The sequence below is a fragment of the Sorex fumeus genome, unplaced genomic scaffold, assembly GCF_029834395.1.
Source record: "Sorex fumeus unplaced genomic scaffold, SorFum_2.1 ptg000239l, whole genome shotgun sequence".
NCBI classification, from domain to species: domain Eukaryota; kingdom Metazoa; phylum Chordata; class Mammalia; order Eulipotyphla; family Soricidae; genus Sorex; species Sorex fumeus.
In genome coordinates this window covers 1353731-1425819 of record NW_026606296.1, presented here as the reverse complement: position 1 = coordinate 1425819, position 72089 = coordinate 1353731, and the positions used below count along the sequence as shown (strand labels likewise).

At 42.8% G+C, this 72089-nt stretch overlaps 1 pseudogene; it reads left to right on the top strand.

Moving 5' to 3' along the window:
* The first annotated feature begins 20397 nt into the window (after window positions 1–20397).
* Window positions 20398–20638, top strand: LOC130018142 (COX assembly mitochondrial protein 2 homolog; annotated as a pseudogene).
* The last annotated feature ends 51451 nt before the right edge of the window (window positions 20639–72089 follow it).

Here is a 72089-nt window from a genome sequence, read left to right as displayed (position 1 = left end):
GATTGATAGAACAGCAAAAGTATTCTTGCCTTGTAGATAGCTGACCTGGCTTAGATCCCCGATACACAGTATGGCTGCTCTGACCTCCACCAGGAATGATGCCTGATCATATGGATTGCAGTACACCCAGAGCACTTTCAGATGGGAAAAAAAAAAAAACACTGATTTTGTTCTCCAAAGCTCATAATGAATGCTGATAAAATGTAACAAGATTGAAAAGATTTCAAAAATTTATCCTCTGAAAAACCTGGCTTAAAGTAGAAATTAGGAAAAGACAGATGTTGGAAAAGCATCAATATACTTGTAAGTTAAACAGTAAACTTCCAAAGAAGCATAGGCATGTGGAATACAAAATTCAAATCAGCATTTTTAGTTGCATAAACATGTGAAACAAATTAGTGTGATTAATGCAGTCTCTCCAGGAAAAAAAAAACTTATTAATGCACTTCTAGTGAGGTGTAGAGATATACCACAGGGGTTAAGAGACTGGCCTTGCACATGTCCAACCCTAGTTTGACCCCCAGCACCACATATGCCCCCCAGAAATGCCAGCAGCAACACACACAGACTAAGGCAGGAGTAGTCAATAAGTACCACCAGGGACTTGTGGACTCTCTGAGCCCAAAGGGCAAGTCTTCAAATACATCCCCAAAGTTTCTACCCTTAAAAGCTAGAGAAAGGGCTGGGCGTGAGCTACACAAGATGGAAGGCATGACTTGTATGGGCACGGCCTGGGCTTAATCCTTAACAACCACATGGTGCCCAGCACCATCCAGAGGCCCTGAGTACTACAGGAGTGACTCTGGAGAATTTCTGAGGAGAACCCAGCAAAAGTAAGAAAGTAGGCCATGAAGAACTACCATATCAAAAGTAGATGAAGGAAATAAGAAATAAAGACATGATTCAGCTGACACAGAAGGCAGTTCTTTGAAATATTAACACAATTGAGAAATCTCAAGACAAACTCACCGAGAACAACAGAAACTTATCTCCTACCCTGTCAGATGAGAACTAGAAACTCATCTCATACACTGTCAGACTACAGTTACAACTGAAAATCTTACCTAAGGGCTCTGGTTTAACTGTAACTCTCCAATTCCATAACAGTTAAAGAATGTTACAAACCTAAACCCAGTAACAAAATCTCCTTCAGTCCCTACCTACTCTATGTAATAGACATAAAAGCTATACAAGTAAGCATCATATGAATAAATTACTTTCAAAAAATAGCTTCCATATTCAACCTGATTTCAAACTCTTTGTGAAAACAAGAAACAGGCATAAGTTTACAGCATTTCAAGATACAAAAAGTTATTAAAATATGTATGCTTCTATGCATAATACTGCAATTACCTAGCAAGGGTTGTGGTGGCATAGTGAAGGGATGGACTAAAAGTATAACATGGTTCTGGAGGTGGGGACATGGCAATTGTTGGCCAGGGAACTGTTCTAACTGTATGTCAAAACCATAGCTGGTATTAAAACTATTATAAGCATATCACCTAAAATGTCATATTTTTTTTAAATTTCACTAGTGTTCCCCACTTTTAATTTTCTCAAAACTATGCTCCAGCAATAACCAATTTACTTACCTCTTAATAAATACTTAGTTTTCATTTTTACGGAAACAGACACAGGGAAAGTTCATTTGCTATTACAATTACAAAGGAGCAGTTTATCTTAAACCCAATTTTGTAAGTTCAGAGAGATATAACAAGAGTAAAGCTGTGTAGCTGAACACAGTTTGATCTCCAGCTCCATATATGGTCCCCCTGAGCACTGCCTGGAGTGATCCCTGAGCACAGAGCCAGCAATTCGCCCTAAGCACCACCAGGTGTGACCCAACCCCCGCTCCCCACTCCTACCACCAACACCTCATTATGTAAAAAGCCAAATCCATACACATGACTAGTCTCAGTGCTCATAAACAAAGAGAGAGGGGAAAATATTAGTCCCAAGGGCTCCTGGGTGGAGAAGTCAATAAAGCACAAGCAAGTCAAATGGGAACAAAAAGCCTGGAGACAGAGCTGGACCTTGAGAAAGCAGGAAGGACAGCAGCCCGGAGCAGGTGACACAGTAACCCCAGGTCATGGCATGGCCAGAGACTTGCAGACACCTCCCTCCTCTGGGCACATCATTAAGCACTGACCCCTTTAACTCTTCCACAAGAAGAAAACATCCAACCCCATCAAAAATGGGGCGACGAAATGAACAGAAACTTTCTCAAAGAAGAAATTCGAACGGCTAAAAGGCACATGAGAAAATGCTCTACACCATTAATCATCAGGGAGATGCAGAGCAAAATAACAATGAGATATCATTTCACACCAAAGAGACTGGCCCACATCCAAAAGAACAAAAGCAACCGGTGTTGGCGCAGATGTGGAGAGAAAGGGACCCTCCTTCACTTCTGGTGGGAATGCCAATTGGTTCAACTCTTTTCGAAAACAGTACGGACAATTCTCCAAAAATTAGAAATTGAGATCCCATTTGACCAAGCAATACCACTCCTGGGAATATATCCCAGAGAGGCAAAAAAGTATAGTCAAAGTGACATCTGCACTTGTTTGTTCATTGCAGCGCTGATTACAATAGCTAGAACCTGGAAAAAACCTGAGTGCCCGAAAGATGACTGGTTAAATAAACTTTGGTACATCTACACAATGGAGTACTGTGTAGCTATTAGAAAAGATGAAGTCAAGAAATTTACATACAATTGGTACTACATGGAAAGTATCATGTTAAGCGAAATGAGTCAGAAAGAGAGGGACAGACATAGAAAGACTGCATTCATCTGGGGAACATAAAGTAACAAAATAAGAGACTAACACCCAGGAATAGCTGAGATAAGTATCAGGAGGTTTACTCCATGGCTTGGAGGCCAGTCACACGTGTTGGGGGAAAAGGCAGCTCAGATAGAGCAGGGAGCACCAAATCAAGGGTGTTGGGAGGATCCTCCCAGGATGGAAGATGCATGCTGAGAGTAGACTATAGACTGAACATGATTGCCACTCAATGCCTCTTTTGCAAACCACAGCACCCAAAAGGAGAGAGAGAACAAAAGGGAATGCCCTGCCACAGAGACAAGGTGGGATGGAGGGTAAGGGGAGTGGGAGGGATACTGGAATCAGTTGTGGTAGAGAATGGGCACTGGTGGAAGGATGGGTATTCGATCATTGTATAACTGAAACCCAAGCACAAAAATGTGTACGTCTACAACTGTACCTCATGGTGTTTCACTAATAAAAATTAAAAAGACCAAAAAAAACCCTGTGTTTTTCAGGAACTTCTGACACATGGTCAATCCTAAACATATGCTACCAAGTGAATAAACCAGCAAGAAACAGAAATGCTATGTTGATTCAGCCTAGACAGGTACTCTAATGAGTCGGAATCTTGAAAACAGAATGAAGAGTTGCAGGTTCCTGGTGAGAAGAGGGAGGAGCGTGTGCTTATTTACAGAGCAGTCTCCACCTGCAGAGGGAAGGGGAGAGGAAGATGGAAGGCAGAAGGTTGCACAGTATCATCACTGTAGTTAACATCGCTGCACACTAAGAACAAAGATGCCAACTTTCTCTTTCATATATGTCACAATACAAACCTTTTTAAAACTTGGGAAGTAGATCAGTCATCAAGTGGAAAGGAATGAAATTCTGCAGGGATCTCTTCTGGAGACAAAATAAGAGGCAGAGTGGAGGACTAATTGGCTGATTCTGTGTAGGAAAACATGTAAACCAGAGAAGCCAGGAATAAATAAAAATTATTAAAGACAAAATTAAAATGCCTACACACATATTTATGGCACATGTAATAGATACAACGATAACAAGTATCTCCAAATGGTTAGAAGAACAAGAAAGAAATTAGAAAAGACTTGAAAGGTAAGAAGACTTTCCTGATGAAGTCTGTTATTACAAACTACCACCAGGAATGGTCCAGAAACAGCGTAAAAAAAAAAGTATCTGTCTACTCAGAAGTCTGTATTCCAGGGGCTGCTTCTGTACCACTATCCCACCCCCACCCGCTGCATTCAAAAAAAGCCACATTTGACAAAACGGCTGCATTTTCTCAAATGAAAGCTGCTGTTTGTTTGTCTGATGATGGAGTCTGGGTGTGCACATGACCGATTTCGCCAGCAGGGTGAGCTCAGTCCTTGGTGATAAACATTTCTGTCTGATATAAGCTAAAAGTCTTTTCTATATTCACAAACAGACATGGGTGAATATGTTTTTCTAAGTAAACTGTTAAATTGGAGGCTAAACTACATATGAAGCTCTGAATACAAATTTAAATGTAGCAACACTATTAGGATAATTTAAAAAGTAATTTCTATTGTGATTTTTTTGGTCCCATATCTTGTTGAATCCCTTACTTTACTAGATTATTTTGTACATTATTCTAGCTTCTGAGTACAGAATTATTCTTACAGTATAGCATTTTTACGATACTATCTCACTGCTTTTTCATAGTTGCTTTTTATCAGATTAAAGATTATTTCCCCTTAAACTCTTAAATTTGTATACTGAATGAGGATTATTATGTCGAATAATCTTTCTGCATACAATCATGTGAACATAAAACTCTTTTATCATAATGAATTATGTGGACAGAAACTCCACATTGCTAGAAGATTCATTCTGTCTTGATTGATAGAGAGATGGTTTGAAATGTAGATTCAAAGGAACAAGATGTAATTAGTTACATAACTACTTAAGGGAAAATTTTATTAACATTAAAAACATAATCCATGTATTAAGCTCCTACAGTGTTTGTTTTGTAATCTCAATGCTTCCAGAGAAAAAAATATTTGACTGTCATAGTTAGATTTTTTTTAAATTTTATTGAATCATTGTGAGATAGTTACAAGCTTTCATGTTTGGGTTACAATCACACAATGATTAAACACCCATCCCTCCACCAGTGCACATTCCCCACCACCAATATCCTCAGTATACCCCTCCTTTCCTACCCTCCCTCTGCCTCCGTGGCAGACAATATTAACCATACTCTCTCTCTACTTTGAGACACTATGGCTTGCAATGCAGCTGTTAGGAACGATGAAGTCATGAAATTTGTAATAAGTGGATAGACAAGGAGAGTATCATGCTAAGTGAAATGAGTCAGAAAGAGAGGGACAGACATAGAAGAACTGCACTCATTTGTGGAGTATAAAGCCACATAACATGAAGTTGACACCTAAGAATAGTAGATACACGGGACGGGAAGATTGCTCCATAGCTGGAAGCCAGCCTCATGAGCAAAGGGGAGAAGACAGCTGGAATAGAGAAGGGATCACTAAGAAAATGATGGCTTGACTTTTGGAAAACAGTATGGACGATTCTCCAAAAATTAGAAATTGAGCTCCCATTTGACCCAGCAATACCAATCCTGGGAATATATCCCAGAAAGGCAAAAAAGTATCGTCAAAGTGACATCTGCACTTGTTTGCTCATTGCAGCACTCTTTACAATAGCCAGAATCTGGAAAAAACCTGAGTGCCCGAGAACAGATGACTGGTTAAAGAAGCTTTGGTACATCTACACAATGGAGTACTATGTAGCTGTTAGAAAGATGAAGTCATAAAATTTACATACAAGTGGTACTACATGGAAAGTACCATGTTAAGTGAAATGAGTCAGAAAGAGAGGGATAGACATAGAAAGATTGCATTCATCTGGGGAACAGAAAGTAACAAAATAGGAGACTGACACCCAAGAGTGGCCAAGATTAGTACCAGGAGTTTTGCTCCATGGCTTGGAGGCCAGCCACACATGCTAGGGGCAAAGGGAGCTCAGAGAGAGAAAGGATCTGCACCAAATAAAGGGTGTTGGGAGTACCCTCCCAGGATGGGAGAAGCATGCTGAAAGTAGACTGTAGACCAAACATGATTGCCACTCAATGCCTCTTTTCCAAACCACAGCACCGAAAAGGAGAGAGAGAACAAAGGGGAATGCCCTGCCACAGAGGCAGGGTGGGATGGGAGGGATGGGTGGTGGGAGGGATACTGGGATCTGTGGTGGTGGAAAATGGGTACTGGTGGAGGGATGGGTACTTGATCATTGTATAATTGAAACCCAAGCACAAAAATTTGTAAGTCTACAACTGTACCTCATGGTGTTTCACTAATAAAATTTTTAATTAATAAATAAAAGAAAAAAGAAAAAAATGATGGCTTGAGGAACCAGTAGGAATAGGAGATGTGTGCTGAAAGTAGATAATGGACCAAACATGATATTTGGGTATCTTGCACTTCTCTTATTGTTTCCATACTTTTTCAGCTTAATTTTTAATTTCATTATCAATACTTTTTACTTCTCTATATTTTGCAAGTTATTTTTATTCTTCTTTAGAATGATATTTTAGGACCATTGTAAGCATTCTATCACTATCACTATCACCCCATTGTTCATCGATTTGCTCGAGCGGGCACCAGAAACATCTCCATTCATCTCTGTCACATGCTAGTGTAGCCCGATGATATATTGGGGGCTCTTTCAAGGTCAGGGGAATGAGGACCATCATTGTTACTGTTTTTGGCATATCTAGTATGCCACAGGTAGCTTTCCAGGTTCTGCCCTTGGGGCGGGATACTCTCGGTAGCTTGCCAGGCTCTCCAAGAGCGATGGAGGCTTTTAGGGCAGACTCTAACCACCTTTACAGGTGTTCCCAGTCAGGCATACATGCAGGAAAGAGACTCTCAGTAGCCTGTTGGGTTCTCTGAGAGTGAGAACTAGACAATAAGAGGTTGCACAGTTGCAAATGCAGCCGTGCACTTCCGGGAGCTTGGTTTTATAGTCTCTGGATCTTGGCTATTGATGGGTTTGCACGACAGTTGGTGGGTGTAACTGTCTAGCTACTTGAAGATGGGAGATCTGGGTGGAGGAGGCCCAGTCCCAAACCGAGCAGCCTTGCAGATCTCAGCCCCAGGTTCTGCACACCTGGGTTTCTCTGCCGATTCCTTCATGAGTGACACCTGTCCTAGTGTGTGGAGAGTGGTCTCAGCATGGCTGTGGCTGGGTCCCGGAGGACTTCAGCTGCCGGGGCTCGGCTCAGAGCATAGAGGGAAACTCAACCCTCCCCCCTCCAAGGGGCCCCAGTGAGGACAACCAGGCATGGGGGCAGGAGACTCTGCCTTGTAAGCATTAAAGGAATGAAAATTACATCCACTGTAAATATTCTCAGGTCAAAAAAATGGTTGATAATAATAAAACATTCAAAGTCTACAAAAAGTTTAAGTGAACATCATCTTCACCAAATACCATAAGGTAAAAAAAGGTAAAGGCCCTCCCGTTGTTTGTCGATTTGCTCGAGCGGGCCCAGTAACATCTCCATTGGAGACTTTGTTGTTACTGTGTTTGGCATATCGAATACGTCATGGGGAGCTTGCCAGGCTCTGCCGTGCGGGTGAGATACTCTCGGTAGCTTGACGGGCTCTCCGAGAGGGGCAGAGGAATCGAACTCGGGTCGGCCATGTTGGCTGCATGCAAGACAAACGCCCTACCGCTGTGCTATCGCTCCATACCATATTAAAATACAAAAGTATCTCAGAAAATTTATCCAGAATCTGAAGATACAATCAAAAATAAAAATGCTATCAGAAACAAAAGAGAAAATATTTATTGATGAAATTTCAAACATGATGACCTAGTTTTTCAAAAAAGAATATTTAATCGGCAAACTTCAACTTAATCTTAGAAACCAAATACACAATAGTTGTGAATATGAAAGTTTTAGTATTTTCAATATGATAATAAAATAAATAAACCTGCAATTTAACCACAAAGTTTCAAACTCATTACATTTACAATATGCTAAAATTCTTCACAGAAAAGTTAAAAAATTAAATAATAACATATTTTCAAAATCTCTAAGAACTAGAAAGAGTCCAATGTTTTCTGAAAGCTTCAGGAATGCAGGTTTCATGTTGGTCCCTAGCCTCCACCTGGACTGTCCAAATCTACTCCTTTATGTGACATAAATATAAGGTAAAAGTTATCTTAAACCCTTAAAGCAGTCTTGTTGAAAAGAAGTAGCCAGCTATTTTGCTGTACATTTCAATCTAACATTTAATATCGCCATCAAATATTAAATTGCACTGTAGCACTGTCCTCCCATTGTTCATCGATTTGCTCAAGTGGGCACCAATAACTTCTCCATTGTGAGACTTGTTGTTACTGTTTTTGGCATTTCAGATATGCCATGGGGATATTGCCAGGCTCTGCCATGAGGGCAGGATACTCTGAGTAGCTTGCTGGGCTCTCCGAGATGGACAGAGGAATCGAACCCAGGTCAGCCACGTGCAAGGCAAACACCCTATCAACTGTGCTATCACTGTATCACTGTCATCCCATTGATCATCGAATTACTCAAGCGAGTGCCAGTAACATCTCTGTTCCTCCCAGCCCTGAGATTTTAGCAGCCTCTTCTTACTTGTCTTTTCTCAATTATTAGAGGGTCAGGGAAATGAGACCTGTTGTCATTACTGTTTTTGACATATGAAATACGTCATAGGGAGCTTGCAGGGCTCTGCCTCTGTGGGCTGGATACTCTTGGTAGCTTGCCGGGCTCTCTGAGAGGCATATATTTATGTTTTTCTCTATGATTTGTTGCCTACCCATCAGACATGGTGTAGTAATAGTGGAAAATGGGTAGGAAGTGTCTTATAATGTGTCGCACAGCCGCACAGTCCAGTTCCACATTATCTGGGTTTATTAGCTTGAGGAATGCAGAATGGGCCAGAAGTTGCAGTTTGGTACCTCATCAACTCTGCAGTGACTTTGGCTGCTGCAATTAGCCCTGCTGCTACCACATAGAAATGGTGGCCAGTGCCCTTGAAGATTGGAACTGAATAAAAAAGATCTCATTAGTGGCCTCACTTCTTTGGTATGCTAAATTCAATTGGTGATGACTGGATTAGCAGGACACTTATTTCCTTTGCTTGGGTTTTTGATTCAACCTATATTTTTCATTGCTTATTAAGTTTGTTAACCAACTAATTTCATCGGTAACATTGGTGTGTATATGAATTCATTATAATTCTATCATGTTAATGGAAAATGGTAACAATGATTTGATATGCACAAGAAATAAAAGAGGAAATATGGTATGTAAGGATTAAATTGCGGCTTCGCTTTGATCTTCGTGTACTCATTGAATTAAGAAATTCCTTATCTTGATGTATTGTAGTCATAGTGGGAAAGGTAAAAGTCTAGGCAGGGAGCTGGAGGTAGGAACTCAGAGTAACCCATTCTAGAAACTGGACAATGATGTCACAAAGAAGGACCTGATTAGCTAGATAAAGTTGGGAGTGACGCAGAAACAATCTATGACAAAATGAAACATAAAGAGAATGCATCCAACACAAAGATGCCCAGCACTGGGGCTCATTGGTAGCCCTATGTGTGCCCTCCCACCCTGATTTTACAGTAACAATGCAACCAACCAAGAAACTCCATAATTCTGATCCTCTTTGTCCAACAATTGTAATATGGGCCAAGAAAATGCCTACATACGGTTCTCTGTATCCTAATTCTGGGTCACAGCTTCAAGTTAGTTGGCTTAAATGTGGTCCATTTAGATGCTAATAACATCTTGATTTTTTGCCTAACCATGGTTTCAGTGTGATTAACTAAGCAAATTTCATTACAATGTATTCCCATTCCTTGCCTTTGCAGGGAGTTTCTCTGGCCTAACCATTTTGACTTAGGCTTCTCCACACCTGCTCTTAGGGCTGAAACACTTCAGCAATTATACTTTCTTCTTAAGGACAGTGAGATCAGCTTCCAGCAGCCTTTCATCCCTCCCTCACCCAGCCCCCAAGAAGCAGGTGCACCTACCCTTCAGCCTGCATTGGCCTGTGCAGTGTGCCTGCAACTTTTTTCCCCATTCAGCTCCTGTGGGCAGACACTGGGACACTCCCTCTCTGAGCAAGACTGTGAGAGTCTCACTGGAGACAGGTCAGGGTGAGCCTAATGAGTCTGGGAAGAACTGGTACATAAAAAAGGATTGCACTGTTCCTCTGACTGAAGTGTTCACAGATGATTGCCTGTAAAAACACATGGTCCTCAGCAACAGGATAGAGCTAATGAAGGCACTGAGTAATTATACACAAGCATTGAAAATGGATTCATTCAGAAGGTTCAGGTTCTTCTGTATCTTCAGCTGAGTCATTTCCCATGGCATCAGGTATCTCAATAACTGTACTAGGCTCAGTCTGTGGTAGCAATGTGTCTCCAAGGGTTTGGTAACTACCAGTGTGTGATGATGATACAGAAGAAGTGATAGTGTGTCTTGTGAACAAGACAACAGGTTTCTTTTTTCACGACTGTCCTCATGTTTCAGTAAGAGCTTATTTTTGGAGATTCTCTTATAGTATTTCCAATATTGCTGGACTGATTAGAAATGTCTTCTATGCTATCAGAGATGTCACATATTTTTAGTAACAAAAAGCATCATTTCCATCATCCTTGATCTCCCACATAAGATCTGAAGAAGGTGTAGTGGTGAGTTATGGTGGCAATGGACATTTCTATGCAGACAATGAAGTCCTGCAGTCCCATGGCCAATGTCTCTTCCATCTTCCATTCCCAGATGGAGCTCTGGGATATCACACCAAATTTCACCAACAAAGCAATCACCACTGCATGCCAGAACTTAACGACAACCACAAGCTTCACACAAACGAGCTTCCCTGTGGGCTGGGTGGGACTCAGCTCTTCTTCAGTGCTTTGTGAAATAATAGGAGGAAATACATGAAAAAGATCTGGGACACGTTGCTGAAGATAATTAAATCCAAGCTCTGGACAAGATGAAAACTCCTTCACTGTAAACGTGCAATAGCTCACAGATGACTGCCACAGTGATGGTGATCAGAGTGATCATGACATAATGCAGCATGCTCACCTTGCACGAGGACAGCAATGTCTTCCTAGGGTGCAAGGTGGGAAACAGAGGAAGAGAGGTGAAGATCCTGCACTGCTATTTGCCTTTCAGATTGGCCTTGAGGGTGGGAACTAGCTCTTCAGGTAGTTGAGTAGGAAGGTCATGAATTTGTGGAGTATATAAGCTCTAAAGCACTCCAGAAAAGTGTGTGTGTGTGTGTGTGTGTGTGTGTGTGTGTGTGTGGATGGTGATGGTGGATTATTTCAGAGCCATGCAGAAACCTTGAGTCCAATTGGTTCATCAGGAGAGTTGCCATGGTTTCCTCATTTTCTGCTGCAGATTTGTTTTCTCAGGCTTCACATTTCAATGGTACCACTTCACAAACATAGGTTCTGCCTCTCCAGCATGATGCTCTGATCCCCTGAACACACGGCTAGTCACTCCCCAAATACTCAGGTTTTTCTCAGGATGTGCAGAGGAGAGCATTGGGCATGTCTATGCCACCACCACCACTCAAGCATCTGGGGGCATTGAGACGTTCACAAGCACTTCATAAAGGGTGTAGAGACCTGGCCAACCTCTCTGTACCTGATGTGCCAGTATGGGGCCTCCACGGGAGGCTTGGGGAACTGTAAGTACCTTCCCAGAGCATTGAAACAGCTGGGTTAGACCAGACCAGTGACTGACGGCCTGCTGAGCAGATACTCCAACTCTCTCCTGCACACCCATCCATGCTATGGGGTCTCTATCCCCTTCACTGAGTGATGTTGCTGGTCTCTGCTCAGAGCACTCAAGGCCCTGCACGCTAAGTCACTCTTGTCCTTTCCCATTCCCGTCCTTTCTTCAATCAGATTAACCATGGTTTTTCTTCCTCATGACCCCAGAGAATGTAGATGTGGGTTTGGGGCATCATCCAGGCATGAGTAGATTTGCTTCTATGACTATTCCTTCTTTTCTGAGGAAATAACCTTTTGACTTTGTGAGTAAATAATAGAGTCCCTCTCCTCATGTCCACATCTATCATTGGTCCTCCTCACTATACTTTAGAAATTATAACCACAGCATTGGAGCAGCCGGGCTAGACAAAACCAGTGCTTGTCCTCCTAAATACATGCTTGAAAATGCATTTCTCTTTGGCCACCACATTTGGACATGTTTTGCTTACATATCTAGCCTGTAAGAGTCAAGAGAGTTTGGGAGTTTCTTGTTCGCTGCACAGAGGTGGGAGCACAGTGAGAACTTGCAGTCCCAACAAAGTGGGACTTGGTGCAATGCAAGGACTTCAGACACTCACTGGTGATAGATGTGACTAACCTGGGCATCTTCTGTGCACTGGTTTCAGCTAAGGAATTTAAGCTAAGTACAAATACCCCAAAGTGAATGCTGGGTTTGGGGCATAGATACCCACACGCCCCAAAAAAATGGCAATTTCAATACCATACCGTGGCTTACCACTTTGATTTTGCTTCTGTCTATGGAGCCAGTTACTAAGGAGCTGAACCCAATTCAGTAGGATGATACAATGTTGCCTCACAAAGAAAGATGAGGGGAGGAAGAGACTATATGCCATTTGGGCGTAAGGATTATTTAAACTCTAAATTTAAAAAAACAAAAGAAGACTTGGGGTAATCTTTGAATTTAGAGTTCTCAGGGAAATCCTGAATTGTATGTGAAAGAAAATAACATTGCTGATGGGAGAAAATTCTGGAAACTGAGACTTAAACCTTTCATAAGACATGTGCATTGATAAAGGATCATTTGCAACTACCCTATCTCCCTGGATGATGGTAAGTCCCAAGAAACTTGTCACTAGAATGGACACCCAAGTTAGATATGCATAAACAACCTTATTCTGTGTACTATTATTTTCTTGATAGCCTCCTACAAGTGGTATCTCATCTCATCCCTCATTCATACCTTTTTGGTTTGGCTTAAGATGATATATAAGGTGGCTGAGTAGGCCATGCTGTAAATATCTCCCATCTATAGGAGAGACACATGACATGACAGTTATTTATTGCTCCTGTTTATCTCTTTTGTTATGAGGACATCTTAGCCAAGAACCTAAAAGGTCCACGTGAAAATGTTTTTTCTCTTTCTCCTCCTTTTGTTGCTGCTGTGATGTATGGGCATCACATATCACCTCCACCCACACACCCCGCACACACACACACACATGCCAGCAAATGCCGGCAAGGGGCTACTACCTGTGTGCTCTCCAGGGCTCACTAGTCTGTGAGCTGTGGGCCTCAGAACACACTGGCTGGAGTTCTTGCATTCACAACTCCCATGTCTTTGGATAATGAATAATGAATACACAGCAAGTTTGTTTGTTCATAATCATCTTCACCCTGTGATATGTTTCTGACCTTTAGTGGTCCCCTTACATTTTTCCAGTATTGTTTACCTGCCTAGAAAAGACATATCTAACATCAGAGACAAACCAACATTGCTATGCACGGAGAAGTGCACATTCCTAGTTCTTGACCTCCTACAAAGAATGTAAAGGGCAAAGTATAATGATGGGTTATAATGGCAAAGACTATTTCAAGGCAGATTATGAAGTTCTGCAGTCCCATAGCCACTGCCTACACTGCCTGCCATTCCCAGGTTCGCTTTTGGGAAACAATACCAAGTTTCCTTCAACAATGCAATCGCCATTGCTTCGCAGAGGAAATGAAAACCTTGGGTTTTGCAACAAGGAAATTTTCCATCAACTGGCTGGGACTCAGCTCCTCCATTAGTACTTCGTAAACCAGTAGGAGGAAACACATGGGAAAGAACTGGGACACGGTGTTAATGACGACCAAATAGCTCCAAGCTTTGGAGAGGCTGATGTTTCCTTTGCTGTAGATGTGGACCTGCTCTCAGATGTCACTGATGATGGTGACAAGCAGTCTTATCATGATGTATGGCAAGCATACTCTTCTTGCAATAGAACAGCATTTTCTCTCCTCTGGGGTACAGCAGACAGGAGGAAGGAGTGCTTGTACCGCTCCTTAATGAAGTTGTCAATGACAAACACTTCGTGAAACTAAAACAAACTTCAATTAAGTATAAGTACAAGTCGAGTAAACGTTATTTAGCTTATGATATTAAATAATTAATATATATTCTGCCCCTCTCAGAGAGCCCGGCAAGCTATTGAGAGTATCTCGCCCTCACAGCAAAGCCTGGCAAGCTCCCCATGATGTTTTCGATATGCCATACACTAACAAGTCTCACAATGTTACTGGGCCTGCTCGAGCAAATCGATGAACAACAGGAGGACAGTGACAGTGAAGTGACAGTGATATATAGTATATATATATATATATATATATATATACATATATATACTTAGTATTCAAATATATAAAATATATTCTCTAAATAACTAGTAAACTTACATGTGAAAATGATGTTCCATAGTACCATACAATGCTAAACACTTCAGTCATGATAAATTGCAGAAAATACTAAAAAATTATGAAAAACAAAATCGTCATTATTATCTTCCAAATATATTTAATATTTAGAAATTTTAAAACCGGTATGAAAGAACAAAAAATTACTTACCAATAGAGAATATAGAAATTTTTTAACAGCAAAAACTTCAATTTTGAAATTAGTTGAAGGTCAACCACATTCTTTTTTTGTGTGTGTATGAAGCACCAACTATTGCATTCACATTAAAAAGAATTTTGAAGTTGAAAATAATTTTAGTGATATAAATGACTTATAAGAGAAATTTCAATTCTCAAAATCCATTTATAAAATTATGTCAAGGGCAAAATAAAGCAATCCCTTCCCCCAACCACTCAGATGCAAAGGATCTTTCTACAACTTAATCCTACAAAATAAGGAAACAATTTGAACACCTTTACTAGAATCTCCAAGGTAATTTTATAAAGGGCGGTGGCATATCCCTCTTTAGTCATAAACTTAACTAAATAGGTCTTGTAATTTTTCAGATTCTTTAAAGGAGTGTCCTATTTGTGTACTCGTTTGTCAAACACCATGTGTGATGCAAATTTAAAATGGTAGAAGCCAAAAAGGTAGAACATCAAGCACTTACCTAGGACACTACCAACCTAGGTTCTATCTCTCTGGGATCCCAAAGAAGCAGACTTTTGAGTTCAAAGTCAGGAGTAAGTCTAAGTACCTCTTGGTTTATATATGAATATATAGTAAAGAAAGCTTCTTCTTAAAAGGTGTAAACAGCTCTTCATTTTCATCCCCCAAGCTAAATTGGTCTTCTCCCCCACCCAGCTGAGCTGGTCTTCTCCCCCACCCAGGTCAGTTTATCTGCTGCTTCTCGAACCTGGGACTTGGATTTCTCCCTGCAAGCCCCCCAGGCGTCCTCTCAGACCTTGGGAGACAAAGCAACCCTGAGCCTCTGACCCTTCCTTTTCGTCCCCTAAGCTAAGCTGGTCTCCCCCACCCAGGTCAGTTTATCTGCCGCTTGATCATTGTATAATTGAAACCCAAGCACAAAAATTTGTAAGTCTACAACTGTACCTCATGGTGTCTCACTAATAAAAATTAATTTTAAAAAAAGGTATAAACAAAATCAAAAGTAAAAGGTTAAAATTACTTCAGATAAGCAGAGCAGAATATGCACAAACTTAATTCACGTTTTTACTTTTGACTTTTATAGATGTGAGATGAAAAACAGAGGCCTGAAGAATCACTGTCCTCCCATTGTTCATCAATTTGCTAGAGCAGGCCCAGTAAAGTCTCCATTGTGAAACTTGTTGTTACTGTGTTTGGCATATTGAATATGTCATGGGTAGCTTGCCAGGCTTTGCCATGCAGGCGAGATACCCTCGGTAGCTTGCCGGGCTCTCCGAGAGGGGCAGAGGAATCGAACCGGACTCGGCCGTGCTGGCCACATGCAAGACAGATGCCCTACCACTGCATTGGTGGTATAGTGGCGAGCCCGAAGAATCATTAATTAATAAAGCTAGTAACTTCTTCTACAAATCAGCAAACCTCAGGGAACATGGACATTGAAGTTTGAAGTATAATAAAAGATTCAAATTGAGACTATAGGAGTTCTACTTACCTCTACTGTGAAAAAAATGCTGGAGACAGAGAGTCATTCGAAACCTTAACAAAACAAAAAATATCTATATGATCTACAAAGTCTTAAAGTTTATTCAAGCAATGGGAAATCTGGGGTAACCAGCAGCTCCCCATCTCTCCCAAAAGCTACTTTCAGAAGGAAAGAGCATAAAACTACTCGCCTGTGTAATGAGCGATCAGAGAGATATAAGGTAGGTAGAATAGGACACTAAAATTGCAAGGATTATATTTAGTAATGCAAGATAGAAATAGTGTTAGAGATACAAATGCAAGTTCAGTTCACCCTCAACTACAAACACTTCGTGGTGTCCTTTGCTGGGAACTCTTAAGAAATCTGGGCAGCCCCAATGAAATCTTTCTTTTTTGAAATTCTGGTAAGGGCAGCCACCTTCACTATAGAGTCCTACCAGGAATATTCTCTCTTCATGACATCGAACTGGAGAAAGGCCCTAACCAGCGCCACAGGGATGTAGACTAAGACACAATACCAAAGGGTAAAAACAAGAGAACACTGCTAAACTGACTTGAGGGAAGAAACCCTAGGACTCACCGCTTACCCACTTACCGGGGCAGGGAAAGGTAGAATCTAAGGGCATGCAGAGGAAAGAAGGATCACAAGAACAACAAGTCCTGATACTCTGAGAAAACAGGTGTGGGGAGCTTGGATCCTACTTGGACATCTCACCTGTGCACAGACCGCTGCATTCTCACAGCTAACAAGCAGCAGCAGAAACAAGCACACACCGGGAGCCCAGAGTGTAGGAAGAAAAATTTTTCAGGTACAGCAGTGAGTAGGAAAACAGTGAGAAGTAGAGCTCCGAGCAGAATTTCAGCAACAAAGCTCCATCTTAATATTCAGGTTGCACTGAAGGAATGTGCAGCAGCACTGTGCTAATGAAAACAGTATCTCAGAACCCGTTCAACGCTCCTAATCTGACTCAAATTTCCACACGAGTTTCTTGTCAAAAATAGTTTTAAAAAACATGTCATGACCCAAATGAGCAACTATGTGAGAGCAGACACCTGCGGTTTTACAAGTGTTCTAGAAATGAGACTTGAATTGTAAACCAGGATCTGCACCAACACAGGGACCCTTCCCTCCAGGTATACCTGTGGCAGGGGGCATGACCTCTTGGGTTGCTGCAGATCATGCATCTGACAATTAATTTCCCTTTCATGCTGCACTGGACCCATATCTCAGCTTCCTTTACAGAACTCTTATGACTAAAGCCTGGCTACCTCAGCTGCATAAAGCCAGTAGCCTGCCATTCTATTCCAATCAAAATTCAACAAAATAACTGTGAACACAAGAAACTGTACAAACCTAATTTAAAAGAAAATATTGCCTGGATCAGTGTTAGAGGTCCCACATAATTCGCACAGGAGCACCAAAGTACTATACTTGAAAGAGGAAGATACTATACTTGAAGGGGGAAGAAGAGAACACTATTGACCAAGCTGAAGCCTCAACAGGGAATACCCACATTAAGAATCTCTCTGATAAAGAATTCTGAGGTGAAGCTAAGAGGATGTTATTGAGCTCAAAGAAACAGTGGAATGGACTTCCAATAAAATAGAGAGGATATGAAAGAAATGGTGGAAGGGGCAGTCAATATAATACAGAAAGAAATGAGAGCATAAATTTAAAAGAAGCTACAAAAAGAATAGTCACTAATAAAAATTTTGGTAGATGAAATAAAAAACTCAGGGGATGCCCTCAACAGTAGAATGGCAACTGTTGAAGACAGAATCAGTGAGCTTGAAGATGTGCTCCAGAAAACATAAAGGCAATAACAGAATATGGTAAAAAGACTTCAAAATAGCTCAATGGTGAGTAAGAGATATATGGAATGAGTTCAAGAGGCATAACATAAAAATCATCTGAGTACCAGAACAGGGAGGCAAGCCCAATTACTACCAATATTGGTAGTAACTGTTAATGACATCACTACTGAGAAGTTCCCAGAGCTGGAGAATGCAGGCTACCAGATCCAAGAAGCCCGAAGGGTACCAGCTAAAAAAGACCCTAATAAAACGAATCAAAGAAACATAATGAGAACGACAAATAGCAAAGATAGAGACACAATACTGAAAGCAGCAAGATCAAAGAAGAAATCACATACAAAGGAGAACTTTTTAGATTTTCAGCAGACTTATCAGACGAAACCCTCCGGGTCCAAAGATATTGGGATATAGTTAAAAAAAAACTCAATGAAATGATTTCCTCAGAATACTGTATCCAGTTAGACTCTCATTCAGATTTGAATGATATACTACTTCATAAATTAATAACAGCTCAGGAATTTTGTAGATTTAAACCTTAAATGAAAAACTGAAGGTGCTAGTGTAACACAAAATAAAACCCCCAAATACAACAATCTTCTACAGAATGTTGACACAAAACCCAATGAAAATATTCTCTCTCATTGTCAATGGTTTAAGTGCACCAATAAAGAGTCACAGAGCTGAAAAATGGATTAAAAATCTAAATCTATCATTCTGCTGTCTATAAGCAAAACACAAACAGTCATAGTAAAAATAGACTCAAGGTCAAGGAAGGAAAACAAAATTTCAAGCAACCAATTTCTTCAAAAAAGCCAGGGTAGCCATACTAGCATCTGACAACATAAATTTTAGGATGAAAAAGATAAGAAGTGACAATAAAGGCCATTTCACAATCACTATCACCCCATTGTTCAGCAATTTGCTCGAGCGGTCCCAGTATCGTCTCCATTCATCCCTGTCACATGCTAGTGTAGCCCGATGACATATGGGGGGCTCTTTCAGGGTCAGAGGAATGAGGACCATCATTGTTATTGTTTTTGGCATATTGAGTATGCCACAAGTGGCTTGCCAGGCTGCCATACGGGATACTCTCAGTAGCTTGCCAGGCTCTCCGAGAGCAATGGATGCTTTGGGGGCAGCCTCTAATCACCTTTACAGGTATTCCGAGTCAGTAATATATGCGAGAATGATACTCTCAGTAGCCTGCTGGGTTCTCTGAGAGCAAGAACTTGAGAGTAAGAGGTCGCAAGGCCACAAATGCGGCCGCACGCTTACGGGAGCTTGGTTTTATTTTATTTATTTATTTATTTAATTTCACAATAATCAAGAAATATGTACATCAGGAAGAAATTACACTCCTAAATTTACTCGTGTCCAAGAGGGGTCAGCAAAATGCTTAAAACAACTGCTAATAGACTTCAAGGAGGACACTGTTAGCAACAAAATAGTAGTCAGAAACTTCAGCACTGCCTTATATTGATCTTGATAGATCAATGAGACTAAAACTAAAAAAGGAACTACTGGTGCTGAAGGAAGAAATGGAAGAGAAAGGGCTAGTAGATATTCACAGGGCTTTTCATCCCCTCAAAAGCAGAATACACATTCTTCTCCAATGCACAGGGAACATTTTCCAAGATTCCTTAGTGCAGAGACAGGAATAACCCCTGTGCATCGCCATGTGTGACCCCCAAAAAATGGAATCTAAATTAGATAGAATGCTACTAGGATGTACTTCAGAATAAGAAGAATCACCAAGGAGAGAGAAAACCATTAATAATCACAAATCATTAATAATCAAAATGCAACATATGTATGCATATGTTTATATATATAACCACAAATATAGTATCTCAATATGAGTAAAATTTGATGGAAGAGAAAAATACTTTAATATCCAGAGCTGACACTTGAACTACCTTAGTAATCTCCAGAACCAGTGAACAAAACTAGTGGCCCAAACCATTGTTTCTCACCCTTTCACTGACTACAACTCCCTTCGGACCTTGTTTCTTCTTGTGGCACCCCGTTCTATCAGTTGGTATTCTAACCTTGTCACAAGACTAGAGGCAAAAATCACCCATTTATATGATTTTAACCTGTGTTCCCCTTGTAACATCCTGGAGGGGCCCCTAGGAGTTATTTGATCCCTTGTTGAGTAATGCTGGTCTACAAAGTTCTATCATCTACTCAATCTGCTTAACAATTGTGGAATATACATATACACATACATATACATCATATACATATACATATACATATACATGTTTATAAGTATTATACTGCACTCACCAAGCAAGGGATGTGGGGGGGAACGAAGGGACAGACTAGAAGTATCATATGAGGTGGGGACTGGGCAGTGGCTTCCAGGGAACTGTTCTAACTATCCATTAAAAACATAGATGCTATTTACACTATTATAAGCATATCACCTGAATTATCATAATAATTTTTAATTGGCTAACGTTCCCCACATTTAATTTACTCAAAACTATGTTCCAGCGGAGCCGCCACGGGCCCTCGCGGCCGCCATACTGGGGCGCGCCCGCGCATGCGCCCTGAGCCTCGTCTCGGCCGGGCTCGGCGGGTCGCCCCGACTCTGCTGCAGGCTCCTGGGCGGGCCGCCGTCAGGGTTGTTCTGATAGGGTCCATCACCTCCTCCTAAGGATGTATCCCGACTTATCTCCACACTTGCACAACTGAAGAGTGCAACATCTTGATAAACTTGCTTGAGGAATGTCACAAAAATCACAGCTCTCTGAAATGTTTGGTCATTGCAATGATCTTGATTGAGAGATGAGAAAAATGCTTGAAGAAAGAGTGCACGGAAAAGAGGATCAAGAGCAGGGAGCATGGTAATGCGATGCGAAAGAGACTGATTAATTCCCCAGAGGATTCTGAAAAATAAATTGTATTTTCACTGGATGCCTTGGCTGAGAGAAGACCTAAAGCCTCTTGGTTGACAGCTGAAAGAAGCCTCTCAATTGGTTCTCCGGAACCCTTTGCCGATCCGTAGACACAAGGCATGGAAAGATCCGGAAAAGCCTGGATTCTGACAATGTTGGCAGACCCTTAAGTTCTCACCAGCAAACTTGACTTCCCACTTTCCCCCTTTCTCTCCACCAGGGAACACTGGAGTAACTTCTCTCCCTCAATAAAAGAACTGATTTTAATCATAAAACACACACACACACACACACACACACACACACACACACACACACACACTATGTTCCAGCAGCATCCCTTTTACTTACCTCTTATGAAATAATTTGCATTTTTAAATAAATGGACCCAAGAAAAGTTCATTTGTTAACGGTCATACGATGACTAAAGAGCAGTTTATCTTAAACCCAAATTTGTACGATCAGAGAGATAGAACCAGGATAAGGCTGTGTAGCTGACCCCAGTTTGTTCTCCAGCATCGCATATGGTTCCCCAGAGTACTTTCTGGAGTGATCCTTGGGCACAGAGCCAGCAATAAGCCCTAAGCACCACCAGGTGTAGTCCAACCCCCCTTTCCACTCCTGCCACCACCACCTAATTATGTATAAAACCAAATCCATACACATTACTAGCCTCAGTGCTCATAAATAAAGAGAGAGGGGAAAATATTAGCCCCAAGGGCTCCTAGGTTGAGAAGTCAATAAAGCACAAGTAAGTCAAAAGGGAACAAACAGAAAGCCTGGAGTCCGAGCTGGACCCTCACAAAGCCGATGGGAAAGACAGCAGCCTGGGAGCAGGTGACACAGTACTTCCAGGTCACGGCATGACCAAGAATTGCAGGCACATCCATCCTGACACATGCCCACGACTTGATGTCCAGACACACCATTAAGCACTGATCCTGTTGACTCCCACGTAAGGAAGGTTTATTCAGTAGAAAACATACCGGACCGGCTACATACTCTGACACCATATCTGTCAGTGTTTCTGCATCTCCTCTAAATACGGACCCTTCTGGTCTGGCTTCCTTCCAGGACCCATATCTCCCAAATACAAAATAATGATAATAATAATAGTGGTAATTTAAAATGAAATTCTACAAACAAAAATTAGAATAAGATTATCATATAGTACAGCTGTTTGACTTCAGGTTAGATGCCCAAAAGACTGAAAAGAGTCAAAAAGAGATATTACAAACAAGCACACAGCATTAATCACAATAGCACAAGCATAGAAGAAGCAACACAAGTGTCTAGTGGTAGAAGAGGAAGTAGCAGAATGCTGTATAGACATAAAACAGAGCACTACTGAGCTTCTCAGAAAATTCTGACACATGGTGAACACTAAAGACATGCTGCTAAGTGAACAAATCAGTGAGAAACAGAGAAACACATATTGAATCAGCTTAGACAGGAACTCTAATAAGTAGCTGGAATCTTAGAAACAGAACAGAGTTTTGGTTGCAGGTTCCTGGAGAGAAGGGGGAAAAGCATGTGCATTATTTACAGAGCAGTCTCTACCCTGCAGAAGGAAGGGGAGAGGAAGATGGAAGGCAGTTGGTTGCACGACATCATCACTGTAGTTAACATCGCTGAACACATAAGAACAAAGATGCCAATTTTTTTTTTGGCTTTTTGGATCACATCTGGTGATATTTATGGGTTATTCCTGGCTTTACACTCAGGAATTACTCCTGGTGGTGCTCCAGGGGACCATATGGGATGCTGGGAATCCAACCCGGGTCAGTCACGTGCAAGGCAAATGCTGTACCCACTGTGCTATCGCTCCAGCCCCTGAAGATGTCAATTTTATCTTTTATATATGTCACAATACAAACCTTTTTAAAGCTTGGGAAGTAGATCAGTGATCTAGTGAAAAGGAATTAAATTCTGCAGGGATCTCTTCCGGAGACAAAATAAAGAGGTGGAGTGGAGGACTAATTTGCTTATTCTGTGGAGAAAAACATGTGAAACCAGGGATGAGTAAAATTATTACAGACAAAAGTAAAATGCATAAATACGTATTTATGGCACATATAATAGATAATACAGGATTGAATATCTCCAAAGAGAAAAGAAAGAAAATTAGAAAAGATTGAAAGGAAGAAGACATTCCTGAAGAATTCATTACTGTTATCATAAACTACCACCAGGAATGGTCCAAAAACAGTAAAAAATAGTAACCATCTACTCAGAAGTCTGCTTTTGTGTCACCCCACTAAATTTGAATATTTGAGAAAACCTTCATTTTCTCAAATGACAGCTGCCGTTCGGTTGTCTGGTGAAGGAGTCTGAATGTAGACATGGCCGATTTCACCAGCAAGGTGAGTTCAGTCCTCTGAGATAAACATTTCTGTCTGATGCAAGCTAAAAGAAATCTTTTCTATATTCACAAACAGACATGGGTGAATACATTTGTCTAAGCAAACTGTTAAGTCAGAGGCTAGAATACATATAAAGTATATGATTACAAGTTTAAATATAGCAACAATATTAGAATAATTTAAAAAGTAATTACTATATTGAGTTCTTGGGCCCCATATCTAGTTGAATCACTTACTTGTACAAGATTATTTTGTACATTATATTAGCTTCTGAGTACAGATTTTTTCCTGAATGGTGGACATTTTAATTTTACATTGGTACCCTTTTCCTCAAATGATTTCATTGAATATTATTTTTATGATACTATCTCACTGCTTTTTATAGTTGCTTATCAGATTAAAGATTGTTTCTTTGTAAACTGCTAAGTTTGTTTAGTGAATGGATATTACTATGTTGAATGGGGCTGGAGCAATAGCACAGCTGTAGGGCTTTCGCCTTACAAGCGGCAAACATGGCCGACCCGAGTTCGATTCCTCAGCCCCTCTTGGAGAGCCCGGCAAGCTACCGAGAGTATTCGATATGCCAAACACAGTAACAACAAAGTCTCCAATGGAGACGTTCCTGGACCCGCTCGAGCAAATCGACAATCAACGGGAGGGCCTTTACCTTTACCTTTACTTAAAGTTAATTACCTAAGAAAATTATTAGCATAAAAACGTAATCCACATATTGAGGTCCTACAGTATTTTTAATTTTATTTTTATAAAGTTGTTCACAATAATTGATTACATTTAATATTTGAACCGTGCACGGCAGAGCCTGGCAAGCTACCCGTGACGTACTCGATATGCCAAACACAGTAACAACAAGTCTCATGATGGAGGCGTTACTGGGCCCGCTCGAGCAAAATCGGTGAACAACAGGGGGACTGTGATATATATATACCGTGATATATAATATTTGAACATCAATTTCACCACAATTACACCTTGCCATAGCCATATTTCAAGTGTTTACATCCCAAACCCCAAACCCTGCCCCCAAAGCAGAACCTAAGTAATTTATTTTGTATTTCTTGTTATGAATAATCCACTAAAAATGATCCAAAAAAAGTTTTCTTAGAGAAAAATGTGTGAAGATTGTTGAATTTCACCCAGGAGCCATTAAGCCCTTCTATTAGAGATTAGTAGCATGTTGTTAAAGGTTGAGACTTGTGTGCTGAGATATATATATATATATATATATATGTATATATATATAGCCTACAGTATTTTTGTGTAATCTTGATGCTTCCAAAGGAAAATAGTATTTGACTGTGATATTTAGATCTCCTATATTTCTCTTATTATCCTTAATTCTTTTTATACCTTTGTCAGCTTAATTTTTGTTTTGTTTCTATACTTCTAATTTCTCTGTATTTTTCTTTTAAGAGATATCTATTTCCTTTTATAGGTCCCTAGCCTGGACTGACCAAACCCGACTTCTTTACATGACATGGTCTCCTAGACTACAGAAAGAACTGGTCAGGCAACAGGTCACCGGAGATCTTTCCGGACCTCTTACTGAGCCAATTCTACCGGGGCACTTCAGACAGAAGAGACGTGCCCTCTCTGCCCACTCCAGATGAAACCCCTACGGCCACGAGTTTCCAGAATCAAAACCCAGGTATGCGGATTCCAGGACTAAGACTCCAGGCCACATGGCAGTAGCTGAGATGGGCTGTCCCTCCCAGTCTCCCTGCCTGCTTGGGATCCTGGCTGTCATGCCCACGATCTGCCTCCAGGCGCCATCTCAGTGCATCGACAGTCTTGATTCAGAGACTCCCAAATGAATCTCAAAATGTATTAGCTCCTTACAGAGATGTCTCTGGACCCAACCATTTACAATTTTAGAATTCCAGAAGTGTGTGGTTGCTTTTGTGGTCATGTGACTGCTCGTGTTATTCATAATAAGCAATAGAAAATAAAGTATCTAGCATCTGCTGCTGGCAGGCAGGCTTGAATGGTGGTGGAAAATTTCAAGAAAACCATAATGCTGAAAAGTAGAGAGTGTGGGAGAAATTGCCATAGAGGCACGTGGGGGATACTGGGGACATTGGTGGTGGAAAGTGTGCACTGGTGGAGAGATGGGTATTTGATCATTGTATGACCGGAACTCAAACGTGAAAGCTTTGTAACTGTAGCTCACAGTGATTCAATTAAAAAAAAACTGGTCAGAAACTTAAGAAACTGAGAGATAACATTTCTGCTCTCAAGTACCTTTCAACCTCTAATAAGCTTTATAATTTCACAGACTTTTTAACAGAGAATATTTGGACCACACAGCATTTCTAAGTTATACAACTCAGCTTTATTTAAAGGAAATCACACAAGTGTGTCCAATTAATTCTCAGTAACATTAAAATTTGTAACAGATTCCACGCATATTATTCTGGGTGCATATTTTGAAAGCAATAAATTCAAACAATAATCATAGCTTACCTATGTGACAAATTTAAATGTAAATGGTAAGACTAAAATAAGTAGGTAAAACAATTAGCTAAAACAAGAGGTAAGCTCGTGTAAGACCATGCTCCAGAGATTCATAAGTAAATCTCAAGAGAACAACAAGACACAAAAGATATTTTTTCCAGACACTCACACATGACTGAGATGTCCATGGTACCCTGGAAGGAGGGGTGGGTCCTGGGTTGACCCACCAAAACAGAACCCTAGCCCGCGCTTGCTCCCACACTTCAAAATAGCCACCATGCTCCCTACGGGACTCCATTGTCTTGGGACTCAACCTCATAGAGAAATTAGTCTGCTGAAAAACTCAGGCATGCGGGTTTTGTGACTGAGATCTTCCAGGCTTTCTCAGAGTCAGGGTGGGCTACTTCTGCCCCGCTTCCAGTACTTCTATAAGCCCCAGAAGTCACTTACACACCCTAAAACCACCACCCAGTTAAAAATTTAACTCCAGTCGCACCACCCTATTAAAAATTCCGAACTTCCTGGAGTGAACAGCCTTGAATGCAAATGACATCTCAAACTCCACAACACAGATGAACCAGTAGTAGACCACCAGATTGGATGGGATGTAACATAGAAGGCAATCAATCTCAATTAATAAAACATAAACATAAAAAACTTAAGCTGAAATAACATCTTAATAATCTCTCATACAAGGACTTAATGTCTCCATGGTGAGATACAACAATTTATACTAATTTTCTGCTAAAGAAATATTTGTTATCATTGTTAGCAAATTATTGATAAAAAGCAATTTAAAATAAATCGTTGAGGGCCTGCTATGGGGACAGGCTTAAGGGGTGGTTGGGAAAATTGGAGACAGTGGTGGAGGAAAAGTATAATGGTGATGGTATTGTGTTGGAATGTTCAATGCCTGTAACAAACCAACATGAACAACTTTGTAAACTACAGTGTTTACATAAAGTATAGGGGAAAATTTACATATGTAGGCTTTACATATTCCATGCGAACTCCAAGGTATATTAACACAGAATTACATGAAAGGTTTTATTAATGACAGGTGAGAGATGATTACCATAGTGAGATCCATGTATAAAGTAAAATGTAATGTAATATACTTTAGATTCCAGTAGCTAGACAGTTGCGCTCACCAACTGCCCTGTAATCCCACCAACGATTAAGATCCAGAGAATATAAAACCAAGCTTCCGGAAGAGAACAATGCAGACTCTCCTGCCCCCGCACCTGGCTATCATCACCAAGGCCCTTTGGAGTGGGGCAGGTTGAGTTTCCCTCCCACTCCGAGCAGAGCCCTGGCAACTGAAGACCTCCAGGGCCCTGCCACAGCCATGCTGAGACCACTCTCCACATGCTCGGTTGAGCCTCATGCATGAAGGAACTGGCAGAGGAACCCAGGTGTATAGGACCCGGGGCTGCAATCTCCAAGCCTGCTCAGATCAGAACTGGACCTCGTCCACCCAGATCCCCCATCTTCCAGTAGCTAGACAGTTGTGCCCACCAACTGCCGTGTAATCCCACCAACGGCCAAGATCTGGAGACTATAAAACCAAGCTCCCAGAAGCGTGCAGCCACGGATGCTAGACCTTTTATTGTTTAGTTTTCGCTCTCAGAGAACCCAGTGAGCTACTGAAAGTATCCTTCCCGCATACATGCCTGACTGGGAACACCTGTAAAGGTGATTAGAGGCTACCCCAAAAGTCTCCATCCCTCTCAGAGAGCCCGGCAAGCTACTGAGAGTATCCTACCCCCATGGCAGAGACTGGCAAGCTACCCGTGGCATACTCCATATGACAAAAACAGTAGCAATAATGGTCCTCATACCCCTGACCCTGAAAGAGCCCCAGTATGCCATCGGGCTACACTAGCACATGTCAGAGAAGAATGGAGACATTACTGGCACCTGCTTGAGCAAATCAATAAACAACGGGAGGACAGTAATATAGTGATACAGTGATACTGTAGATTCCATAATTGGAAACAGACACATGGAAATGAGAATAGGCATTTTATTACATTGTATTAAATGGTTTTGATTCTTGTATTTACATAGGTCAAATTCATACAGTAATCACAAATTAGCTCTTACTGTTTTATTTTCTGATCATTCTATTTGCCATCTCTTAAGTTTTTTTATTTGGAATAAAAAACATAATGTAAATTTGTTATGTGCCTAAGGGGAAAGATTGGGAGAGAAACTAGGGATATTTGTGGAGGAAGAACACACTGGTGGTGATGAAACACTAAATATGTGAAACAACTGTATAATGAACAACTTTGTAGATCACGGTGCATTTAATAAAAATTTATTTTTAAAAATTTTTGGAGCTAGAGCAATAATACACTGAGTAGGGTGCTTATCTTGCAGGCGGCCAACCTCAGTGCTGTCACAGAAAAGCCTTGCACTGTTAATCATCTGGAAATTGCGGCCTTTGAACTGCTGAAGGTGTCTTTTTAATCTCACAGATTCCTCTGCAGCTGCCCCTTTTCTGAGGGCTCCACCCTTCTCTGGATGGAACCTTGGATTTCTCCATCTGGATAGTGTCTCAGTTTCTCCTCTTCAAAAAGCTCAGGGTTTGTATTTCAAAGAGGTCTTCCTGTCCTTGGGTTCCTTCAGGGCTAGATAATCTCTTCATTTTAAAATGTATTATTTGCCCAAAGCACATTCCCAAATTCTCTTATCAGTCTGCCTACAACAAAAAGGAAAATAGTTTCTACTGCCATGATCGTTTCTATGGCTACTTCTAACCTGAGGTTGGTGAAGAGAGAAGGAAAGATCAGTTTTATTCATGGCTCTCACTTGGCTTTTTTTTGCAAATGCACTAGAGTTAGGTTTTGGCTTTTTTCGATCAGCATGTCTTTATCAACACTGGGTGAAGCTCAAGTTGCAGTGTGTGTCACATCAGGTGACACGGGCCCTTTCATACTCCACTTCACTTTTACCCCACATCACATCCTTATGCTGCATCTGAAAACAGTTGAGTGAAGGCTCTTCTGAGGCACAGTGCATTGCCTGTCCTCTGTACCCACCTCCTCCAGCTCGCCTTCTACGCCAGGCACAGCAGAAATGCCACGCCTGCCCTGGGGATGCCCCCCACCAGCTACTAGAAGAGGAACACCACGGGCAGTGGTTTTCCTCCTCAGTTCTCTTTGTTTCTTTATCAAGTGCTCAAGGTCCAAGAAATTCCCTGCCATCAGCAAGCAGAGTGACAAAGGAACAGGACTTGGTATAATGGATAACCTTGCAAATCACAGTGTTTTTATTAAAATTGACTTTACAAAAATTGTGGAGCTAGAGAGACTGTAGAGTGGGCAGGGTGCTTATCTTGCAGGCAGCCAACCCGAGTTTGATCACCAGCACGACATATGGTCCCCTGATCTCACCAAGAGTGATCCCTCATCACAAGTCTGGTGTGGTTCAAAAACAAACAAACAAAATTTAATGTGCTTGACATGTAAGACTGTGTACATTTAGGTTTACAGCACCCTGACTTAATACATTGAAATATTATTAATGTGACTGCCAACATAGCTCTATTCCTCTACAAAAGTATCATTTTTGTGTTGAGAACTATTAACTCTTCATAACTTTGAGATTTATAAAACAATATTGTCTTTAATCACTAAACTATGCACTAGATCTCTAGAATAAACTTAGCTATGAGTTGCAAGTGAGTGTGTACCCCTAAAAAAGTCTCCCCAATTTTCAACCCCTTAGAAATCACCATTGTAGGTTCCATTTCTATGAGATTGGCTGTTTCTGATTCCATTTGTAAGTGACATCAAACAGTATTTGTCTCTTTCTATCTGGCTTATTTTACCTCACATGAGAACCTAGATCTTCATTTATATTGTTCAAAAGTCATTCCTCTGTTATAGACACAGTTGTTTTCTTATCTTGTCTACTGTAAATAATGTGCAAACAATAAGGGAGTGCTTAGGAGATGGGAGAGCACTAATGGTGGCTTTTAAGGGAACAAACTTACAAGTTTAAAAGTCAACGGGAGCTTATACTTCAAGCCCTAGAGCACATGCCTGACTAAGTTGTCTCTTTGTTTATTTCCACTCTGGAGAAGCCCATTTTCTTTAGAGCGTGTACTTCTCTCTATCTGTACCCTCACATCTTTCTAGATAAGTTTCAATAAAAACTATCATGCTTCACATTTAACCTCCTCCTGAAATTCTTTTCTGTGAGAGAAAAGTGATGGACCAGAACTTCCATGCTGATAATAGAACTGACCTGAGCTAGACCAGGCATTTCCATGAGCACTGGTGACCAAGGTGAGTCAAGCAGAGGTGGAAGCACTTTCATCTGGAGTTAACCTTTTATATTTCTCTCTCGCTCTCACAGTCTCTCCCCCATCCTCTTTCTTTTCTTTCCCTCTTCCTCTCTGCTCTCTCTCCCTCCCTATTCCTCTTCACTCACACCCTTCTCTTCTCTCCTCTCTATTCTTGAGTTAGCATCATCTCTCCTTTTGCTCTCTCTACTTTCTCTTTCTCACCACACCTGGAAGTGCTCAGGGTTTACTCCTGACTCTAAAGTTCATCTCATGCTCCTCAGTTGTTTCAGTCAGTTAACTGTGGGTAAGAGTATATTGGAGACAGGAGGAACGACCATGAAATCTAGAAATAAAAATTATCCTTTCCCTGGGGACCAGGCAGCTTCAAGAAATGACCATATATATACATATGTGTGTCTATAATATGAACATTGAAAGAAATGTCAGCTAGCCAGAGAAGATGATAAGACTCTTTCCTCACAAGGGCTGACCCCAGTTTGATCCTCAGAACCACCAGGAGCAACCCCTGAGCTTACTTCCAGGAGTAACCCAGGAAGAGATCCAAAACCAAAGAAACACAAAAGAAATGACAACTTGTGTTTGGCTTTGTTCAGCGCTAGTGAAGGGATTTCCTTTGCTTGTACAGGTATCCCCCTACCTTTCCGTAGTATCTGGGAGGTGTGACGAGTAATATAACTGGAATCATTTTAAAACAGGGCTGTAGAAGCCAAAGATTTAGTATAGGGTTTAGATAGTTGATCCCAGATTGATCCCAGGCACCAAGTGCCCCCAAGACTCTACAGGTGGAGCTCTAGAGGGCCCAAGTACAAGTGCAGGGGCCTAGGTCATCCCATACCCTAGCCAGCAGCAAGCACCACATCCACGGTCCCTTACATTGGATGTCCTGCATGGTTGGTGGAGAACTGCCAAGAGGACCACGAGGGCCTCTTGAGTACCACTTGATAGAACACCCGCTCCCCCATAAAAGAGGGCTACAGGAGAATGGAGTTGGCTCACAGGGCTGGTGCTCATACTTTCGTTTTGCATCCGTGAGGATCTGATTGATCATGGCACCATATGGATCCCTGGGAGTAGTTCCTGAGCCCTACCATGTGACCCCAAACTCAAAATAAATGAAATGAAATGAAATAAGACAAAGCTGCAAGAAGCCACTGCAGATATACCAACTCTACAATCTGTCTTCCCTAAACTGGGTAAGGCCTCTGGGTTTAAGCATCCCCGGTACTATCCTGCCTCCCTGGGTCCCTCCTCTCGGCTGACTCCTTGGGTCTCCCGTTCTGCTCTAACGTTCTCATCTAAGGACAGATCCACTCCCCCAGCTCCAGCTGCGCCTTCGGCCCTTACTTAACTCTGATGTAGACCTCTCCAGCCCAATATCTTCCAAAAGTCAAGTGGAGTTCCTAGGTCCCTCACTTGAGTGAGTAGAAGCACTCAGCTGCTCTGTGGACCCTGCTCCAACTCTCCAAGGCTTGACCAGGTCAGAGTGTGGACAACGTGGTGTATGAGAGCGGGGGGGTCAGAGGGGGTTAGGGCGGGGTCAGGGCAGGGTCAGGGCAGGCACAGCACAGGGGCAGGCCCTAGGTCAAGGAGGGCTCAGGAGAGAGCTGTGTCCAATGGGGAGGATGGGATTAGAGAGGTCATGTATTAGGGTCAGGGGGCAGTGACAGGGTGGGGTCAGAGGTCAGAGGGGCGGGGCCAGGGCTGATAACACTCTGACCCTGGCCAATGAGCCTGAGAGCCCCTGGCAGGAAATCCCGCCCCCGGAGCCCTCGTGCCCAGCAGGTGCCTGGGGCATCCTAGGCACAGAGGAGCAGATGGGGTGTGGGCGGGGAACAGCCTGGAGTGGACTGGCCCAGCCATCTTCCCTTATTTCCTCTCTGTGTTCCCCAGTATTCATGCTGGCAGCTGGTCACAGGGTCACAGCGTCCACACAGTTGGGGCACCTGGCCCACCCTGTCCAGGCCACATGGCCTACCGCCCCTCCTGGAGACAGAGGGGAGGTGGAGACAGGATAATAGTACAGCCCTGCACACAAAGCTGGTTTCTGGGCCAGGGGTGGTGGTGGGGTGCGCTGCGGTCATGGGGTTGCCGGGATCCAGCTGTGACCAACTGTGGCAATCATATCACTTCCACGTCACCCCACGGGTCTTGCTCACATTCTCTCTGCTGTCCAGGTTCTTGCTGCCTCGACAGCAGACAGGAACATCAGACACCAAGCTGCCCTGTCGCTCTGGGACTGGTTGACCCCTGCTTCTGCTTTCCCACTGAGAAGTGCTCAAGGGTCTACCGGAGAGGAAACGGGGATCTCCTGTTTACCACATGGCATCGGGCTGGTCATCACAGTGTGCGGGAAGCCCAGGTGCATAGGGATGATCTCTGGGGGCCAGGAGGCCGTGGAAGGCCAGTGGCCATGGCAGGCCAGCCTGCAGTACCAGAGCATTCATCCCTGTGGAGCTGTGCTTGTTCATTACCACTGGGTGTTCTCTACCGCCCACTGCTTTACAAAGTGAGTTGTTTCTCAGGTCCTAGCAGCTGGGCTGGCAGGGGGAGAGGGTTAAAAGATTAGAGCCCCTGCATCCTCACGCTGTGTGCTGGGACAATCTGTGTCCTTCTAGTCCAAGTCTTTCTGCCTGTGACCTGTCCTCTCCTGTATTGTCCTCTCTCCTCACCTGATTTTGCTCATCTTCCATCCTCATCCCTATGCATTTCCCAGACACAGGTATGCACCCGAGATGGCAGTGTTCATCCTGCCTCCCAGGTGCAATTCCAGCTGGTTCTGTGTCACCTCACACCACGGCTTCTCTCAATGTCCCTGAAATCCTGGTTGTCAGAGGGAGGCTGGAACCTGGGATGCAGTGGCAGATGGTGGTGTTCTGCACATCTCTGGCCTGGGGTCTCTGCTCACCACATGTCTATTGGTCAGCTGCATGGACACTAGATATGGAGTCCCTGACCTTGAAGAAGAACAGAGTTGCACTCTGTCCTGGGTCTGGTTGGGTGTTCCGAGAGGTTTGGGGGGGCAGTAACCAGGAGCTGGATCTTTGGTACACACAGAGGACCACAAGCACCTGCTCTGTGCTGTGTCCCACTGGAGACCCACTGTGGATTAGGTTGGCTTGACCAAACTCACTGTGTCTCCATTAAGTCAGAGCAGAAGTTTCCCCTGTGGGTGAGCAGGGCTGACACCACTGGACTGGGGAAGTCAGATGGGCAGGCTCCCATGGGCATGGGTCAGCTTGTGAAAGCAAAATTTTGGTCACCAGCTGTGTGGGGAGGAATTTCCAGGTGAGTGAGTGGGAAAGTGGGATGTTTCATCCCTCATGGTCAGAACACAGGACATTTTGCACGCATCGTCTCTTTTGACCAATGATTTTGTGCCGTTTTAGAACAGGTGAGTACCAAGAAGGAGTGAGAGAAAGGAGTGGTGCGAGAGCAGTTTGGTCATAAGGCTTGTCAAGAGCCAAGATGGAGCCAGAGCTCTCTGCATGTGCCGAAGTAAAGTCAGGATTGTCCCGCCCCAAGGGGCCTCCAGCCCTCTGTGATCCTTTCCTTTAATAGTGGGTGTGTGCTGAGCTGTGACTAAAACCGCCCCTGGTCTCCAGAGAGAAGGGATGACAGAAAGGGAGAGTTCTGTGCGGTGGTGCAGACAAGGCAGTGCTGGGGGTCAGATGATGGTGGAGAGGCGCAAGCTGGCATATGCAGAAGATGGATGATGACTGTCACCTTCCCTCCTGCAGGAAGTCTCATACCCCTGAGGATTACTGGGTGTTTGTCCAGCTCTACCAGGACACCCAATAGGCCAGTAGGGTGGCTGTGAGCTGCATTATCATCCATCCAGACTTTAAGAAGCTCCACCGTTTTGCAGCGGTGTTACAACTGCACCAACCTGTGAACTTCAGCTCCTATATCATCCCTGTCTACTTTCCAACCCCTGGCATGGAGCTTCCCCTTGGCACATCTTGTTGGATAACTGGCTGGCGAAAGCTCACTGAGGACAGTGAGTGGCTATGGTGTGGGTGTGGGTGGGAGACGGGGAATGGGATTCTAGCTCATCAAAATCTCTAGTTAGCGTGGAGGCCTATGGACCTTGTGCCTCTGTGCCTTATTTCCAGAGAACTGGACTCTTCTAGTTTCTCTTGTGAAAAAAATGTGTCCTTCTGAAAGCTTCAAAGTAACTCAAGTCAAAGACACTGAAATTCTGGGGTCGTTTGCTTTTTGGAGTCAGGAATCTGGATCTCAAAGTTTCTCTGTCTTGGGTGTAAAAATTTAACTACTAAGTAAATTGATGTAGGGTTTCTCAAAAATGCTGTTTAGGTGGCCTGAGAACTCCCCTCAGTGAAGTATGGCTCACCTGCTCAGTTTGAGGATACAGTGTTAGGTCCTGCAGTGACAGGGTTGACCATGCCACCCCAGTGATGCTGGGGAAACCTCTCGGCCACATCTGGTTGTGCTCAAGGGCCTGTAGGTCTTTATCTTGATGCTTAGGGAACATGTCATGACAGAGATATAACTGGCAATGATTTTGTGAGAAGCATGTATTTCATACTTCTGTTCTCTTCTAACCCCTTGGTTCTAATATTTCAATTTGATGTAGATCAGACATGACTTTGTCAACTCAATTTGTCTGAGTGTTTCTCTTTCTACTTTGAAATACCTTGATTTTTTCATGGCCATAGAAGGAACATGTAAAAGAAAGAAAAACGCTCTTGGAGAACCCTGGGGAAGAACAATCATGGCCTGAAATGATCTCAGCTCCATCACCTAAGTTTTGTTTTTCTCCTAACCTGTATCTCCTATCTACCTCTTGGATTTGTTAAGTGAATGGAGTAATAGGGTGCATACAGGGCAAAACTTTGTGGATGTTTTCAGTAAAATGAGGAGAAGTATAAACATTGAGTATAAACATGAACTTGTTCAGAGAAGTGTGTTTATACTTTAGTGAAATGTTGATGGCATAATGATTAGGGAAAAGAAAATATTTATTTTCCTTTAATTTTTTTATTTTTATAAAGTTGTTCACAATAATTTATTACATTTAGTATTCCAACACTTGAGTCTCCTGCTCCCGTGTCTGACCGTCCTCACCGGGGCCCCTTGGAGGGTGGCGGATTGAGTTTTTTTCTCCACCCTGAGCAGAGTCCCAACAGCTGAAGACCTCTGGGACCCATCCAAATCCATGCTGAGACCACTCTCCACACGCTTGGATGAGGAACCGGCAGAGAAACCCAGGTATGCGGGACCCGGGGCTGAGATCTCCAAGCCTGCTCAGTTCGGGACTGGGCTTCCTACACCCAGCTCCCCCACCTTCCAGTAGCTAGACAGTTGACAGCCACCAACTGCCATGTAACCCCATCAATGGCCAGGATCCAGAGACTCTCAAACCAAGCTCCCAGCTGCACGACCTCTTATTCTCTAGTTCTCACTCTCAGAGAACCCGGCAGGCTACTGAGAATATCATACCTGCCTATATGCCTGACTAGGAACACCTGTAAAAGTGATTAGAGGCTGCCCCCAAAGCTTCCACCCTCTTGGAAAGCCCGGCAAGCTACTGAGAGTATCCTGCCGCATGGCAGAGCCTGACAAGCTAACCGTGGTGTACTCAATACGTCAAAAACAGTAACAATGAATTGTCCTCAGTCCCCTGATCTGGAAAGAGTCCCCAATATGTCATCGGGCTACACTAGCACGTGACAGGGACAAATGGAGATGTTACTGGGCCCACTCGAGCAAATCGATGAACAAAGGGGTGATAGTGATAGTGATTCCAACACCAATCCCACCACCATACACCTTCCCACTACCATTATTTTGAATTTTCCCAATTTCCTTTCTTCCTTCCTTCCTTCCTTCCTTCCTTCCTTCCTTCCTTCCTTCCTTCCTTCCTCCCTTCCTTCCTGTCTTTCTGTCTTTTTCTCTTACTTTCTTACTTTTTTTGGTTTTTGCTTTTTGGGTCGCACCCAGCAATTCTCAGGGGGCTGCTCCTGGCTCTGCACTCAGGAATTATTCCTGGCGATGCCCGGGGCACCATATGGGATGCTGGGAATCCTACGTGGCTTGGCCACATGGAAGATAAACGCCTTACCTGCTGTGCTATTGCTCCAGTCCCCCAACTGCCTTTATTTCTAAGGTCATTATTTGGTACACTGTTTCTCTTCAAAGGTGCTACAGGCATTTCAGAGAGACCATATCTTCTGGAAATGGGGTACAGCAGCATTCCATATTCTTGCCTGACTCAGTGGCAGGAACACTTCCTTCCTCATAACCAGCCCCCAACTATACATGCACATGCACACATACACACACAAACACACACGCACAGACACACTCATACAAGCTTATACTGTGTTTGTCTTGAGGTCCAGGAGCAGACTTATCATTAGTCACCCTATAGAATTTCAGACAATCATCTTCTGACTTTTATGGGCTTAGATGTGACCAGTGCTCCCATGCCAGCTCGCCTCCACAAACATCCTTCTGCCCATTACTTCCTCTCCCCTTCTCCTTTCTCTCTAGAAGCTTCCTTGTTTTCACTGGGTCTACAAGTTAGTGTTGTCATTCCTTGGTGATTGCTTGCCTTAATAAATCATCTCGTACATCTGAGCAAAATTTGTTGTCTTTGGATAACTAATTAGTAGTGGTACTTTTGAATCATATAGAATTTCCGTAAATTTTTTTAAGGACTGCATATCATTATCCCTAGCAACTACACTAATTTCATTCCCACTAAGAGAGCCTTTTTCTACACATCCTTGCCAACACTCATTTCTTCTTGAAGCATTTTCCCAACTATGAGCCATTTCCCTAATTATAAGTAATTTTGACTTTTTTAATGTGTCTGTGCGCCATCTTTGAGGAAGTGTCTGTTTATGTATTTTGAATAATTTTTATTGTGTTGTTTTTTTCCTTTTTTGTTTTATGAGTTAATATATTCTGGATATTAATCCTTCCTTTTGAATGATGATCAAATAGCTTTTGCCTGTTACTCAGTTGCGTTTGTTTGTTTGCTTCCATGGGGGTTTCCTTTTCTTTGTAAATGCATTTTAATTTTATGTTGTCCCAATCCGTTGGATAACAATGGGTTGTCCTTGCTCCTCCCGCAGGGAGCTTAGGTTTATTGAGTTGCTCCCACAACAGTGCCCCTGAAGCACACCCAATTCCATCAAGCACTAATAATCCTATATTATTTTCCTCTTTCCTTTATGTTATTTGCATAGCTTATTTAGCATTGTCCTTTTTGTATAGACAAAGAAAGACAATTGATGCTATGCTTTGTAACATGGAAGTTAATTCGCTCCAAAATAATATTTACTCCTGGGCATCCATATTTACTTGACTTAAGCCTCAGTTTCCCTTAGTTCCTAGCTCTCCAAAAGCAGGGTCCTGACGAAGGGACTGAATAGGCCCAGGGTAAGCTGAAAACTATCCTGGCATCGGAAAGGGACAAGCTAAGTGTATGAAGTATAATAAGTTAAGAGCATCATCATGGAACAGACTCTGTCATGACCCAAGAAGAAGTTACTGAATAAGGACCCTGCTGAGGTTAGGATCAACTAGCCTGGCCTGAGGACTGTGGTTTGGAATATATAGCAAGATGTCCCAGGAAGAGCCAACCTTTAAGCTTAATATAGTTCTTACTGTGTTCATACAAAAATGACTAGAAATTGTATAAGAAGTTACTATGATTGTTCAAATGGATTACTTACTAGCTAAGGAAAGGAGAAAGCAATACACCCTAGATGCAATCCCGCCCTTGTACGGATCTCCTAGTAATCTGGAGTGCTCCTAGTTATCTGGAGTGCTGAACCCTCAGATGAGATTTTGTCCTTGAGTTAATCTCCTAGAACTTCCCCTGAATGACTAGCTTTATCTCTGTTTGTTGTTCTGATATTGTTCAACCCCAGCTATGTGTACCCCCGCCCTTCATGATTTCTATATTACTATACTGTAAGGGGAAAGAGGGGACTAGGAGGATGACAAGGAATATAAGAACAATGCCTGGAAGTAGAGGACTTTGAGATCTATGAGGAGACTAGGATGACGGAACTATGATGACTGGGACTACGAGCAAAAGTACAACGATGGTTGTGCAGTAAGGAGAGAGATCAGACTACATTGGGAAGGAGAGAGAAACTGGCTACTGACAAGTTTGGGGTCCAGTTCTCCTGTTCCCTCAATCCTTTGTCCATCTCTTGCTGTTATCTAGCCTGAAAGGTGGCTCTTGGCCACCAAACACTTGAGTCCCATATGTGTGCCCACTCCTTTATTTGGAAACTCACACCATTCATGTATTCTTGATTGCTTTTCCCTCCCCATTGGAGATGTGTCTGAATGTATCCCTAATGTTGAAATCCCAGAACATACCCCCTAAATTTTCTTCTGTGTGTTTTATGATTTTATAGACAACATCTCTCTGTATGTGTTTCTCTGTGTGTTTGGGCCACACCAAGAGGTGTTCAGGGAAATTTCTGACTCTGGGGGTGAGGGTGTCACTCCTTCAGCATTAAGGGGACCTGCAGTGTCGGATAGTGACATTTACTCCTGCATGCAGAACATATGCTCAGCTCTTTGACCCAACAATCTCTCTGACCCAAGAACCTTATGTACAGGCAATATCTCTAGACAGTTCTCCCAGCCCCATGCTGTATATGATTTAGTGTCCACACAACTTTATGAAGGTTTGCTGTAAGACTTCAATGCATCATGGTCTGAAAAGTTAGTGGATACAATTTTATCTTCCTGATTCTATTGAGGTATGTTTTGGGACCCAGCACATAGTCTATCTTGAAAAATGTTCCATGTGCACATTTGCAGAAAAGTATGTGTATTCATATTTTGGGGGATGGAAAGGCCTGTATACATCTATTAGATCTCTCTTTTCCATTTCTTCCTTCAAAGCCATTCTTCAAAGCCATTCTTCTTCCAAAGGCATTCTTCCATGACTTCCTTCTAAGTTTTAATTTTGTTGATCTACCCAGAGGTGATAAGATGGTGTTGAATTCTCTAACTACTATTGTTTTGCTACCAATATCCTCCTTTAAGTTTCCAAGAAGTTGTTTTAAGTGTTTTGGTCGTCCCTCATTGGGTGCGTATATGTTTAGGAGTGTGATTTTATTCCTGCTGTACATATCCCTTGATTATTTAAAAAATGTCCTTTGTTGGCCCCTATAATCTTTTTCAGCCTAAAATCTTTGTTGTTGGATATTAGTATGGCCACCGTGGCTTCTTTGAGGGATTTGTTTGCTTGAAGGATTGTTTTCTATCTTTTGACTTTGAGTCTGTGTTTGCTCTGGCTGTTCAGATATGTTTCCTGTAGGTAGCAGAATGATTGGTTCAGGTTTTTAATTCATTTTGCCACTCTGTGTCTCTTAGTTGACATTGAGAGAGATTATTGTATGGGGTTTTGTGCCATCTTTCTGTAGAGGTGTTTTGTGCTTGTAGGGATTGGTCTTGTCTTACAGTAGCCCCTTTAGTCCTTTTAAGATTGGTTTTGAATCTACGAAGTTCCTGAGTTGTTGTTTATTCAAGAAATAGTGCATCATTCCTTTGAGTTTGTCATTTTCCTCCTTTCCTAAGAAGCTTGAATTTTCATATCAGCTAAATATATTCCCCCCTATAATTTCATCTCCCTACTGAGTTTTCTTCACATTACTTATTAGGTCTAGCTCTAAAATAATTCTCTTTATTTCACTTACCGTTTTATCTCTGAACTAAAAATATTCTCCTGAATTTTTGTTGTCTAAAGGTATTAATGCAATGGCAGATGGGTACTGGAAGCAAGGTGGGAGGGTAACAGGAAAGATGGTGGGCCTGTCATTGGATGGTGGAACGGGAAGATATATTGGCTGATCGGGGATTTCTATGAGAATAATGGGAGAATGGATGAATAGATGGACAAAGGTGAATGGATAATCAAGGTATAGGAGGGTGTGTGAATGAATGTACATGAGGAGAGAGAGGCCAATGGAAGGGTGACTGCTGATCTGGAAGAATGGGAGAAAACTGACTCTTGGAGAATAATGGATCCTGAAAGGGGATATCTGCTGGTGAGTGGTTCTACCCTGTGAGTTGAATGCGTTGGTGGGGGAATTTGCCTTTTTGTGTGTGCAATAAGAGGGTTGAATATTTATTTATGGGAGAGAGATAGACAAAGTAAGATAAGTTAGGAGGCATAGGGAAATAGGAGGAAGCTTTTCTTGCTGGTGGGTAGAGGGCTGAGGGAGTGCTGAGGCTCAGCTGGGCTGAGAAATCTTGTTCTTTGGGTGCTAGAGAGTGGCAGAGTGAGGTGGGGAGTAACTGAAATGCCGAAAACCTCCTCTGTCCTTTGAGAGCCGGAGACTGGTAGTGAGTTGGAGGTTACAAGGACTCCTGGTGGGATTTTTAGGGAAAAGTATGATTGGCACATTCCCACTCTCCAAGATTAGCCCAGCTCTCAGGCACCAGGGAAGCTGTGACAGCTCACCTCAAATTAGGTGACTTAAATAGTGGAACTGTGTTATGATTTTTGGGTCACACCCAGCGATGAACAGGGGTTACTCCTGGCTCATGCACTCAGGAATTACTCCTGGCAGTGTTCAGGGGACCATATGGGATGTGGGAATCAAACCCGGATTGGCAACATGCCAGCCAAATGCCCTACCCGCTATACTATCGCTCCGGCCCCTGGAAATGCATTATGATGTCGCTGGAAGTGAAAGTCTGAAATCGAGGTACAGCCTCTGGTTCCTTTGGATGGTGTATGGCACATGGTCGCTTTGGCTATTCCAGCTTCCAGATGCTGCCCCCATTGCTGGCCCAGTACCCTTTCTGGCACACTCAGGGAACATATCTGAGTCTTCCTCTCACCACATCTGTTCTCTCACCTAAGTCCCCTGTCTCCTTCCAGTTGAAGGACCCTTTGATGATACAGGACCAACTGACATGATCCAGGAACATCTCAAATTTCCCGGTCCTCATTTCCATGATGGAGTCCCTTTGCCATGATAAGTATGTGTCCCTTGTTGCAGGGATGGGGATGCTTACATTGTCACAATGTTTGCACTATGTTATTCAGGTTCTGTGCTCCGTCAAGACTGACACCCAAGGAGAGTAGACACAAGGGCCAGGAAGGATTGCTCCACAGTTGGAAACCTGCCTTGTGAGCTGGGGGAGAAGGCAGTTGGAATAGAGGAGGGATCAGTAGGTCAATGATGGTTGGAGAGGTCGATCGGGATGCTGAAAGTAGATAAAGGACTGAATGTGATAGTCTCTCAGTATTTATATTTTAAACCATAATGCCCAGAACTAGAGAGAGAGTAAGGGGGAAATAGTCTGCCAAAGTGGCAGGGGGTGGCTGGGCTCGGGAAATAATGGGGACATTGGTAGTGGAAAATGTGCACTGCTGGAGGGATGGGTGTTCAATCATTGTATGACTGAAACTCAAATATGAAAATTTTGTAACTGTATCTCATGGTGATTCCATTTAGAAAAGAGGCACATCCACTTCCTCCTCTCCCTTTCATCTGTAGAGCTTGCTGCCTCTTCTTGAGAACACAGAGCAGTGGGATGGCAGCCACTGATGTTCATGTCCTCATCTCCGCTCCCCTCACCCCTGAATCTTCATCTCTCCAAGCCCCTACAGTGCCCCATTGTTGTGGTCTGATCTGGGTGCACAAAGGCTCTCCACCTCAGTCTTCACAACACTCTTTCCTTGACAAGAGCAGATGCGCAGGTACAGTGTCTGAAGCTGCTGCCGCCTTCCCTCTGTCTAACTTTTTGGGTCTCCTCCTCCTCACCCATTGTTTCTTCGATCCCCACACCCAGTTGTGTCTCCATTGTGCCCCCATCCCCCTGTGGTCGGTTCCTCGACAGCTGTAATCTTGCCACTGATGAACTTTACATAGGTGTGCATAGATCTATCCCTCATATGTGACATATAAAGAGACATAATAAGGAAATAATAAATGCCAGGCACTATAAAAACCAAGAACTAACCTACAGAGTGGAGTTTCCTAGGTGGCAGGGGAAGAGAATATGGGGGAGAGGAACTGGCTGGGGTGAGGGGACTGGAGTCAAGGCTGGGGTGGGCAGTGGACCCTCTGGTGCTGGTGTGGTGGAGGGACACTGTGTCCATGGACCGCTACCACTGTAGCAGTGGGCAGTGCTGAAAGGAGGTAAAGGGATACGCATGATACCGTTTCAGTAACAGTATTGCAAACCACACTGCCTACAAGGGAAATGAGAGGGGGTGGGGTAGACAGACTGATAGACAGACAGGTGCTCTGGTCTGTTGTGTAGGACACTGTGTCCATGGTCCCCTATCACTGTAGCAGTGGACAGTGAGCAGTGGGCAGTGGGTGCTCTGGTACTGGTGTGTAGGACTCTGTGTCTATGGGCCCCTATCACTATAGCAGAGGGCAGTGTATACTCTGGTGCTGGTGTGCTAGAGGGACACTTTGTCCATGGAAACCTATCGCAATAGCATTAGAAATCATGGTACCAAATGTTTTAGAAATATAAAGAATCACTCATGGTGCCCCCAGATCTCCTGGACATCCCATGGGGGAGTGTCCCCAACTTCAAGAGAGACGCTGGAACCAGCCCAGTGGTCGCACATGCGTTCTGAGGGGCGCAAAGGCCATGTGCTGCCAGACACACACCCAGTCCAGCACCACTGCCAGGGGGTGTCCTGTCCTCTTGCAGGCCCAGCAGCCAACATAGCCTTCCTGGGGAACATAGCCAAGGTGCCCCGGGCCTCTGCCCAGGTGCAGCACCCCAGAGGGGCAGTCCTGTATGGGGCAGCAGACAGGCACCTTCTGAGGCAATAAGGCCCCAGGAGGCTCCATATGTCTCCCAGGGTTTAGCAGCAGTGTAGGTAAACTCACAGGCTTGGTCCCCGGCACAGTGTACGTTCACTGGAGCAGTCAAGAGTAACTCCTCAGTACAGAGCCATGAGGAGCCCAAGCACTTCTGGGTGTGACTCGACTGCCCCCAAATTGTTTTAATATTTCTGCTTTGGGGGTATATGTTATTCACTTCCATCTCCACTAAAGTGTCCAAACACCTCCGCCACTGATTTTTGTCTTGTCTAGTCTGTCCCTTCCCTCTCTACAATGTAATTTTATATAAATTTACATTCACTAAATATTTTAAGAAACACATTTTATGCTTAACTTTTCATAAATAGTAGCACTATAGCACTGTCCTCCCGTTGTTCATTGATTTGCTCGAGTGGGCACCAGTAATGTCTCATAACAAATTGTGAGGCTTGTTGTTACTGTTTTTGGCATATTGAACACATCACAGGTAGCTTTCCAGGAGTTGCCGTGAGGGCGAGATACTCTCGGTAGCTTGTTGGGCTCTCCTAGAGGGGCAGAGGAATCAAACCTGGGTCGGCCACATGCAAAGCAAACACTCTACCCGCTGTGCTATCGCTCCAGCCCTCAATAATAGTAATAAGTGCAAATAATTAAAATGTTTAACACTGAAGAGTTGTTTTCCTACTGTTTCTCAATTATTAGAGTTGTAAGTAGTTTTGAAAAACTATGTAGTAGTCTGGTCTGGAGCGATAGCACAGCGGTAGGGCGTTTGTCTTGCACGCAGCCAACATGGCCGACCCGAGTTCAATTCCTCTGCCCCTCTCCGAGAGCCCGGCAAACTACCGAGAGCGTCTCGCCCGCGCCCAGAGCCTGGCAAGCTACCCGTGACGTACTGTACTCATATGCCAAACACAGTAACAACAAAGTCTCCAATGGAGACGTTACTGGGCCCGCTTGAGCAAATCGATGAACAACGGGAGGACAGTGATACAGTGATGTAGTAGTCTAATTCCCTGAGAATCTATAAGATCCTGAGTTTCTTGTCACTGAAAATAAAGAATGGCTTTCAGACACCCGTTCTACAGGTACTAGGACCATCACGATCAGGATCACGATCAGCCTGTTGCTCGTCGATTGCCTCGAGCAGGCACCAGTAATGTCTCCTTCTTTCTAGCCCTGAGATTTTAAAAGAGCCATATTCAATGCTCTTTCAGGGTTAGGAGAATGAGACCTATCTTTGTTACTGGGATTTGGCATATTGAGTATGACACGGGAAGTTTGCCAGACTCTGCCATGCGAGCAGGACACCCTCAGTAGCCTACCAGGTTCTCAGAAGTAAGAACGAGATAATAAGATTGTGGCCATGTGCTTCTGGGAGCTGGGTTTTTATAGTCTCTGGGTCTTAGCCGTTGATGTTTTTTCATACATGATTATATTAGGATTCTTTATTTCCTCAGAAGGTCTTTGCTGTCTCCTTGCAGAGAGCCCTTCCTCACCAAGCACACACCTTTAAACACTGATGATTCAGCCTGCTGGAGCATGCCTACTCAGAGCTGTTAGGGAACTTCCCCCTGGAAGCAGCCCCATCACCTGCCTGATTTAGAACACAGTTTCTCAAGAGACTCCAGAAGCAGTGGCTCAAGCAAGGCCCCACCAAGAATGAAAGCCTTGCCCTGAGTGCAGATTCAGACTTTCACATAAATGGCGATTTCTTACTGTTTGTTTTGTTTTGGAGTCACACTCAGTTGTGCCCAGAGGTTCGTCCTGGCTCAGAGATAACTCCTGACAGTGCTCAGGGAGCCACATAGGATACCTGGAGTGGAGCCTGGGTTGACCATGTGCACGGTAAGTGTCCTAAGTGCTGTACTATTTCTTCAGGCCCCCACTTAGGTATTTAAAATAAACAGTTCCTTCTGCTGTTTTATACTCCAGACAGCATCCTAATGCCTGTTGGCTCTCGAAGAGAAATGTGTGTGCACACAGGACAGGAGACGCCGCAGGGCTAGAGACTCAGGAAGAGGGCCTCCATCAAAATCCTAGTTTCAAGGTATCTTATCCACACCAATAATTCTGCTTTCATTGCAGTGAAGGTGATCTATGCTTATTTAACAGTCTGCATCCATAGGAGTTTTGCTGGGGTAGGGGTTTTTAATATTTCTTTTTTATGCATGTTTTTGTCCTCCATTGTCAGATATGAATTAAGGGGCTGACTTAGATCTGGCTTATTTTATGCTGAAGATCACCATGAAAGAAGTGTGAACAGAATTATTTGATCTGGTGAGGAAAATATCCCTTCAACTGTAAACTACATTCTATCTTCAGAATCCCTGCCATGAAGTTCACCTTCAGTCCAAGACATATTTTGCTTTTGCTTTTTCATTTTGGAGGGGCCACACTGGTTTATGTTCAGGGCTTACTCCTGGTGAGACCAGATGGGGTTCTGGCGACTGAACCCAGATCAGTCTTTCTGCTCTACCAACCCTCCAGACACTCCAAGACATAATTTGGGGTGGCAAGTTTTTGAATCTCTACAGTCATATATTTGAATATTCTTGAGAAGCTCCATAACTCAAAAGTTGTTTTGTTCAATTATTTTAGAAAATCCTTTTAATAATCCATACCAAAGATTTGGTCTAATCTTACTTGATAATCTCAACTGAACAATCACCACATACTTCACTTTAATTTTCAACATTAAACATAGCGATAGCACAGCGGTAGGGCATTTGCCTTGCACGCAGCCAACATGGCTGACCCGAGTTCGATTCCTCCGCCCCTCTCGGAGAGCCCGGCAAGCTACGGAGAGTATCTCACCCGCACGGCAGAGCCTGGCAAGCCACCCGTGATGTGTTCGATATGCCAAACACAGTAACAACAAAATCTCCAATGGAGACGTTACTGGGCCCGCTCGAGCAAATCGATGAACAACGGGAGGGCCTTTACCTTTACCTTTACCTTTACCTTTAAACATAGCCCAAACTATACCTTTACTATAACAGAACACTAGTCCTAAGCCAAAATTATCCTTGAGTAACCCTAACCGAAGGCTTGACCTAACCTTATCTATTAGCCTTTATCGAACAATCTCCCTATACTTTACTTGCATCTTGTACTTGTGGGTGGAGTGATAGCACAGTGGGTAGGGCGTTTGCCTTGCACGTGGCTGACTTGGGTTCGATTCCTCCGTCCCTCTTGGAGAGCCCAGCAAGTACCGAGAGTACCCTGCCTGCATGGAAGAGCTTGGCAAGCTACCCGTGGCATATTCGATTTTCCCAAAACAGTAACAAGTCTCACAATGGAGACATTACTGGTGTCCTCTCGAGCGATGAACAATTGGAGGATAGTGCTACAGTGCTTGTACTTGTACAAGTAGCCCAGTCTATATCCTTACTATAACAGAACCCAAACCCTAATAACAGTAAACCAAAAACAGCAAAGCCACATTCTTATAATCCCCAACCTAAAGGCTGGGCATAAACTTACCTATTAGCCTCAACCAAACAATCTCCCTAGACTTTCCTTCATTTTCAGTTTTAAAAGCAGTCAAACCCTTATCAAACAAAACTTTAATCGAAACCCAAACCTGAATGCAATCCACATTCTTTTAGTAACCCACACCAAAGGCTCTGCCTAATTAGCCTCAAATGAACCAACACTCTTTCTCTAATAACCCCAACCACAACCTAATTCACATTGTTATAATATCCCATACCAAATACTTGGCCTAACTTACCTGTTGTCCTCAGATGAAAAATTGCCCTATGTATTATTTTCTCTTTTCAACTTTAAACATAGTCAAACCAATACTTACTTTACAGAACCCTACCCCTACGTCAATTCACATTGTTTTATTCTTTATTTTTTAATTGGATCACCATTAGATATAGGTACAAAGCTGTTCATGATCTGGTTTTAGTCAAACAATGTTCCACACCCATCCCTTCATCAGTGCACATTTCCGACAACCAATGCCCCCAATTTCTCTCCTGTAGGAGAACATTGGTTTGCCTTTCCTTCCCAGCCACAGGGAGATTGGGGTTGTTGATTGCTCCCTTAACCTGTCAATTACCTTTGCCTCCTGATCAGACTCTGCTGACTTGTAGATATTGTTTTTCTCTCTTAATGTCCTTTGCATAGTTAGCTACCTCAGAGCAATTGCTTTTTGTATGGACACAGGAAGACAGTTAAAAAGACATGCTTTTGTAACTTGGGAGTTGATTGACTCCAGATAATATTACCTCGTAGACATCTGCTCTCTCAACTTAAGCCTCAGTTGTTCTTACTGCCTACATCCCCCAAATCAGGGCCCCGATGATGGACTGGATGGACCCAGGGCAAGCGGTGAACTACCCTGGCATCAAAATGGGCCTGGCCAAAGTCCCCTAATACTGAACTATAAGTTAAGAGCAAGGTCATGGATAAATTCCGTCATGACCCAAAAGTAATAACTAGATTTAGGCCCTACTGCGGTTAGGAATGATCGATCTGGCCTGAACACTGTAGTCTGAGTCTGTGGTGAGATGTCCCTAGGAGAGTTGTCCTACAAGTCTAATTGTGTCTATTCCTGTGTCCATACAGAATGGCAATTATTAGGAAGTTGAATTAAGACGTTAATTAACTTTCTGGTCTAAGGAGGGGAGAAACACACCTTAAGTGCTGTTTTGCCCTGGTGGTCAGAAAGGCGTGAAGAACATGCTTATTGTACCTGGGGTGGGGGGAGGCACGGTTTGGGAGGCTTGGTTGGAGAAGAGGCAGTAAAAAAGATGGCTGCAGAGATTTGGTGAAAAAAAAAAGAGAGGTAGAGTTGGAGAGAGGCAGAGTTGGAGATGTGGGCAGAGCAAGAGACAGAGTTAGCGAGTGAGGGTTGGAGAGAGAATTGTGGAGTGTGTTAAAGAGAGGTTGGAGAGAGCTGGAGAGAGTTGGGAGCAAGTTGGGGAGTGATTCATGGCTAGATGGGGAGAAAGGGTGGAGAGAGTTTGGGAGAGACAAGAGATGGAATAAGGCAACTTATTATCAACCAGCTTGACCCTCGTTTCTCCTCTGTTGGCCTCAGGCAATGGTCATCCCAGGTGGGGAAGCGGTTCAAGAGCACTGAACAGTGAGAGAGAGCCACGAGGAGAGCCCATGAACATCCGTTAATCGGTGATCATTCCTAGCGACACCTGGGTAAAAGGAGTTTCAACAGTCAGGGAAAGAAGCTTAGGGAGGAGCCCAGGAGAGGAGAGCACAGAGAGGAGCCCAGGAGAGCCCAGGGAGGAGTCCAGGGCAGGAGAGCATATTGGAGCCCTGAGTGACAGCAGGGCAGGCAGCCCACCAGGCGCGCACTGCCTGCCGGAGGATGGACAGCGGGGTCTGCACCAGTGACCGGGGTCTGCACGGTGACTGGGATCTGCACCGTGACTGGAGTCTACACTGGGTGACCGGGGTCTGCACAGGGAGACCCGCGGCTGGAGCCGGACAGGAGGGAGCCGCGCTCGGACCCCCGAGTTCGCACCAGGTACAGCCTCCTCACTCAGGGGCGCACCCTCGGCTCCCCTCCTGCGAGCGCCCGCGTGCCTGGGGTCTCGCGCAGATCCCCGCAGGATGTGCGGACACCGGAGGCCGGTCACACTCAGTCGGGAGCGAGTGTAGCCAGAGCGACAGAGCCCGGCTCGCCCTGCAACAGCTGCGGGACTGGAGGAGTGGGTGAGGGTGGGTACCGCACTGCGCCTGCGCACTCGGAAAGTCGCCCTCAGCGCGTCAAGCCCAGCACACGATCCCCCCATGTACCACCAGGTGGCGGTGCTGAGCCAGGAGTAACAGAGACATCCACCAAGGATGACCCCAGAAGTCACTTATTTCAACTCATATTAAAGTTGCCTGTATTGGGTGGCGGCGGTTGGGGGCCAGAATTTCCCTTCCAGCACTACATTCTAAAGTCAGAGAATGTATTTTAATTACTTTTGCCACTATCCTCTAAAGCAACAGGATTCAGTACTGCATAGACAGTTCAATGGGTAGGGCGCTCCCCTTGCACATAGGGATCTGAGATCCATGCCCGGAATCCCATATGGTCGCTTGAGTCCACCAAGAGTAATCCTTGAGCAAAGCCAGGTGTGAACCAAAATCCAAAATATAAAGAGCAGGAGGTAGGATGCTTGCCTTCATTCTGCAGATCCAGTTCAGATCCACAGCAGCACATGTGTTCCATGAGAGGCAGAAAAATCAGAGCACCGCTGACGTGGTCAAATTGAACCCCGCCCCCCGAATACTATTGATGCAGGTGCAGGAGAAGTGGGGGCAGAGGGTTTCTGTGTTCAATCGCGAATCCCAGGTTCTTCAATATTTTCAAGAATGAAAATATTAAATAATAAAGATTCTCAGAGTTAGAAAGTAGAAAAGTTTATGATAAGTAGAAGAGAAAAATAGGAGATTCCCAAAATGGGAAGGAACTTAGTGCGGGCCTATGGCTCTTTTTGCGAGACTTTGACAGGAAAACCAGGTCTTTGTGTGACAGAGAATGCAGGGAATCTACAGGGTGGTCATGCTGGTTTATCTTTCTGGTCGTCTACCTCAGGTATTGTTCATTATTTTAGCCTTGTGACTCCCAATTCTAGGATAACCTCTGAAATGTAATTAATGAAAGAAACATTATGGGAGGGCTGGAGCAATAGTACAATGGGTTGAGCACTTGTCTTCTATGCAACCGAACCAGGTTCGATCTCTGGCACCACATATGGTCCCTTCAACCTGGCCAAGACTGATTTGTGAGCACAGATCTGGGGAACTTCGGGAATGTTTAAGATTTGGCCTTGAACATGAGGTGTAGTAGATCAATGGGGGAAATAGAACTGCTTGTGAGGGGGAAGAGTGGACACCCCTCTTGTTGGCGAGGGGAAACTGAGGCTTCCTCTTTCACTATCAAATGATGACATATTCATGAAGGTGTTACTTGGTTACATAAAACACTTTATTAAGTTTTTCAATTTTGTTTATATCTAAGTTACAGGACATATCAGTTTGGACTCATGAGTGAGTGAGTGAGAAGCAGATTCTCACTATGTATTTGGTGAATGAAAGCTCAATTGAGTCACTTAACGCTTTTCTATTCTACTAGATTTTATCAGTTTTTCCTTTAACATTTTCTCGTTTATTGGTTATTATTTATCTATACAACCTCTGAAATGTAATTAATGAAAGAAACATTATGGTAGGGCTGGAGCAATAGTACAATGGGTTGAACACTTGTCTTATATGCAACCGAACCAGGTTCGATCCCTGGCACTACATATGGTCCCTTCAACCTGGCCAAGATTGATTTGTGAGCACAGATCTGAGAGTAATTCCTGAGTATTCCCAGGTGTGGCCCCCAAAACAAACCAAACAAAAAGTACTTTTATGGATCAGTAATATAATGAACTGAGTGCATGCAAGAGTCTCAAGTTTAGTCCATGAACAGATCCCAGGCCCCCCAAGCACTACCAGGAATAATGTTGAAAAACAAAGCAAAAAAAACCCATAAACTCAAAATTATTTATTATGATGTGGATTCTGTCTTATCTGGAATGAGAGACTATGTGTTAGATGACATCCTAGGGATCTTCCACTGGGTGGAGTTATCACTGCACCATAGTAGAGCTCTAGCCAGAGGCAGTAGAGATTTGCTTAAACAAAGGATTATTTTGTGGACATCTAAACAGTGATATTTCTGAACAATTTCTCAGAGTGGAGCTTAATTTATCTGAGTTAGATGACCAGATACGTAAAATTTAACACAGAGCAAGGTGAAACTTACCATCTCCTTTTCAAGTTCACTGCCTTAGCAGTGGTAGGTTGCTGAGTGGGTTTGAAGTAGAGCATTAATCACCTTTTGGGTAACTAATTGCTTTTTTCCGTCTTTAGTGTTTTGCCTTTCTGACCTTGGCTAATCTGAGTTGGATTTACTAATGTGATTGTGTAGTTTCCCCATCTTAGGGGAACATTTGCTCTTGTTTCAATATTTCAGCTGTGCTCCTGTTCTTTCCTCCAACTAAACATTTTCTAAGAAGTGTAACTTCACCATTGGAATGAAGCGTTAATTAACTCTCTCAGCCTTCTAGAGGCTTTCCAATTTCTCTGACTCCTTGTAATCCATAAGTACCCCTTTGCAGTGGATCCACATAAGATACAGTTCTGAACTCTGGAGTCCTGTTTGTGGCTGGCTTTACAGCCATATAGCTCTGTGTCAGGTGAACTTTATCTGACACCATTTAATAATTTCTAAGCCATTTTCAGGGTTTGATTGTGGTGGAAGGAAGTACAGTAACTTTATACACGCTAAACATGAACATTAACAATTATAAAAAGCAATACTCAAATAATAATACCCATATTTGTTGTGTGTGTGTGTGTATGTGTGTATGCTGATACCCAGGCATTGTTTTAGCAGAAGAGTAGTGTTTCATTTCTGGCTGCATTTTCTCCCAGTAGCCAGAGTGAAAGTGAACAAAAAGTGGAAGTACAACTTAGCTTTCAGGATGATATGTTCTTGTTTTTTTCCCTCTTTTAACTGCTCTAAAATGAGTCTCACTCAGTATTGTGAAAAATCAAGTGTCTCTGATGAACTCATTCTAAGGATATTTCTTAGATATATTTCTTAGATATGGGGGGATGTATGTTGGTACTACCTCCTAAATGGTGCTCTGAAGGTCTGGGACCCTTCTTGGCATTTCCTAGACAGCTGTGCATGAAGTTCATTTCAGGATGCTGCTTGGGCCCTGAGAGTTTGGCCAGGCATCCATATTGGTTGTCAAGTGCCAACGAGACCAGAATTAACAGGTCCCAGGGCTGCAGCTGGAGATGCTTGGGGGGCTATGTGATGTCAGGGATCAAACCATGGTTGGCTTCATGCAAGACTTGCACCTTAATCCATGTACTGTACCCTAAACCCTATTCTAAGAATCCTTAGATTTATTAATATGATTTAAATCATAGTTTTAATTATTCAAAGTACCCTTTCTCCCCTAACTTCCGAAAGTCTTATATACTCATTGGAAAAACTTGAAAATACTAAAATTATATGAAACACAAAAAAGATATATAATTCACCTAGGGAATTTCTGTTAATTGAACTTTTATTTATAACTAGTCTTCCATATTTTTGCACTTTGTATCTTTGTATCTTTAAAGTGTTTAAAGAGAGACGCCTGCAGAAAAGTAGCTCTGAGACACTGTCTTTCCCTCTTCACCGCTCACACTGCACTGATCACAAATCAAGGAGCCCAAAGAGTACCAGCTAAAAGAGACCCTAACAAAAACACTGCAAGACATATCATAGTTAGAATGATTGATGCTGCCAATAGAGATTACTGCAAGCAGCAAGGTCAAAGAAGGAAATCACATACAAAGGAGCTCCCCTTAGATTCACAGCAGATCTATCAGAGGAAACCCTCCAAACCCTAAGATATAGTGGAAAAAAAACTCACTAAAATGAATGCTTCACCAAGAATACTCTATCCGGCTAAACTCTCACTCAAATTCGAAGAAACGGTACACTATTTTCTAGACAAACAGCAGCTCAAAAACAAACCTAAAATAAGGGCTAAAGGGGCTACTGTAAGACAGGACAAACCTTACAACCACAACACACTCTTACAGAAAGATGACACAAAACTTCATAACAAGAATCTCTCTGAATGTCAACGGTCTAAATTCAGCAATTAAGAGACACAGAGTGGCAAAATGGATTCAGAGACAGAACCCAACATTCTGCTGCCTACAAGAAACTCATCTCAACAGCCAAAGCAAACACAGACTCAAAGTCAAAGGATGGAAAACAATCATGCAAGCTAAGAGCTCCCTCAAAAATGTTGGGGTGGCCATACTAGTATCCGACAGCATTAATTTCCGGTCGAAAAAGATTAGAAGGGAGAGCAAAGGCTATTTTCTCTTCATCAAGGGACACATACAACAGGAAGAAATCACACTCTTAAATGTATACACACCTAATGAGCGAACAGCTAAATATTTAAAACAACTGCTAACAGATTTTAAGGAGAACATTGCTAGCAACACAATAGTAGCTGGAGATTTCAACATCACCTTATGATCTCTGGATAGATCAACAAGAACAAAACTCAGCAAGGAAACCTTGACTTTGAAAGAAGAAATAGAAGACAGAGGGCTTATAAACCTATACAGGGCTTTCACAAGATCACAAGCATCCTGTTGTTCGTGGATCTCCTCTAGCAGGCACCAGTAATGTCTCCTTCTTCCTAGCCCTGAGATTTTAAAAGAGCCATTTCAATGCTCTTTCAGGGTTAGGAGAATGAGTCCCATCATTGTTACTGGTATTTGGCATATTGAGTACGACACGGGAAGTTTGCCAGACTCTTCCATGCGGGCAGGATACTTTTGTTGCCTGCCAGGTTCTCCAAAAGCATTTGCGGACGTGCGCTTCCAGGAGCTGGGTTTTATAGTCTCTGCATCTTGGCCGTTGATGGGACCAACCTGGTGCTGGCAGCAGCTGATGGGTATGACGCCTACCTACTGGAAGATGGGGGTTCTGGTTGGAGAAGGCCCAGTCCCAATCCAAGTAGGCTTGGAGACTTCAGCCCCAGGACCTGCATGCCTGGGTTCCTCTGCCAGTTCCTTCATGCATGAGGCTTGTCCGGACATGTGGAGAGTGGTCTCAGCATGGCTTTGGCTGGCTCCAGAGGTCCTCAGCTGCTGGGGCTCTGCTCGGGGAAGGGGGGTAGAGAGACTCAACTATCACCCCTCCAAGGGGCCCGGTGAGGACAGCCAGGCATGGGGGCTGGAGACTCTGTATGAAATACTACTGTTAAAAAATATTGTAAAATTATCAAACAGTGGCTAAAATGAAATTTAACACTAAATATTTAAATTTTTTTTAATATTCAAATTGCTGTCTCCAATAATTGGTCATTTTACAACATGCCAACTTAACTATACCTAGTATTATTCCTTGTACTGAAATCCACTGTATCTATTTCAGTTTTTTTAGGAGGGTGGTGTTGGGTCCACTCCCACCTTGCTTTACTCCTGGCTTTGTGCTCGGGAGCACTCTCCAGGGAGCATATGTGGTGCCTGGGAATAAATTGCAGCTGGTGACAAACCAGACAAATGTCTAAACAATTGTGTGCCTTCCCTGCCTCTCTTCAGGAATTTGAAACACAGTGTTTGCTTTTTCCACCCCAAGTGCAGAGCTGTTCAGTCTTTATGGTGCTGGGGAAAACCAGGCCATACAGAGAGTGCTCTAGTGCTCTTGGGGTCTCCAGTATCTAACCTTGAGGTGGTCAGGGGACTCTTAAGTCTATTTAGCTCCCAGTGTTGAGGGAGGGGCGATGTAGTGCCCATATCAAAGTCAGGTTCAGCACCTGCGAAATATGCACCACTGACTAATGAGCTATCATTGATTAAAAACCTAAAAATAAGGGTCATGCTAATCCAGTCAAGACCTGTTGAAAATTAAGGTACCAGATAAATAAGGCCTCTAATAAAGTGTTTTCTGTCCAGTCCCAGTCCTCAGGAGCAGTGGCCACCAGCTCTGTGCTAGCAGCAGGGCTAATGCAACAGCCAAAGTCAGTGTCAGCTCACTGCACAGAGGTAACAGACTTCGACCTCTGGTCAACGCGGCATTCCTCAGCTTCTGCACTGCTGGCCAGATAGTTCCCAGGATGTGACTGGGGTAGTGCTAGATCTTTTCGGTCCCTGGAAATCCTCAGGAGTAGCTTTCTCAACCTGAGTGGTGAGTCTGCTGGGGTTCCTTGAAGTAAACCTACTAAAACACACTCACACACTTGGTGAATGCAAGCTCTAAATAAGACAAAAGAGAATGTCTGACACATTGCTTTCTCTTCTCCTCTGCTAGTAATTCACGAAATAATCCACAAAGTAATGGGTTACGTTTACTTCTGATAAGTAGTGCCACTTATTTTGCATCAACACATTAAGAAATACACAAATTCCTTTCATCTAAAATGTAAAGAGTTTCTTTGGACTCAGCGTAAAAGTTTAGAGCAGGGTGATTTTTTCTGGGGACATCCCATCATATTCCCATACTAGAGACCTTCAGGTCGGTTTTGTTTAAGCTTTTCCTGTCCTATAATGTCTTGTCAGTTGTTTCCTCTGGGTCAGAATCTGTCCCATGATTGTGCTCTTCACAAATTATATTACTTTGGCTTCAAGTGTTCAGAAACAAGAGTTCTCATGACAGACAACAGAGCAGTAGTAGACAGAGAATCAATTCAATAATAGAGAGAGAATCAACTAATAGTTATCTGGGAATAAAAATAACTGAGTCACTTGGGAAGAAAAATATCTCCACTTTCATCAGCCCCTGCCAGATCGAAAGTCCGCTTCTCCCGAAAAGGAGCATAACTTGAGACCCCCATAACCATGCCACTGGACTCTGCACCAGGCTGTTTCACACGGAGCACTTCAGAGGGGGGCAGGTGAGAGCCCTCCCTGCCCCAAGAGACCCAGCTCTGACAGCCAAAATCTCCACAACCCTACCACCCTACCACCATGACTCTGTGGGGTCATTCCCCATGTGCTCAAGCAGAGTCTCACACGTTAGTGAACATATTCCTGGAAACAGCATAAAACATCCCCTGCCCAATCTCCATAATTACCACACCACATTTGATGTGGTTCAGATAGCAGCAACAAATCATAGAGGGAAATATATATGCATATATATATTTCTTCACAGTTTCCTATATGAATAATTTTTGTAAGCATGTTCAGCAGTACTACATAACAGACAATATGAAATATATTATTTCGGTTGTGTTTGGGACAGGGATTGGGGCTTGGGATGGAAACATCCTGAATTTGGTGGTGGTAAGATGTAATGGTGGTGGGATGGGTGTTTGAATATTCACGATCACTATCATCCCGTTGATCATAGATTGCCTTGAGCAGGCACCAGTAACTTCTCCTTCGTCCTAGCCCTGAGATTCGAAAAAGTGCCACATTCAAGGCTCTTTCAGGTTTAGGGGAATGAGACCCATCATTGTTACTGGCATTTGGCATATTGGGTATGCAATGCGGAGTTTGCGAGTTTGAATATTAAATGTAATCAAATATTGTGAACTAACTTATAAAATAAAAAAAAATCTGCACTTTCTTACTGAATACATTTAGCAAGGGCTAAATTATGTACCATTGCATTTCTAACATAAAAGCTCTGCTTTAATTTTTTAATTTTTTTATCTCTGTAAATTGTTTTATGAAGTATAAAACTACAAGTGCCATAAGAATTATCTTTGCAGATATTTGTGAGAATCTATTTTGGCTCTGTAAAAATACTTGATGTTGCTGAGGTTTCTTGTGCTCTACACTACATAGATGTTCTGCACTAGAACTTTGTAGAAAAAAATTTATTTCTTGTGGGTCAGGAGGCCATCTCATGTGGAAGACAGGGTAGCAGAATGCTTGCCACAGGACAATGTTGTGTCACGTTCTACTCATGCAGTGCAACTCCTTCCACATGAGCGCATGCAATGCTGTTATGAAATAACATGAAAACCTGGTCATGTTATGACCAGGCACTTTAAGGTCTCTCATGCCATTTACCATATATTTGCAACATAGTTCTAATAGTAAAATAGTAAAGGTATTTAGAAACCTGCTTTAAAAACCACCTTTTCTCAAATTCTAACACACGGACAGACAAGACAACATTGTGGTAAAGCAAAAGAGACAAAACCAGGTTTCCAATGTGACAAATCTTAAATCTGAAACACAGGTACAATAAATTTTGCAAAGGATCAACGATTTTACTTACAATTAAATATCTTATGATACAGAGTAAACTAGGCAGAAAGTCTGCTCTGTATTGCAAATTAACCGGGATACACTCTCCAGCCTTCAAAATTTAATTTCTAGGAAGACAAATGTTAAAGGGTTTAATAAAGCATTCACTTAGATGATTATGAACAAGCAAGACTTTTGGGCCGGAGCTATAGTACAGCAGCAGGACATTTGCCTTGCATGTGGCTGGCCGGGTTGGATCTTTGGCATCCCATATGGTCCCGTGAGCAATGCCAGGAGTAATTCCTGAGTGCAGAGTCAGGAGTAACCCTGAGCAATGCCAGGTGATCCAAAAAGCTAGGAAAAACAAAACCAAAAACACATAAAAAAAAAAACACAAAAGAAACAAAATAAAAAACCAAGACTAGTTTTGGACATGGTAACAAAGCTGACACATAATAAAATCATCTTCATATATTGCACTTTCAGGTACTTTGCAAAATAATTAGCAATATCATTTAACACTGATTACAATAGTTTCCCACAGTTCTTGCTCAATTATTTAAAAAAATTATATTTATAAAGTTGTTCCCAATACTTTATTACATACATTCACTATTTCAACACCAATCCCACCACCATTACACCTTCCCACCGTCATTATTTTGAATTTTCCCACCCCCACCCAAGCCTTCCCCAAAGGCAGAGGCTAAATAATTGATTTTGTATTACTTATTATAAATAATAGACTTAAAATTATCCAAAAAGACTTCCTTAGAGGAAAGTGTGTGAAATTTGTTGTATCTCACCAGCAGCCATTAAGCCCCGTGTAGGAAATCACTAACATGTTGTTACAGGTTGAGCCTTGTATATATATATATATATATATATATATATATATATATATATACAGATCAGTTGCCTTCTACCTTACATCCCATCAAATGTAAATCTCTGACTTCTTTATTTATTATGACGATAACTGATGCTACTTGGCTCAGTGTTCGGGTAACTCCCAGCATTATTTGGGGAACCATGTGTTGCTAAGGACAGAACCGAGGGCTCACATATGTAAAACATGCACAACAGTCCTCTGAGCCATCTCCCTGATGATCCTTCCTTATATTTATGGGAGGTGACTTGCACTAAATTTTGAGAATGGGGTGAGGTTAAGGTAAGCTTCCCAGTTTAGTGGGGTTTTTTGAGTATTAGAAATGATGCTTTCTGAAATGCTCTCATTCTTTTTCTTCTTATAGTTTGTTGTGGGACTTCTCTTTGTCTTTATTCCCCCCATCCTATTCAATTTTGTTTTTATCCTTAGGACTTTTACTTTGAATGTGGGCCCTGGTCTGGGAAGGGATCTTTGGTAGGTCACTTTCGACTGTTCATGAGGCTAGACTAGACCAACTCTTTCGAGTCTTTCTAATCCAGACTATTTCTTATGTCATCATGACATGGGTACACTTTTTCTAGTGCCATTAACTATTCTCAAATTGGCTGGTTGTATTTTTCATTAAAGTTTCTTTTTTGAAAGGGGTGGCAGACCCTATCAGATGCAGCCTTTTATTCTCCCTGGCTTCTCCTTTATTGAGACCTCTATTTACATGCAGGTTTTGTGGCCATTGGTGATTTGCTAGTATTCATTTGTAGTTTGTGATTACTTTTGTTATGAACTTTGCCCGAGTTTTCTTATTTCTCTAGTTCCTTTAGATAGAATAAATGCTTTTCTCTGAATGCACAAGGATATTAAACTACAAAGGGCAAAATATCGTTGTGAAAGATATAGATAGGGCTGGTGATAACCAATTTCTATATGGGAACAGTCCCTGGCATTGCCCAGGTACCTAGTGGTACTCAAGCCCTGTGCTGGAGGCCCCTGTTGGCCCTGCAGTGTGTGGTGTCAGGAGGTGTTGGGAATGAGCCCAGGCCTCCCATGTGCAAGGTATGTTCTCTACTACTGGATCCATTTCTCCAACGCAAGAACCCATTTTTTTTATTTTACCTGTTAGTCAACATTTTTTTGACAGGGGTTGGGGTGGTATTTAGGTTTGGAGATCATATCCAGTATTGATTAAGGTTTATTACTACAATTTTTAAATTAAATCACCATGAGATACACCGTTAGAAAGCTGTTCATGGTCCAGTTTCAGTCATACAATGTTCTGACCCCCATCCCTCCACCAGTGTAGATTTCCCACCACCAGTGTCCTCCAGTTTCTTACTGCCACCCTCAACTCCCAGCCTACCTCTATTGTAGACAGTTTTCCTCTATCTCTCTCTCTAACACACACACTATAGTTTGCAATATAAATATTGAAAGGTAATCGTATTTGTTCCTTTACCTACTTTTAGCACTCAGTTATTATCCGAGTAATCATTTACAACTATCCTTGCCATAGTGGATTCTTCTCTATCCCAACTCTAAGTACTTTCCTAAAGGGATCACTCCTAGCAGTGCTCACGATGTTGTGCTTCCATATATGGTACTAGAGATCAAACTGGGGTTGGTTGTGTTCAAGGCCACTTTTTTTTTAATATTTCTTGACCCTCAACTTTTTAATTAATTATTTTTTGAGAGAAGGTTGCCAAGAATAGAAATCATTTCTTCATACATTGCAAGCATGTATATCATGCATATATACACATGTATATCACTGAGTAACAACTAGGCTGGTAGTACAATATGAGGACCTGAGATAATTCAGACCTGTTTTGTGGACCATGTGGTATCAGGGATTGAACTGGGGTTGGGCACATATAAGGCATGCACCTTAACGTCTACTGTCCATCTGTCCCCCATCTCATCTTTTAAATTGCAATAAAATACAGCTTAAAAAATTCCAGAATATACCTATTTCTTATATAATAATTAAAAAATACAAATTAGTCAAATGTATATCACCCATAGTTTCAGGAATCACATATATACCACTGATATCTATTTATATCTCTATCTATCTATCTATCTATCTATCTATTACTCTTCTTACACATTTCATCCCATCTAACTTATTTCCAGACATCTTGGAAAATTTTAATTATCAATAACAAAGTATATTTTGAAAAAGTTGGAAGACTGACCAAAAGTTTAAACGCTTCTATTCATGCCAGTAGTCAAAGGTAAGACTTCCAGGTCTTCTCTTAGTTGAGGGATGTTTTTGGCTTCAGGGAACCAGGGGAAGAAACGTAAGTGAATTTTGGGTAAGTGGATATCAGGTTGACAATACGGATTCTCCTGGTAAGAGAAGCAGAGAAGTCCTGGAACTGGAGGAAGCATTCAGGGAACTAGGACTAGACCCAGACTCTGCACCTTTTTGTGAACTCAGTCCACAGTAATGTGTTTATTTTCTTCTTAAACTGACTTAATCTTTCTTTCCTAGTGACTCAAATCTTTTCTTCCTGATATTTCTGCTTACCCTTTTAGGTTCCCTATTAGAGAGCCTGGCAAGCTACGGAGAGTATCCTGACCACATGGAAGAGCCTAGGAAAATCCCCGAAGTGTATTTGATAAGCCAAAAACAGTAACAATAAGCCTCACAATGGAGACATTACTGGCGCCTGCTTGAGAAAATTCTCTGCTTGGGAGGACAGTGCTACAATGCTGTAGTAGATCAGTAACATGTTGTTACAGGTTGAGCATTGTGTGCTAATATATATATATGTATATATATATACATATAATTATTTTTTTATCAAGATCGGTTGCCTTCTACCTTACATCCATCAAATGTGGTGTGCTACTCTTGGTATATCAGTGGCACACAGTATGAAATGCCCAGGAATTCTAAAATTTTAAATATGGCGCTAGAGCTGAAGTTAAATTTTTAACTGGATGGTGGTTTGCAGTTCGGAAGCATCTCTGTATCATGTTGGCTCTCTTCCAAAATTTATTTGTGAGTCTCTGGATCATGGTCATTAATGAGCTTAAAAAGGTCACTACTTTTTTTCTATTTTAAGGAGCAAACAATGAATTCCTAAGCTGGAGACTTCCTCCAGTCAGGAAGTGAGAGAAGTACAGAACAGAGCTACTTCTAAAATTACTCAATAACACTAAAATTTAAACCACAAGTAAATCTCAAAAATAAACTATTCCTAAGTGTAGTCTATTTTGGTGTATAACTTTGCCTTTCAACTAAGTGAAACTGACTGAAATTAGTTAACACATAACTTTATTTTACAGCTATATAAGTCTAAACTCTCCTTCCCGCCCCCCCCCCCCTACCATTTTTTAAATGACAATGCCGCCCATGAAACTCCAAACAGGCTTGAATTTATAAATAGCAAATTTCATGGATTGTGCTAGAAGCTCTTCTCAGACTGTCATCCCCTTTTATTTTCTTCGAATTCAAGTTTTTCTGTAGAGTTTAGTTCTGGGAAGCCCTGTTTTCCAAAAGTTACCACAAAATAATATTTACTTATGTATTTCAACAGAGAATTCCTCAGAGTATATATTTTTCTCCATTAGAACACTAAACATCAAAATTGAGTCTTAATCCAGTAAAGCTGGAATCATTAAAGTTTCGTCGATTCGTCGATTGCCTCGAGCAGACCCCAGTAACGTCTCCTTCATCCTGGCCCTGAGGTTATATTCAAGGCTCTTTAGGAGAATGAGACCCATCATTGTTACTGGTATTTGGCATATTGGGTGCGCCACAGGGTGTTTGCCAGACTCTGCCGTGTGGGCAGGCTACATTTGGTAGCCTGCCAGTTTGTCAAAGTAGGAATGAGATGTCATAATAAGATGTCAAGCGGCCGCGAATGAGGCCGCGCGGTTCCGGGAGCTGGTTTTTATAGTCTCAGAGTCTTGGCCGCTGATGGGATTACACGGCGCCAGGGGGCCAGTTGGTGGGTGTGACCCCCGCCTACTGGAATTTGGAGGATCTGGGTGGAGGATGCTCGACTCCAATCCGAGTAGGCTTGGAGATCTCGGCCCCGGAACCCACGTGGCTTTGTCCCTCTGCCGGTACCTTCAGGTGTGCGGAGAGTGGTCTCAGCATGGTGGTGGCTGGTCCTGGAGGTCTTCGGCTGCCAGGGCCCTGGCCAGGGCGGGGAGGAAAGCTCAACCCGCTCCCCTCCAAGGGGCTCCGGCGAGGAATAGCCAGGCGCGGGGGCAGGAGATTGTGCTCTTCTCCTCCGGGAGCTGGTTTTTATAGTCTCAGAGTCTTGGCCGCTGATGGGATTACACGGCGCCAGGGGGCCAGTTGGTGGGTGTTGGTTTAAGTTGCCAAAAAAGTTTAAGTTGCCAAAAACCTGACGTGATTCTAAATATTTTAAACATTTTGGTCTACTTTCCTTTCTTCAATCTAAATTAGAAGCTACTGATATTCATGACTTCACAGTCTGAGCTTTATTAATGATGCAGCTTTCCTTGAGGGCTTCTACTTCTGCTTTCAATCTCGCTCTAACTTTCTAGCCTTTACACACAGAAAATTGGACAAACTGACTGCACACATGTGCAAACTCACATACACACACATGCATACTCACAGTCTGTTGATTGAGTTTGCTGCTTCTCTGATCCCTCCCCACTCCAAATGGCCAGAAGACTTGAAGGTAGACCAAGAAAGATAGGGTGTTCCCCAGGGCAAGTGGAGCCCTATTGGCCTACTGAGACCATCCAGTGTCCCTTCAGACTCCCCCCCACAACTTCAAATGCCCCTCTGCCCTGTCTGTCTCTTAGGGAAACAGGTCATGAAAGAGCTCTCTTGGCATCAAGTTGGCAAAGATAAATCATGAACAAGTAATTACTAAACCAAGACAGTGGTACATAAGCATTCTCAGCTTTTCTAGTTCTGAGCGAGGCATTTTCTCAGCAAACCAGGAGTCTCAAGGTGGCGGTCTTTCTGCAGCTTAAGTTGCAAAGGTGGAGGGGCTGCAGCCTGCTGAAGAGGAAGGAGGGCGGTGGGCACCACCGACAATAGGGAGGCAGGGAGAAGGTGGGAAGGGGGAGTATACCAGGGATATTGGTGCTTGGAAATGTGCACTGGTGGAGGGATGGGTGTTTGATCATTGTGTGATTCTAACCCAAACATGAAAGCTTGTACCTATCTCATGGTGATTCAATAAAATTTAAAAAAAGACACCTCTCTCTTCAGAGAGAGAAAGCCAAAAAGTATTTCTCTTATCTCATGTCTCAGATTAGCTCATTTTTACCCTATTTCTTGGGTCTAAATCAGTGTTTCAAAAAAAGAAACTCAAAATCTCAAAAGCCCAAGTGTTGGAATTTTCTGTATTAGCCCTTTAAGTCCATATATTTTGAGAATAAGAAGTGTAAAGTAAGAATTTCTCAATGTTCCTTGGGCAGGGAGGGCTTTCACCCGCCCCCCCTTGGGGTGCCCCGAGTGAAACAGCCTGGTTCAGAGTCTGGTGGCATGGCTATGTCAGGCGTCATGTTACTCCCTTCCAGGAGAAAAAGCTGGGACCAAGCCCTGGTAATTGAAAGCCTCCAGCCCAACTGCCACCACACTCAAGGCTGCTCCCCACATGCTCAGGCTGACTAGTGAACATATTCCTGGACCACGCGACACATCATAAGACACTCCCTACCCATTCTCCATAAGTACCACACCACATTTGATGGGTGCCTACAAATAGTAGGCAAAAAATCATTTTGGGAAATATATATATGCATATATACATATTTTCTGATATATAAACGAAAGCTCATATCACTGAACCTTTAATAACATGTTAGTGATATCCTAAAGTATGTTTTAATGGCCCCTGCCAAAATAGAACAATCTTCACACTGTTTCCTCTTTGGAGACATTCTTGTAGCATTTTCAGTGGTTTTTCAAAACAGACAATAGGTAAAGGTAAAGGCCCTCCCGTTGATCATCGATTTGTTCGAGCACGCCCAGTAACGTCTCCATTGGAGACTTTGTTGTTACTGTGTCTGGCATATCGAATACGTCACGGGGATGTTGCCAGGCTCTGCCGTGAGGGCGAGATACTCTCGGTAGCTTGCCGGGCTCTCCGAGAGGGGCGAAGGAATCGAACTCGGGTCGGCCATGTTGGCTGCGTGCAAGGCAAACGCCCTACCACTGTGCTATCGCTCCAGACAGACAATACAAAATATATTATTTCAGTTGTGTTTTGGGCTGGAGCAATAGCAAAGCAGTTAGGGCATTTGCCTTGCATACAACTGGCCCGGCCAAGCAGGGTTCGATTCCTTCGCCCCTCTCGGAGAGGCTGGCAAGTTACCGAGAGTATCTCACCCACAAGGGTGAGATTGAATATAATATATATTCAATATGCCAGACACAGTCACAACAAGTCTCATGATGGAGACGTTACTGGGCCTGCCGCTTGAGCAAATCCATGAACAACTGGAGGACCGTGACACTGTTTTGGGACAGGGACTGGGGCTTGGGATGGAAACATCCCAAATCGGGTGGTGGTAAGGTGTAATGGTGCTAGAATTGGTGTTTGAATATTATATATAATCATTTATTGTGAACTACCTTATAAAATTTAAAAAAAGTGATTGTTTTTTGCTTTTTTTTTTTTTCTTTCTGGGTCACACCCGGCGATGCTCAGGGATTACTCCTGGCTCATGCACTCCGGAATTACTCCTGGCGGTGTTCGGGGGACTATATGGGATGCTGGGAATCGAACCCGGGTAGGCTATGTTGGCTGCGTACAAGGCAAACACACTACCCGCTGTGCTATCGCTCCAGGCCCAAACATTTAAAAAAATAAGAATTTCTCAGCGTTCTGTGTAGGAACCTGTCAGCTAACAAGTTTCAGAGAAATGACTAAAGCAACTTGGATGAGGGCAACAGAGAGGAGGAGTTCTGTTTCTCTTGCCACTAAAAAACAAACTGTCAGGGACCCCTTATGCTTTCTTCCAGGGAAGCTATTAACCCCTTGCTTCCTGGGGAATGGAAATCTTGGTAAAATAACGGTGAGTTTCTGAGGATAGGTAAGAAAGACGAGTAACTCCAAAATATTTCCTCCCAGCCTCCTAAGACAGAAAAGTTGCTCACTCCTCCACAGCAGAGTAATACGAAAAGAAAGCCCCAGCTCACCAGATGAAGTGTGGTAACAGGAAAGAGAAAAAGATGGTGAGTAGGGAAATGAATACCAGATCCTTGGGAATTCCCCAAAAGAAAAAGACAAACACTACACATGGGTGACTCATTAACCCTTCCCCACACTGAGTAGGTAGGTGATCAGTCTCTCCCGGGCCCCTGAGTGAGAACCATTGTGAAAGCACATTTCAGAACAGGCAGCACTCTGTGGGCCGCTTGGGGCCAGTCCTGGCACCTGAGAATCAACTCCATCCAGAAGGGAAACTCACTCCCCACATTCTGAAAAGGACTCAGAATCCAAACTCTCCCTGGGAGAGAAGCTAAGGGCTTTCCTGGAAGTCTGTCCAGGTAAGAAGCTGTTAGGGAAGGTACCTGTTGTCAGTGAATCCCATTGATCCCTCGCCCGCCTGGCCAACTTCTCCTGGAGTCTGTGGGCTGCTAAGGAAGGCTGGTACCCTCAGGCACCTTCTATAAGGACCCAGGTCTCCTTTCACCCACCAAGCCAGGAATTCCAAGTTGTCTTAGCATCATACCAGGGCCTCCAAATGTAACAGTTCGATTAATCCATCACACCAAAACAAACTTTAGGACATTAAGCAATGAGAGTGAATTATTTCATGTCAAGACTGACCGCAACCAGGCAATCTTCTGGAACTGTAGCCAGACAGGGGCACTGAGCACTTGACATAGGAACATTCCTGAAACCACTCACTGGGGGCAAAGAGAAGAGGAGCAAATAAATGGGACTTCTCAACTGGTTGTGTTGTGACAATACACTAAGTTACACTGAAGCAGGAGGGGTCCTAGTTGTGGTTCCTGTTGCTGGAAATCTTTGTTATGGACATATTCTTTTAGGTCCCATAGAGACATATATGAATTGACTAATTGTGTCTGTGACCCTTCCCTACTTCTCCATCTGGGTAACAGGTGGGTGTGGGTCCTTATGCTCCATTCTGAACCAAGACTTATTACTGATGACCTATTCTTCTCTGCTAGGTTCCTAGAATGAGCCACTCAGAGTTCCTGCCTCTGGCTGTCTCCTGGTTGCCTTTGCTTAGATCCCCTTCACATTTCTAACTTTGCTGTCACTATAGCAATACACCATGAGAAGGTATTTCTTAATTCAAGAGGTACAGCAGAAGCAGAGCAAAAGTACAATTTAACCCTTACATATCAAAGCAGCCTGAGACATCAATGGGAACAGTACATCACTGCTCAGACCACCTTGAACCCAGAGTTAAACCAAAAACTCACATGAAGCACTAGTAATAATGAAAAAAATTAAGAAATTTCACCATTCTTTGGACAGGGACAGAAGCCCAGAACACTTCTCAAGTGCTTTATAAATTCTGACACAGACTGACATGACCTAAAGCAACAAAATGCTCTTCATAACCACTGAACTACTAAAGCATCACAAGTGTCAATGAACATATAAAAAGACTGAGGGGAGAAACAATAAGTAATTGAACAGAAGAGGTAAAGAATACAATAGTAGTACTCAGCATTACAATGGAAGAAGCAAAATTGAATCAGTGACACTCGTGGCGGGGGGTGGGGGGAGTATGATACAGCCAGAAGTTCAACCTGTACCTTCTGGGCGAGTGCATCAGCAGCCTGCTGTTGTCTTCATTGCTGCTGTGCCTTTGGTCGGACCCCAACAACTTTGGACCAAGTTTGCCAGGAAAGTAAACCGCCAAAATTTACGTATGTGGGAGCCATACAGACAAACCACCGCTGGCTCAGCTATACAGGCTCATTTATTGGCCTTATTTTCAGAGACCCATAAATTTCGAAAGAGAACAAAAACCATAGTTAAGAGCGGTGGTGCACTGTTGGGTTGCAGGCGTGCCCTGCATGGCATATGCCAAATTCTCTGGAAAAGATGAAACCAAGTGCCATGATCCAGAGACACAAAAGAGTCTCGAACAGAGCAGCTCACTGCAGAGATGCCTCCAGAATTCAAGCCAGACCAACTTCACTGACATGCCCAGATTTGGGAGGGGGGGGTTGGCAGGAATTGTCCCTCCACCTTCCCCCTAAACCCCACTTCCCTGGCGGTTGCCAACTTTCAGAACCCAGAGAGAAGTGCAGGTAAGCGGGTTCAGAGACAACAAACTCCTGGCATCAAGGGATAGGGGATGGGCCGGTCCCTCTCTTACCCCATCCCCATGGGACCCTGGATGTCATGCCCAGAAATTGCCTCTGGCTGTTACTTAAGCTTCTTAATGGCCATGATCCAGAGACACACAAAAGAATTTCGAATTGAGCAGCTTGCTGCAAAGATTTCTACACACCCTACTTATCTAGAATGTTAGAATTCCAAGAGCACGCTAAGGCCCTTGTGACCACGAGACATCTTATGTGAATCATAACAAGAAATTCAAAAGGGAGCATAGGGGAGATTGTCTGCCATAGAGGCAAGGGGAGGGGTGGGAAGGTGGGGATACTGGGGACATTGGTGGTGGAAGATGTGCATTGGTGGAGGGATGGGTGTTTGATCCTTGTATGACTGAAACACAAATAGGGTAGTTTTGTAATTATCTCACAGTGATTCAATAATTTTTTTTAAAAAGACAGTACATATGTCCTCATCAATAAGCAAGAGATGGAGGCCAGAAAGATAGCAAACCAGGTAGGGCACTTACTTCCACATGAGTGATCTGTTTGATCCCTTGTTCCCCATGTGGTCTGCTTAGCCAGCCAGGATTGTTCTCTGCATGCAGAGCCAGGGTAAGCCCAGAGCACCAGTGGATGTGGCCCACAAACAAATAAAAAAGAGGTCTAGAAAAGAAAATTTTTAAATAAATAATGTAAGCTATTTAACTGACAACAGAAGAGAAAAATCACTGAATTAGAGAATTTCTAGAAGGACAGTAAAGAAACAAATGCAATAGTGTAGTGGGTAAGGTACTTTCTTGCATGACGCTGACTTGGATCCAATATTCAATATCACCCAGGATCCTCCAAGTCCCACCAGGAGTGACCTCTGTGTACAGAGCCAGAGCACTTAATAGCCCTGAGCACTGCTAGTGTAGACCCCAAACAAAAATTAAAATGAAAAAAATCAATGAAAAACCTCCCCAAGCAAAAGTACAGATCCAAAATTGATTCATTAACACAGAAGCAAGCCAAATTAGATCCTCAGCACCCACATGTTTTCCCAAGGCCCCTGGGTGTCACTCACAATCACTGAGCCAGCAGTAAGATCTGAGCTCCTCTGGGACTGATGCAAAAAAACAATAACCTAGAAATCAAACTAATATTCACAACAAATGCAAAAAACTACATGAGTCTTATCAGTCATTTTACAAAGGAAAAGGAAAGGAACCCCGGAAATGGGAAAATACTACATGTTTATGGGTATGAAAAATTAACATTGCCCAAATGATAATGCACAAATTATACATATTTAATGCAGTTGTTCAAGATTATGATGACATTCATCAACAATTTAGAAAAACTTTCAGTGAAATTAATACAGAATCATAAAACTCCCTGAGAACTAAAAGCAATTCTAAGAAAAAAGGAGGGAAGTATTGCTTTTCCTGGCTTAATATTGTACTATAGTAAATTTTCTCGTTATAGGATGTATGGTTGTTAGTGAGACCCCAGAAATACCCAAAGGGGCCATGGGTGAATATTAGTTAACTGGAGGTGGTGGTGGTGGGGATAGGCTAAGACTATAGGGTTAACCAGTAAGATAGGAAGATATAGGAAGAATCAAGATTGAAAGGGGGCACATTAAAGATAAGGTCAGAAGCAACGTTGCCAAATATAGTAATCAAAATTGTGATCTATTGAAAAAAAAGCGAACACTCCGGCCATGGGGTAGAATTGACAGCACACAGATATAACTCATATATTTATTGAAAAATCTACGACAAAGTTGCTAGGTACATAAATCGGGCAGGCAAGTCCTCTTCAACTAACATGTGGGGAAAACTGGAAAATAAAATGTAAAAAAAGAGAAAGAAATACATATCTCGTATCCACCCAAACTTAACTCAAAGTGGATTATAGACTTTGAAATTGGACCATAATCCATACAATACATTTTTGAAAGCATATACAGACCTGTCTAGGAAAGGAACCTCATAGGTGTGTGCAATGGTTTGATTTTACTGGTAAAAGAAATAAAAATACAAAGGGGATTAAAACAAATGTACAAGTGATTACAGAACAAATGAAACTTGAGATAAAATTTTAAAACTGTCCTACTGAGTGGGAGAAAATATTTTCAAACATATAAAAAATAAAGCACCAATATCAAGATGTATAAAGCATGCAAAAGCTCAACAAAACGCAAATCATCACATCAAATAGGAGAGAAGTGAGAACCATCCACAAAGAAGACATACAAATGATCAATAAGTCTATGAAAACATGTTCAGTATCAACTATTACCAGGATATTGCAAATCAAAACAATGAGATATTATCACCCACCAGTGAAAATGTCATATGTCACAAAGAGTAGAAACAACCACTGTAGGCAGGAATGTAAAAAAGGTTCCCTCACCTCACTGGGAAACTGAACTCGTTCAACTTCTAGTTAAAACACGCCAGAGATTTCACCAAAACAATAAAAATATAATTTCCATATGTTTCAGAGATTTCACTTTTTGGCATTGACCCACTAAAAACAAAATTATGAATTTGAAATATGTATACCTGTGTTCATGGAAGCACTGATTAGAATAGCCAGGATATGGAGACAACGCAAACATCAATGAAGGATGAACAAAGAAGTTCGGACACACGTGCACACATGCAGATGTCCACAATGGAATTTTACTAAGCTATTACAAAATAATGAAATCTCTGACTGGAGCTGGAATAAGTCAGAGGGATTAAGACAAAAGCCTTAATTTCAATAAGTAAGTTAGTTGAAATAAGTAAGAGAGATTAAGACAAAACTCACACAATCTCTCTCGTGTGTGATATTGGGAGTCAGAAAAGAAGGAAAGAGAGAGTGTCAAATACGGCAACCCCTTAACCTTGAATTCCAAACCAGAGATTACCATGCACTTGGGGGAGGAGTGGGATAAAACAAGACGTGAAGCTGGAAGTAGCACATGGATAGTGGTGGAATGTCTTGGGCATTTTGGTGAGATGAAATGCAATGACTGTAATAATAAATACTGTTCCCCCAACAAAGCAGTGGTTAGAACAGTTGGTTATTAATTATTTGTTAACAGGGAAGGCACACATGACTTGCAAAGATTAACGTTAGACCTGTCACTCATCATCCTCATTTAGGAGGACTTGAAATGCTACCGACTGAAGTAGTGATGGTTTGCAATGAGAAAAATTCTCTCTAGCTTTCACATGACTCAAACTACGCACACAGGCTTATTATTTTAACCATCTTAGACATCCATCCTAGCCAATCAGGGCGTACAAACTCAATACATCAGGATCTATTGCGCATTCACTACCAAGATCTCACCACTCTACAAAGAAGTAATCATCCATATCAAGAGAGGGGTACGGCCGGGTGATACCATTTCACCAAAACTCTTCAGTGCCACCCTCGAGAACATCATGCGATGACTGGAATGGGACAGCATGGGAGTGAAGATAGATGGTCGGCAACTACACCACCTCCGCTTTGCTGATGACATCGTTCTAATAACACCAAACATCAGCCAAGCGGCACAAATGCTGGACGACTTTGACCGTGAATGTGGAAAGATCGGACTACAGCTGAATCTTACGAAGACAATGTTTATGAGAAACAGCCTTGTTCCTGATGCTCCATTCGCTCTCAACGGAACCACCATCTCTGAATGCATATATATATATACCTAGATATATATATCTAGGTCTAGAAATCAACATGATGAATGACCTGGCACCTGAGTTGCGCAGGAGGAAGAGAGCGGCTTGGAATGCCTTCAAGAGCATTGAAGAAATAACTAAAAGGACAAAGAACCTCCAGCTACGAGCACATCTCTTTGATTCCACTATTCTTCCTGCATTAACATATGCCTCAGAGACCTGGACCCTATGAAAACAAGATGAGAACGCTATTCGGGTCTCTCAAAGAGGAATCGAAAGAACTATGCTTGGAATATCACGATTCACTCAAATGAGAGATAGAATCCGGAGTTCTGATCTTCGTCAACGCTCAAGAATCAGGGACACTGTCTCATTTGCCAAGACATCAAAAATCAGATGGGCTGGACATGTAATGAGGTTTACAGACAACCACTGGACTAGAGCCATTACTGATTGGATTCCACGGGACATCAAAAGATCACGTGGACGCCCACCTATAAGATGGTCAGACTTCTTCGTCAAGATCCTAAATGATCGGTTTGAGGCTCTGCATGTTCCTAGAACGAACAGATACCATTGGGCTACCCTAGCACGCAACCGGGATGAATGGAGACGTTACTGGCACCCGCTCGAATAAAGTGATGAATAACGGGGATTAAGTGATTAAATGATTAAGTGATTCATAACAAATAATGCAAAATAAATTATTTTGGTTCTGCTATGGGGCAGGGGTTGGGGTTTGGGGTGAAAACATCCGAAACATGGTAGTGGGAATGTGTAATGGTTTTGGGATTGGCGATCAAATATAAAATCTAATCAAATATTGTGAACTAATTTTTAAAAATAAAATTAAAAATAAGAAATAAGAAAATTCTCAAATGAAAGTATAAATTATCCAATTCACCAGGTGGTTCTGGAAGAATAAACAAAATTGACAAGAAAAAAATATCCAAAGATGAATAGCCTAAGATGCAGTGTGGGCAGGATACTCTCAGTAGATTATTGGACTCTCTGAAATATATAAATATATGTAATATTTATATATTTATTTATGGGCTGGAGCGATAGCACAGCAGTAGGGTATTTGCCTTGCACGCAGCCAACATGGCCGACCCGAGTCCGATTCCTCCAACCCTCTCAGAGAGCCCGACAAGCTACCGAGAGTATCTCGCCTGAATGGCAGAGCCTGGCAAGCTACCTTGTATTTGATGTGCCAAACACAGTAACAACAAAGTGTCTAATGGAGACGTTACTGGGCCCGCTCAAGCAAATCGATGAACAATGGGAGGACAGTGATAAAATATTTATATATTTATATATAAATATATATTTCCTCTATCATTTGTTGCCTACTGTCTGAAACCCATCAAATATGGTGTGGTAATGATGGAAAATGAGTAGGGATGTGACCAGGAATATCTTCATTCGTATGTGAGGCTCGGCCCAAGCATGTGGAAAGCGGCCTGGAGTGTGGTGGCAGTTGGGTAGTGGAGCAAGAATATAGGTTCCAAAAGACCTAGTGATTTCACATTTGCATGTTCCCACCAAAACCCCTTAATAGAAAAGTCAAAATGATATATGCACTCCTATGTTCACTGCCGTGCTAAGTACAATACTCAGAAAAACCCCAAATGGACACATAAACAGATAAAGTTGTAGTATAAACATGCACAACAGAACACTACTCAGCTACAAGAAAAGGTAAAATCTTGCAGACTCCTGCAAATTGGGTGGATGGAGGGCATCCTGACAAGCAAAAGAATTCAGAGAAAGGACAAATATTGTAGGATCTCAGTGCTATATAAACAAAAGAAAGTAATTAAAAACTCCTGAATGAAAAGATGTCTTTACTTTTGATTACAAAAGAAAACTTCAGTCAAGGAAGAAGCAGACTGAAAGTGATCTGAGGACAATGGTGGGGAAAGGCACCCAGGTCAAGAGTTACTGATGACAACA